Raw genomic sequence first — 59,848 nt, forward strand, 5'->3', positions numbered from 1 at the left:
TCAAGAGGTGAACCACAACTCTCAAACTTACAGTCTGATGGTAGTGGTTTTTTCCACTAAGTAATCATCCCCAATGGTAGTGGTTTTATTTTTGCTTTTGTAAAATGGTTAAAAGTACATTTAGTTCTTCTTAGCTAAACATATTTATATTGTTCGGTTTCGTTGATATGTATTGGACAGCATAGCATTATTAGGTTGATAACTACTTGTAACGGTTCAGTCCACCCGTATGAGATATTGTCCGATTTGGACCCCACTCGTATGGTTTTAAAAGGCCTTTCAAAGGAAAGGTATGTGACAGCCCAGACCATCCGCATGCGATATTGTCGTTTTTTGGTTTAGGGAATCCTCTTACAGCCCAGCCCTCAAGGCTTTAAAAGGCCTTGCAATGGTTAGGGGGAATCCTCTTACAACCCTTACCTACCAGTTCCACTAGCACGGGCTTTCAGGCCCAATTATGATATTATCTACTTTGGGCCCAGCCCGCACAGTTTTACGTTCCCTCATGGGAAGGCCTTGCAAGGGAAAGGTATCCACATGCTTATAAGCCTTGCTTCGTTTTCCTTTCCAAGCGATATGGGACTTCACAATCTTCCCCCCTTAGGGCCCAGTGTCCTCGCTGGCACACCAATCCGAGTCTAGCTCTGATACCATCTGTAACAATCCAGACCACCCGCATGCGATATTGTCCTCTTTGGACCTAGGAAATCCTCTTACAACCAAGCCCTCAAGGTTTTAAAAGGCCTTGCAATGGTTAGGAGGAATCTTCTTACAACCCATACCTACCAGTCCCACTAGTATGGGCTTCCAGGCTCAATCACGATATTGTCCATTTTGGGCCCAGCCCGCATGGTTTTACGTTCCCGCATGGTTTTACGTTCCCTCATGGGAAGTGCTCGCAAGGGAAAGGTATCTACATGCTTATAAGCCATGCTTCGTTCCTCTTTCGAAGCGATGTGGGACTTCACAATCCTCCCCCTTTGGGGCCCAGCATCCTCGCTGGTACATTGATTCGGGTTTGGCTCTGATACTATATGTGACAGTCCAGACCACCTGCATGCGATATTGTCCTCTCTGGAGAATCCTCTTACAATCCAGCCCTCAAGGTTTTAAAAGGCCTTGCAATGGTTAGGGGGAATCCTCTTACAACCCCTACCTACCAGTCCCACTGGCACGGGCTTCCAGGCCCAATCACGATATTGTCCGCTTTGTACCCAGTCCGAACGGTTTTACGTTCCTTCATGGGAAGGCCTCACAAGAGGAAGGTATCCACTCGCTTATAAACCATGCTTTGTTCTCCTTTCCAACCGATGTGGGACTTCACAGGTATCTACACCCTTTTATAAGGCATGCTTCGTTCCTCTTTCCAACTGATGCGGGATCTCACAATCCACTCTCCTTAGGGCCTAGTGTCCTCGCTGACACACTGATCCGGGTACCGCCTTTGATACCAACTGTAACAGCCTAGTCCACCCGCATGAGATACTGTCCGCTTTGGGCCTCGTCCGCACGGTTTTAAAAGGTCTCTCAAGAGAAAGATATCCACACCCTCTTATAAGGCATGCTTCGTTCACCTTTCCAACTGATGTGGGATCTCACACTACTTCTATTGAAGAGTTGTTAAGTTGGAGCTTATTTAATGTATAATGTATATGATACTTTTGAAAATGAACAAAATGTAGTGAGAGAAGAAAAAATAATGGTGTAAAAAGAATGACCCAATATAAATTATAATTATACAAGCCCGAACATATTGATCCATCAAACCATGATGAAATGGTTGTAGTATGTTAGAAGTAAAGTGGTTTGAGACTAGTTCCACCAGCCTAATATATCACTATTAACAAGAAAAAGTATTAATAATATTACTATTTTTAGGTTCATTAAATCAGCACTAGACTAAAAGGAAAGAAAAAAAATCTACATTTAAAATAATAATACTAAAATTATTAAAATATTCATTAAATGATATGACGAACAATGTGATAATATTTAATTAATTTATTTTTTAATAGATTAATTATTCTTTAATATTCGGAACTTTTTGAACTTTTAAAATTGTATGATTTGGATTCTCATTTTTCGAATTATTGCAAATTAGTCTAATCACAAATGGAAGGTTAATGAGTCATTCACGTGACCCCTTTTGATTGTACTCTAGTATCCTCAAATTTTAAGTTTTTACGATTTATACCTTAACTTCATAAACATATATATATAAACTTTTGATTTTTTAAAATTGTTGCGAGTTGATCTAATTCATGAAATTGAACAAATGGACTATTAGTGAACTATCCATGTGAAACTCACCAGACCTTTTTCCTCTACAATAACAACAACAACAATAATAATCAATTTAATATATATAGAAAGAAAAAAAAAACCCAAAAAAGGGAATTTTAATACCACCTAGAAATTTTTTAGATAATATAATTTATAAATCAAATATTAGTTATTAATTTATAGTCAATAGTACTAATTTATAAATAGGTTTAAATTTATTTAAAAACATTTTATCAAGCAAAAAAAAAATAATTTTCCAAGAAAAAAATTTAATTAATATATTATTTAAACTATTATTTTTTTGTGAATATTTTAAAATTAATGTAAGTATTTTATTTTAAAATCTTAAATCAAAGTGTTATAAATGATAAAATAACCATAGAAGAATAAGAATAACAGAAAAAAATAAAAATCAACAATAGCATTTTTGGTACAAAAAAATGATAATAGAACAAATAAAAGATATAATATTTAAAAATTTATTACAAATTCTATAAAAGTAATTTTCTTTTCTAAACTCCTCGAGGCAAGAAGAAAAAAATAATTATTCTCATCTATATATATTTTTATTCTTTTATTTATAATTAAAAGAAGAATATAAAAATGTATATAGATGAAAACAAGTTTAAGAAAAAAAGAAAATTTTAAAAGTAAAGAGAAACAAATAAGAAAAAAATATCACACTATAAGAAAGTAGGGTATATTTCCGTTGATCCTCTTAAGGCTTACACTTGAAATACATCCTAAAATTCCAGTAGGTTGTTACTAGTGTTAAAGCATCGAATGGACAATTACACCCTTGTGGCTTTATATTTAGTGGTCAAAATCTAACAATAAAAGGGTAAATGCATTTAAAGAAAACATCAGGGAATGAGTTGTAATTAAGGCAAACCTTAAGAGTCTATATGTAATGTAGTCCTAAGATTGCTCATACTCGAGCAACTTAATTCCACAATTCTTTCGAATTCTAAAATCAACTGTTTTGAAAAAAATTCGATAATTAAGAAAAATGATTATATTTATATTTGAACCATCATTGTTCCACATTAGGACGATATGAGATTGAGCACTAGATAGCCTTTACTAGTAAGGCAACTTCTTAGTACCATGCATTCACTCACACTTATCATGATAGTCTCACACTGATTCGAGAATGGTTGTCATAGTCAATCTTAATATATTGTTCACTAATTATGCCTTTTTATGGTATTTTTTAGGGCTTACAGGTTTTACAATACACAATGTCCTCACTAGCACATTTTTAGTTAGGTATAGATTTTGATACCATTTGTGACGCCTTGCCCTATTGGCATCCCATCACTCTTTTATTCCGTCAATATTGTCCCTAATTTAGTTATTACATTCTGAATAGTATAGGATTTTGTTCAGACTTCCTAGAAGATTGTCCATTTTAAGATTGCTTCCACTATAATATGTTTAACTCTACAGTCCTTTCGAACTTTAAAACCAATTGTTCTAAAAAGATCTGTGACTATTTTTATACTTGAATCATCACCTTTCCATACCCAAACGATGTGGGGTTGGACATTAAATAGCTTTTGTTAGTAAAATAGTCTATCAGTGCCTTGTATCCATCCACACTTATCCTAACAGCCTCACACTGATTCGTTATTTGTCGTTACAATCCACTTCAATGTATTATTTACTAATGTTGCCCCTTCATATCTCATATCCTTAAGGACTTATAGATTTTACACTAGATTTGAAAGCTCCACTGGTTACGTTACTATTGGTCATAAAGTTACGTTATATGAGTTTAAGATTTAAAACAATTATTGTAGAGGAAAAAGGTCACATGAGTTTTACTTGGACAATCTATTAATAGTTCATTTATTTAAATATGTGACCAATTTGCAACAATTTGAAAAATCAAAAGCTTAGTTGAACGTTTATGAAACTGAGGGCTCTAATAATAATTCGAATCTATTATTGTCATGTTAGCAATGAATTATATTAATGAGGATTATTATAGGTGTACTAATACCTAACACTCCTTTATATATTTATGAAAGCAAAGTAATTTCATAGTTCTGCATCTGCTTTTTTTTTTTTTTTTTTTTAACTTAAAAAAATTGACATTCATCAATAGTGTGATAGAGTAAAATTTCATTTTAAAAAATAGGAAATAAATTAAATAATTTTCATTGTAAATACTTGTAACAGGTTCTATTAGTCATAAAATGACAAATAAGGACATTTTTATTCAATAGCGGAGCCACAAATGTTAGGATGGGAGGTGGGAACTAAATTGTTATTTTATGAAAAATTAATATTTAAAATAACTTATTTATAATATAAAATGTGCACTTCATTGACGTTAATGTTGTAAATGAGATTGGATTCATTGGAGAAAAAATATTGTAAATGATCAAATATATATATATATATATATATATATAATTACATGTTTTTTTTATATTTGAAATGAATAAAACAAGCATAGAGTAAGAGATTTTTTTTTTTTCACTTGTCAATGTAATGGTAAAACACTTGTGATCTCATATCATACTATAAATTGGAATATTAGCAGGAATCTAATTTCTTTGTAAAAATTATAATTTTTTAATGTTTGGATATTTATTTTGAACAAAAAAATATAATTTAGAAAATTAGATTTTTACTTATATAGAAAAGTAGGTGGGAAAATTTTTTGATCATTTGAAGGATCTTTGAAAACTAATTTTGGTATTTAAAAAAAAATACAAATTTTTTTTTAATTTATTATACAAAATTAAATTTAATTATTTATAAATTTCAACTTTTCTATTACTTAATAAACATAATTGGAGAAAAACTAATCGCTGGAAAACTAAATCTTGAAAATCTTTTTCTCTTCACACTTTCTAATGGAGGTCCCTAGTTTTATTTAGGATAAGAGATTAACTTAAAAATAGGCTAGGAGATTATAACTTATATAATTGGTCACCTATTAAAATGAAAAACTAATTAATTTTTTAACTTATTATTTCAATTATTTTAATGATGACTAATAGATAATTACAAACTTATTTTTAGGTGTGTTTGGTGAATGACAACAAAATATTAATATAATAGTAATCACTTTTGGCCTGATAATACCTGCAAGTCAAGGCGTATTAAAGAAAATGAATAAGAGATTATTTTTTTATTTATTTTTCTTTTGAAATATGGGCTGAGAGATTATAATATATATAATTGTCTATCTATATTTAAATGACAAATCAATTAATATTTTAATTTATTATTTCAATTATTTAATGGAAGGCCGCTCAGCCCAACAGAGCTATGCCCCTGCTTCTATTATCATTATTATAATTGTTATTTATTTTTCCTCTTTATTTCTAGATGCAGCTTAAGATCACTCACCTTGACTTTAAAAAAAAAAAAAAAAAAAAAAATTTGTGATAAAAAGATCACTCACCATGATAAAACAAATGGGTGGAATTATATGTTTTAATTAATTAAGATATCATTAAAGTTGAATTAAAAAAAAAAAAAAAAAAAGGAGACAAAGATGATACGAATTTGCCTATAAAAAGAAATGCTATGAATACGCTCCCTCCAATCAAGAAAGATGGGTTCCATTGCAGCAGCTAATAAGAAACCTCATGCCGTATTCATCCCCTACCCAACTCAAAGCCACATAAAAGCATTGCTTAAACTGTCAAAGCTCCTCCACCATAGAGGTTTTCACATAACCTTTGTCAACACCGAGTTCAATCACCGTCGTTTCCTTAAATCTCAAGGCCCAAACTCCCTAGATGGCTTGCCGGATTTTCGATTCGAAGCCATTCCTGATGGCCTGCCGCTTTCTGAAGAAGATGCCACCCAGGACATCATTCTTCTTTGTCAATACATTAGAAAAAGAGCAATGGTTGCTCCATTTCTTGAACTTCTTACCAAGCTCAATCACAGAGCAACCACTTCCAACATTAATCCTCCTGTGACTTGTATCGTCTCCGACGGCCTCATGATGTACACCACCGAAGTTGCTGAAAAAATTGGAGTTCCAGACTTAAAGTTCTTTCCTTTCTCTGCATGTGGTTTCATGGGGTTCAGACACAGTCGCACTCTTATGGAAAAAGGAATTATACCACTCAAAGGTAGGTTGAATTACTATTTTCGTCACTTGTGTAGAATACAGAAGTTATAAATTCAAGATCTTACATATCATTCACTCTAATATACTTACCAAGTTAAATTACCATTTTTTTGGTGGATCAACATTATATATATATTTTATCAATAGAAGGGGGTGGAGTTGGAAATGTTAAGGGGAAAAAAAGGTAAAAATAAAAGGGATCCCATTTCTTGATCTTAATTATGTGCAATTTAACACTTTTTCTGTTATTCAAAGCCATAAAATATATAACTAATCTTGATTATTGGTTTGTTTTGATTCTTTAACCATGAAAACACAGAAAACTTAGAAAACAAAAAATCAAAATATTGATAAGAAAGATATATATATATATATATATATTTTTTTTTCTCTTTGAAATTAATATACAAAATAAACTTCTCTCGAATTTGTTAAAAAAAAAAAAAAAATCAAATGTTGTGTTGTCTGTGATTCTGATCACAACAAGTCATATGAGAGCTTTTGGTTATTGTCCTGATATATATATATATATATATTTTTTTTTTTTTTGTGTAAGTTAAATGGAAGGATCAAGCGGATCCTATTTGACAATCAAATTGATGACTTTAAATTACACAATTTGAAAATTCCAAATGAAAGATTTGTTATTTAAGTATGATCTCTATGAACCAAGTAAGGAAATGTGAAGGTGCAATAGGAGCTTCTCTCGAGAGAAAGAGAAAAGAAAGAGTGAAAAATGAAGTCTTCTCGATCCAACAATCATATTTTGTTGGATCTTCTTCTAATCTTGACATATTCTTGTGGCTAGTCTAGGCTATGATCTTAGTGGTTCATATATATATTTTTATTTCCTCTCTCTAAAATATTCTATTTGGGTAAGAGCTGAACTTAATTGTTTGCTGAATATTTTGTTAAAGCCACTTTTTGAGTGATGCCGTAAGAGCCTCTAAATATTATTTAGAAAGGAATTTGTTGTAACACAATGGATGATTTTTCTGAGTAAGGTCTCGTGGTTTTCTTCTTTTATTTTAAAGATTTAAAGTTTTGTTAATTATTTGTTATCCACATTGCTAAACTCTGAGATAAATTGTGTTTGGCATGATAGAAAACAGAGAAAGAAAGAGAATAAAGAAAGGAAAATAAAAGAGAAAAATAAAAAGAAGTTTCGTGATTTTTCTATTTCAGTTAAAACTAAAACCAACTGATACAAGCCTAACACTGGTATTTATACTAACAGAATGATTCATGCTCTAATACAATACAACCAGTCACACATAAGTTCTGGTACAACTAAACATAACAGCAACTCTAGTCTTCCACGTGTTCAGGATAAGATAAAAACTCCAACACACAAAAATGTAGAAACTTGGTTAATAGGAGTGTTTACTGTTATCCCTATGTTTTAGATGTATGTTATCGCATGTACTAGGAGTTTGTTGTCGCTTGGAGTTATTTACTCCATGTCTAAAGTTATTGCAGTTCTGTTGCTGTTATATTGGTGCTGTGTTGCCTATTTAAAGGCTTCTATTAATTCAATTCAATTCATAGTTTCCATGTAAAATTTTTGGTGTTGATATTTGCTTATTTTTGTGTATTTTCAATATTTATTTTGGTTTTTTTGACTAACTCATTTAATTGCACAAAAAAGGAAAAAGGAATTATTCAGCTGCATTATATTTTATTGTTATCTGTATGGCTTTTTCCCAACATGTTGCACATATGCAGATGAAGCCAGTCTAACGAATGGATTTCTGGACACGGTTATCGATTGGATTCCGGGATTCGAAGGCATACGTTTGAAGGATTTTTCATCCTTCATTCGAACAACAAATCCAAATGAAACTCTGCTCGATTACTCTTCCACATCAACCGTCGAACTTGAGAAAGCTTCAGCTCTCATTTTGCATACTTTCGATGCTTTGGAGTCACATGTTCTGAAGGCAGTCTCATCTATGTATCCCCATACCTACGCCATCGGTCCTCTCCAACGTCTTCTCGATCGCGTACCGGAAAACTCATCGGAAAAAGTCGGATACCATCTTTGGAAAGAAGACACGGAGTGTCTCAAATGGCTCGACACGAAGCCACCGAACTCGGTCCTCTATGTGAATTTCGGAAGCATAGCAGTGACGACGCCACAGCAGCTTGTCGAGTTTGGTATGGGGCTTGCCAATAGCAAGCAGAACTTCTTGTGGATAATTAGGCCCGATTTGGTCACCGGAGAATCTGCCATTTTGCCGGCGGAGCTCGCAGTGGAGACTAAAGAAAGAGGGAAAATAGCAAGCTGGTGTCCACAAGAGCAGGTCCTGAACCATCCTTCCGTTGGAGGGTTTTTGACACACTGTGGCTGGAATTCAATCGTTGAGAGTTTATCTGCCGGAGTTCCCATGCTGTGTTGGCCATTTTTCGCCGAGCAACAAACGAATTGCAGATACAGTTGCGTCGAATGGGAGGTTGGCATGGAGATTGATAACGATGTGAAGAGACATGAAGTTGAAAAGCTTGTGAGAGAGTTAATGGAGGGAGACAAGGGTAAGAAAATGAAAAGCAAAGCCTTGGAATGGAAGAAACTTGTGGAACATGCCACTGGTCCCAATGGTTCGTCGTCTATAAACTTAGATAGGTTGGTGAACCAAGTGCTTTTAAAGAATCAAAATTAGAAGCTATATATATATATATATATATATAAAGTGAAAGAAATGGCATATATCTAACTAACTAGTCTGCTTTCTTTATTATTAAGCATGGAATTTTCCTTTTTATATATTTCAAGGCGTAATAAATTTAGAATATTTGTATTTGGTTATTAAATAAATAAAAATGATGTGTATATGCTTTATTCCTGGTTTTATAACCGTTTTTATTTAATAACAAATAACATGACGTGCTTATTAATTATAAAAATAATATAATATTATAATGTATAAATTAGTATATTTAATACTTGGAAAGTAAAATTTTAAGCTAAAAATATACTTTATTATAGATATATTTTTTTAAAAAGAAAAAGAGAGAAAAACTGGGAAAAAAAATGGCAGAAAAGTAAATTTGGAATGATGAGAACTTAAAATTGATAAGGATAAAGGTTGGCCGTCAGTCAAAGAGATAATAGAGAATAGCAGGAAAGGAAAGAAATAATAAGGAAGGATTCAAGTATGAAAAGGAATCCATCAAAGGAAAATATCTCTCCGTTGGTTATTGAGTTGACTTGCTGCACAAGGCAACTTTCTCATACGAGGCAATTTATTTGGAGGCTTTAATATTCTTTATTAGCTTTCTGATATTTGTATATCCTTTACATTATTGTATATCAGAGTTTATTTTAAAAACTTGTGTAATCATCAGTGTAAAACCAACACGATTGAATCAATCAATAGCTATTTAATTTCTTCAAAAGTACCATTAATTGTTATTTCTTTATTATTAAGAATTAAATTTTCCTTTTTATATATTTGAAGAAGTAATAAATTTGGAATATTTCTATTTTGATCAGTAAATATTAATAAATAAAAAGTATGTGTTTTATTCCTGATTTTGTAAAATATAATGAATAAAATGATGTGCTTATTGATTTTAAAAATAATATAATATTACAATGTATAGATTAGTGTATTTTATTATATATATAGTTTAAACTTAAAAAATATACTTAAAAAAGTCACTTTAAATTAAAGTCACTTCAAATTTACATTTTGGAATCTTATGCAACATCTAGAAATATTAATCAAGCATCTTATTTTGACTAGGAATAGAAAAAGACTAATGATTAAAAAAAACAAATGACATTGGTAACAAGAAGACATTACTTTTCAAACTTTGATCTACAGCTGTCTGAAAAGTAGTAGTTCGAGATCATCATGTGGGAATAAACCAAAAGCAACGAGTATTAGTAGGCTGTAAATCAGTAGTCTTGATGCTGTATAATTCATCCCTTGATGTAGATTCATCTTTTTTGAATTTGTCCACTCCTATACCACGACCATTACTCCATCTATTCAATCATCTGTAAAATATATTGAATTTTCTTGGCATTCAGGAAAATCCAAGATAGTTACCGATATGGATTCGTTTTCATTTATGAAAATAACTCTGTCCGACAAAGTCTTCACATTAACCACTTTTCCGCATTGAAATCCATCTTGAAAACAATAAATTGAACCGATGAGTATTTAAATATTATTACAGGCCGACAAAATTCAACAACCCGCAACACCAATAAAACCTACCCCAAGAATGATTCCACCAAATAAGGTTTAAGTACTGTATGAGTTCTATCGGGACAAGGACTAACATAGTTTCAATATGATCTATTCAATGTTTCAAGTGGTGTACAATATTTAACATGCTTAATTATCCTTGGAATATTAGAAACACCCTGGAAATTGCAAATATCTAGTGCTTCTTTTTTAGATAGAGCTTGTAACTGACCACTACTGTGGCCTAATATATCATAGTAATTATCCTTATCGCAAAATTGTTTCCATTTGTTGTCTCTGTACTTGCAGAAGGCAAGATTTTTTGCCATTCTAAACATTACCACAACTATAAAATTCTTGCCGTGAGATGGGTCGGACAAAAGCATGGCTTTGTGGATATAAAACTTGGGAAACTCAGGGTTTCTGTCTGGATTGGTATAGAGATGATGATTACGATACTGCGGTGTCATTGCAAGTTGGATTCTTACTCGCGAAATTGAATTAAGAAGATGAAGATTCAATCTAGCGTCCAAAATAACCAACCACGTTTCTGCCATCCAATTCTCCTAATACATCAGAGGTCAATCTTGTGCGCACTCATCTGATTACTGCATCACCGTTTCCCAACACAATACTCAAACTTGATGCAGGTAACTTTCTGATCTGGAAGCTTCAAATCCTGCCGATTCTCAGAGGCCATAAGCTGGATAAATTTGTACTCAAAGATGAGTCACCATTTATGCAAGAAATTTGTGCCTAGAGTGCGAAATTAACGAAGAGATTCTCAATTGTTACTCTTCGGAACAGCAGCTCTGGATTCTACGGGATCAATTACTTCAAGGTTGGATTGTAGCAGCAAGTTTACCTTCTATAGCTGGTTGGTGATAGGTTTGAAGACTTCTCGTCGAATTTGGAGAGTTCTTTCGCTTCCAAATCAAGGATGAACTTGCTGCAGATGCGAATTCATTTGCAGAATATGAAGACGGGATCAGACAATATAGCTTCATATTTCTTGAAGATGAAGCCTGCAGCCGATCAAATGGCAGTTGGAGGAGGTTTTGCTCCAGAAGAAGATCTTGTTTCCTACATCTTAGGAGGTCTTGGACCAAAGTATGAAATGCTAATAGTCAGTCAGAAAACGCGTTCTATACTCCCAAGTCTTCCTTACTATGAAAATCGTCTTGAAGCTCAAAATTGTTCTGGTGTGATGAATTTTATACCAAATCTTTCAAGCTCTTCAGCGAATCTGGTTTGGTCAGATCTGTTACATCGCAAAATTTTTTATTTACCCTCAAATTCTGTGCCTAATTTTACCTCTGTGTTTACTGCCACACAAGAGCACTCTATTACAGTTAGTTTTTCTTCCTTTGTAACTGCCACAAATGCTTCTAATGCATTAAATGACTTTGCTGCCTCCAAATCTAAAAGCAAGAATAAATTTAGAAATGGAAGACTTCAATGTCAAATTTGTAAAATGAATGGGGCACACTGCTGATGTTTGCTATTTTAGACATAGCAAATCCCCTCAATCTGTGACAGGTTCAACTGTACCACCATTTGCTATGAGCAATCTGCTTCAATTTTCAGGATATGGGGCATCATCACCTTTCAATATGGTACATCATTTAACAATCAGTTTAGGCAGCCAATGAGAAATTCAGCCTATGTGTTACCAAGTTTAGTACCATCAACTGGTCGCACTTTCATTCCAACTATGCCACCATGGCATCCTTACCCAGGACCAGTTTCACAGATTGTTTCATCCTCACAGATTGAATCACCAAGAGACAATAAGTCTTCTGAGAACCGTTCAGCACTCTTTACTACTCCTCTCTTGGTTGGAGACCCAAATTGGTATCTTGACAGTGGGGCTACAAATCATGTAGCAGCTATAGGTACTAGCTTACTCCAACACTTTGATTACAATGGTAAGAACAAGTTATTGACAGGAAATGGTCAAGGTATTAATACTGTTGGCATTGGTAATACCATAGTTACTTGTAAAATCTGGTTATTCAATACTTCTTAAAAATATTCTAATTGTTCCTACAATTGCTAAGAATTTACTTAGTATTTCAAGGTTGACTTGTGATAATAATAATTGTGGTGGAATTTCATGCTAACTATTGCTTGCTTAAGGATAAGCAGCTGGGAGTGATTGTTCTTAAAGGAATTTTTGATGCTGGACTGTACAAATTGGAGTTGTCCTGGTCAAACTCGGCTATGATTAAAGACGATGCTAGTAAAAAGAAGTTTTATCCCTTTCAACAGGTTAACGCCACTGAGTTTTCCAATAAGAAGCCTCTATATAACCAACAAGTTGCAGATGCTGGACTTCAAGCTCATTCTCTTTCTAAAATGAAGACTTGTGATAACCAGTCAGCTTCTTGGAGTTGTTTTCCGTTTAAATTTGGATTGTTCTCCAAAAGATTAGAACTACTTAACTATTTTCACGGGATGTTATCCAATACCATTTGAAAATTAATGTTTGGTAATAATTATACTAGTGAAATTTTTATGTTGTAACAATTAATTAACTATTCAAAATAATTTATTTTTTCATATTATTTATATTCACAATTCACATTTCTATTACAAATAGCTAGAAGTTTATTATTCTATATAGAATTTTAATCTTAAAACATAAACAAAAATAATAATAATAAAACAAATCTATTGTTGTCATGTCAGCAAATGAATATTATATAAAGGAGGATTATTATAGGTATTAGTCACGTTAGCAATGAATATTATATAAATGAGGATTATTATAGGTATTAGTCATGTTAGCAATGAATATATAATATTAATGAGGATTATTATAGGTGTACTAATACCTAGCACTCTTTCATATATTAGTTAAAGCAGAGTCATTTCTTAGCTCTGCATATTTTTTCACTTGAAAAAAATTGACATTCATCGATGGTGGAACAAAATAAAATTTTAATTTTAAAAAATAGAAAATAAATTAAATTGTCACTTCAAATACTTGTAACAGGTTCTATTGGTCATAAAGTGACAATATCTTTAATCCATGGCGGAGCCATAAATGTTAGGGTGGGGGTGGGAAATAAATTTATTATTTATAAAAAACTAATAGTTAAATTTACTTAAGAGTATAAGTTTTTGTACTTTCTTTGCATATTTATTTTATCCATTGAGGTTGACTGCCATTCGTATTTATGACCATCCCTATTTATGATTAAACAGTTGTTACTTCGAGATATTTTGGATGGAGGAAATATATTATTTGATATCTCGAGCTAATAACTTTCAAATCATAAATATAAGGGATATTTTTATCCAAATAAATATAAGTGGATATATATATATATATATATATAATCTTTTTTATAATCATAGAGTTGAGATCAAATTAATTTTATAAATATAAAAATGTTATAATTTAATAAAAGTGCAGTTAAATATTTTGTTGTCTAACATAAAATATGCAATTCTCAATTAATCAAGTGTTATTTTTCCTTTATTAGGATAGAACGTGTAAACAATTTAACTTGATATTTAAATATTTTGGCTTTAACAAAAAGGTATTCACGTCGTTTATATATCTACAAGTTCATAGATGTTGTAATAATTCTAAAAAAAAAATTTACAAATAACTTTATGTAAATATTTTGTGACATCTTAAGCTTTCAATGTAATATACAATAATTTTTTTGCAATATACACATAATTATTATATTGTGGAGACAAAGTTCCTTAACATGAGTTCTAAAAAAAAAAAAAAAAATTATGACTAGATAGAGTATAACACCTCACTTTCATTGACAGACTTATTATTCTTTACCGATATTGTCTCTAATTTAATCACCGCACTTGATATGAAATTTGTTCAGAACTTCTCAAAGGGTCACCCAATTTTAGACCATTCATACATGAGCATTTTTAACTTTGAAATTTTTTTAAACCTTGAAATAAACTACTCTGAAAATGTTTCAACTCTATGGGAGTGATTATAATTACATTTAAATTATTTTCTATACCACAATCGAGAAATGTAAGATTAGACATCGGATAGCCTATTAGTGCCTTCTTGTGCCCACCCACATTGGTTGTCATAAGCCATTCTGTTGGAATCCAGCATTTTCCCTAGCACACTTCTGGCTAAGCATAGATTTTGATACCATCTGTAATATTCTCCTCCATTAACAGACTTATCACTCTTTACTGATATTGTCTCCATTTTAATCATTGTATTCAATATGAGGTTTTTGTTTAAATTTTCCCAAGAGATTGCTCATACTTAAACTGTTTTTGCTTGAGCACTTTTAATTGCAGAATTCTTTCGAATCTTAAAGTCAACCATTCTGAAAAATGCCTCGATATTATGAAAATGACTATTGTTACATTTGAATAATACAACACATAGGCAATATAAGATTGAACAATAGATAATCTGTCAGTGCTTTGACCCAGCCATATTGGTCATCACATAAAGGTTATTCCAATATAGGGTATCCTTAATAAAGGTTTTATTGTATATATACATACACATGTTTATTTTCTTTGAAATGAATGAAACAAACATAGTAGGAGAGTTAATTTTTGTTTTTATTTGTCAATGTAATGGCAAAACACTCGTGATCTCATACTTTATCCCCATTTGATAAATCAAAATACTAGTAGGAATTTAATTTCTTTGGAAAAAGAACAACTTTTTTATGTTTGAGCATTAATTTTTATGTGGGAAAATGTGAGTCTAGGGAATTAGTTTCCACATATGTAGAAAAGTACAGGAGAAAAGTCAGAAAACTATTTCCACATATGAAAGAATAATTTTAAAAATATCTGAAAATTAATTTTAGTTTTTTTTTTATAAAATAAAAATTTATCCTTGATTTACTACACAAAACTAAATTTAATTATTTATAAGTTTTAACCGTTCTATTATTCACTAAACATAATAAGAGAAAAACTAATGCCCTCGAAACTGAAATGGATGTATTTAATTTAGAGTTTAATGGATTTAAAATGAGTTATATATTTTAAAGTATTTTATGAATTGTTATAGAATTCCGTATATTTCATGAGAAATTTATAAAAATCCAACGAAATCTTTGGGATTAATGCTGGATTTCATATTGATAATTTTCTCCACAATTTCACTATTAAAATCCTTTCAAATCCATTAAAATCCATCATTTTTTAAAATCTTTTAAAATCATTAACTTTTTTAATACCACTAGATTTTTACAAAAAAAAAAATCTATAAAATTCTAATTAAATACATCTGGATTTTAATAAACTTCGATAAAATATATTAAAATATGAATTGAATATCATTAGACTTATATAGATTCTTTTAAAATCTAAATCAAATATCTTTAAATTTTTAAATATATTTAAATCCTTCAAACTTTAAATTGGATAAACCCCTTTAAATTTCTTAGTTTCGAAAATTATTTTCCTTTCAAACTTCAACACTTTCAAAATTGAACCTTTATAACAAGTTTTATTTAAGAGAAAAATTTAGTTGTTTGTTTATTTTTTTGATGGACCATGAGATTATAACGTAAATGATTGTTTACATATATCTAAATGATAAATTAATTAATTTTCTAACTTATCTTTTCAATTATTTTAATGCTAACTGTAACATCCCACATCGGTTGGAGAGGGGCACGAAACGGTCTTTATAAGGCTGTGGATACCTCTCCCTTCAGGACGCGTTTTGTAGCAAAACCCTGAGGCCAGGGGGGAGAGAGGGTTCACCAATAATTACAAACTCGAAGGGTTTGTTTGGTGACTTAATATAAATGGCAGCACAGTATTAATATAACACTGGTCTTGTTTGCGAGATAATACATGCAAATCAAGGCGTATTAATGAAAATCGATACAAGATTATTATTATTATTATTTTAAGATGGGTTAAGAGATTGTAATACATATGATTGATCATCTATATTTAAATGACAAAATCAATTAATTTTTAACTTATTATTTCAATTATTTTAAAAAGGACTAATAGATAATTATATATATATTTTTTCTTTATATTAGATAATTACAAATTTAAAGGCATGTTTGGTGACTTATACAAATGGCGGCACAGGATTAATATAATACTAATTTTGTTTAACAGTTTAGCAGAAGAAAACCACTCAGCCTTCACATCTGTGGATCCGAAAATTGATATTTGAATTTTGACAAGCTCTATTATTATCTCGGATAGTTTCATATTGCAATGCCATATGGTAAAGAGCTACGGTCTGATGATATTACCAAGAGGTTTCTTTTTTTTTTTTTTTCATAGAAAAAAAACCTCATTTCGTTTGGCCATATTAATGCACGCAAATCAAGGTGTATTAAAGAAGATTGGTAATGGATTATTATTATTATTATTATTATTATTTTGAAAGATAAGTTAGAAGATTATATGATTGGTCATATATATTTAAATCACAAAACAATTTATTTTTTAATTTTTTATTTACTATTTTAACTATTTTAATGATGATGAATTAATGATTACAAACTTTTGTTATATATTATTAGATAATTGCAAATTGTAAGTTTGTACAAGTCGCAGCACAGTATTAATATAAATTACGTTGGGCCATATAATACAGGCAAATAGAGGCATATTAAAGCAACTCGGGCCCACTCCATTTTGCATCATCACCAGCACTACCAGACCCCCGCGAGGGGAGGCGTCTCCCATGTACAAGGCAAATCTTTTATTTTTATTTTATTTTTTTAACTGATTTTTCTCTCTGCTGCTCCTTTTCTTTTTCCCTTTTGTTATCTTTTTATTTTTCGTTTTTGTTTTTATTTTTCTTATTTTTCTTGCTTAGTATAATAAAACCCATAAACAACTATAAAATTTTATGCAAATATTCTTAATTTTCAATTTTTTTGATGTTAAACTTTCCAACACTTATTTCAATGATTAATATTGTTTAACTTTAAACAATGTAAATATTATCATGAATTACAATAAAATAACTCAATTTAGTTTATTATGAGTAATGTAATTATTTAAAATAATTAAGTGGACAATGATAAAAGATCAATTTTTATATTTTTAATAATGTAAATCCTTTATTATAATTCTACACCAAACAATATATAATATTAATGTAGTATAATCTAATGCACTACAATCTAATTTAATATAGTACAATATTATTCACATAATATATTCTAATATAATACAATTCAATTTCATATAATACGATAAAACTAATACAATAAAATTTTACCTTCTAAATATATTCTAAATGGCCAAATATGTAAAATATAAAAAAAAAATCTAAAATATATTTAAATGCATAAGGTTAAAAAAGTCAGACCCCTCAGGCCTAACAGTAGCAGCGCCCCTGCTTTTAAAATCATCATTATTATTGTTTTTCTTTCCTTTATTTCCAAATGTGTATAAAAATCGCTCACCTTGATTTTAAAAAAAAAATTAAAAAAAAAATAAAGGTAGCTAAACATCACTCATCGATCCCATCATAAAACAAATGGGTGGTTGAATTTTAATTACATGTTTCCATTAATTAAGATGTATTATTAAAGTTGCGAAAAAAAAAAATAATAATAAAAGACAAAGATGATACGAATTTGCCTATAAAATGAAATGCTTAGAATACGCTCCCTCCAATCAAGAAAGATGGGTTCCATTACAGCAGCTAATAAGAAACCTCATGCCGTATTCATCCCCTACCCAACTCAAAGCCACATAAAAGCATTGCTTAAACTGTCAAAGCTCCTCCACCATAGAGGTTTTCACATAACCTTTGTCAACACCGACTTCAATCACCGCCGTTTCCTTAAATCTCAAGGCCCAAACTCCCTCGATGGCTTGCCGGGTTTTCGATTCGAAGCCATTCCCGATGGCCTGCCGCTATCTGAAGAAGATGCCACCCAGGACATCACTCTTCTTTGTCAATACATTAGAAAAAGATCAATGGTTGCTCCATTTCTTGAACTTCTTACCAAGCTCAATCACAAAGCAACCACTTCCAACATTGATCCGCCAGTGACTTGTATCGTCTCCGACGGCCTCATGCTGTACACCACCGAAGTTTCTGAAAAAATTGGAGTTCCAGACTTGAAGTTCTTTCCTTTCTCTGCTTGTGGTTTCATGGGGTTCAGACACAGTCGCACTCTTATGGAGAAAGGAATTATACCACTCAAAGGTTGGTTGAATTACTATTTTCGGTTTTTTGTTTTATATTAAGAAGGAAAAAAAAAAAAAAAAAAAAAAACCCACCCTTAAGCTAGTAAGAAGGGATTATTATTACATTTATATATGTCCGACAGCGTTTTTGACTTCTTTAGGTCGTTACTTGTGTAGAGTACAGAAGTTATCAAATTTTGAATTCTAGACCTTGCAGATCGTTGACTCTAATATATTTTACCAACTTCAATTACTTTTTTTTTATTTTTTTATTTTTTTTTATCGATTATCATTATATTTATATTTTCTCAGCACATATATATAATCTTGATTATTGTTGCACATATGCAGATGAAGCCTGTTTAACGAATGGATTTCTGGACACGGTTATCGATTGGATTCCGGGATTCGAAGGCATACGTTTGAAGGATTTTTCATCCTTCATTCGAACAACAAATCCAAATGAAACTCTGCTCGACTACTCTTCCACAACAACCGTGGGACTTGAGAAAGCTTCAGCTCTCATCTTGCATACTTTCGATGCTTTGGAGTCACATGTTCTGAAGGCAGTCTCATCTATGTATCCCCATACCTACGCCATCGGTCCTCTCCAACTTCTTCTCGATCGCATACCGGAAAACTCATCGAAACAAGTCGGATACAGTCTCTGGAAAGAAGACACTGAGTGTCTCAAATGGCTCGACACGAAGCCACCGAACTCGGTCCTTTATGTGAATTTCGGAAGCATAGCCGTGACGACGCCGAAGCAGCTCGTGGAGTTTGGTATGGGGCTTGCGAATAGCAAGCAGAACTTCTTGTGGATAATTAGGCCCGATTTGGTCGCCGGAGAATCTGCCATTTTGCCGGCGGAGTTCGCGGCGGAGACTAAAGAAAGAGGGAAAATAGCAAGCTGGTGTCCACAAGAGCAGGTCCTGAACCATCCTTCGGTTGGAGGGTTTTTGACACACTGTGGCTGGAATTCAATCGTTGAGAGTTTGTCTGCCGGAGTTCCCATGCTGTGTTGGCCATTTTTCGCCGAGCAGCAAACGAATTGCAGATACAGTTGCGTCGAATGGGAGGTTGGCATGGAGATTGATAACGATGTGAAGAGAGATGAAGTTGAAAAGCTTGTGAGAGAGTTAATGGAGGGAGACAAGGGTAAGAAAATGAAAAGCAAGGCCATGGAATGGAAGAAACTTGTGGAACATGCTACTAGTCCCAATGGTTCTTCGTCCATAAACTTAGATAGGTTGGTGAACCAAGTGCTTTCAAAGAATCAAAATTAGAATATATATATATATATATATATATACCCTTATAAGTGAAAGAAAGTATATATCTATCTAGCTAATCTGCTTTCTTTATATATTTTAAGATGTAATAAATTTGTTCAAATAAGTTGTGGTTTTTTTATGAAGTCACTTGTATCCATATTTAGAAAATTGTGAATTTTAAATATTAAAAAATATTATTATAAATGATCAAAAATAATAAATTTGGAATATTTAATAAATAAAAATGATGTGTACGTGTTTTATTCCTGAATTTATAACCATTTATTTAATATAATAAATAAAATGAGGTGCTTATTTATTTTAAAAATAATATAATATTATAATGTATAAATTATTAGTATATTTGGTGTTTTGACTTTTTGAAAGTAAATTTTAAACTGAAAATATATTTTATTATATATATAATTGTTAAAAAAAAAAGAAAGAGAGAAAAATAGAAAAAAAAAGTCAGAAAAGTAAATTTAGAATGAGAAAATAAAGTTGATAGATTATTGTTATTATTATAAAATAGAAAAAAGTATTTGATAGAGAAAATTGTGTTTGTTTATTTATTTATTTATTTAATTTTGAGATGTTTAACAAACAGCCACTAGCAAAAAAAACATTTTTGATAAATAAACAAATTATAAATAATTAATTAGAAAAAGTAAAAAAATAAAAAGCCAACGGATTACCAAGCTGCACGATAATCAAAGTGCTTTCACTTCTTCCAATGCTCCTTTCATAGATGCAAGGCTCTTCCTAAAATTTTGGCTGCTTTAGGTTAATTTTATGTTTGGGAATCTGTAAATATTTCTTTTTTCGACGAAAAAAAAAAAAAAAAAGTTACATGCAATGAGAAATATGAATAATTTTCAGTAAATAAAAATATTATTTAAAATTACAACAAGAATAATCTGAAATTTCCAAAAAATCACTTTGAATTTACTATTTGGAATCTTATGCAACATCTAGAAATATTAATCAAGCATCGTATTAAACAATTATGGTGGTGGTGATGGTGAAGAAAAGTCAAAAGATTCTTTAAGCAATTAAATAAAATAATCACTCAATGTAAAGCCTCATACTTGGCCCTAAAGCACATTGATTGGGCCTTGGGCTTGAGATTTAAAGCTGATTTGAAATCCAAAATTTGATCTGAAAATATATTTTACCTTCAAAATTCAGAATAACTTATATTTTTCAAAAGAAAAAAAAAAAAAAAACTTATCTTCTATTATGAAACAACAATAAAAACATCAATCCCTCCCAAAAAAAAAAACTTATCTTAGGATATGAAAAAATATAAAATAAAACAAATAATAAGCAAATACGATTTAATATATAACAAAGTGAATAACATTATATATATATATATATATATATAAATATATATATATATATATATATTTATTTATATTTATATTTAAAAAAAAGATACATATTTAACAAAAAGAAAAAAAGAAAAAAAGGGACTAGAGAATCATATCAGACTTGTTAATTGATTGAGCTTCGGACTAGTTCGACAGCAAGCCCAATAAGCGTTCTTCCTACCAAATTTATACTAAAAATTTAACAATATATTTGGATTAAAGGAAAAAGAGAAAAGAAAAGGAATGTTTAATAAAGAAAGGAAAATGAAATAATGAAAATAAAAGTATTTATCAGCAATGACTGTTTGTTTGTTTGGATGATTAGTGAATATAAAAAAAAAAAGGAAAGAATATGAAAGATAATAAATATTTTCATATAGTAATAATAATTTATTTTTAAATGCCAAGTTCTTTTTTCTGAATTGGATACTGATTGAATACATTATAGCTGACATCAACTTGTCCTAGCAATAGAAGTATTTCCAAAGGTTTCGTTAATTTTTATATTTTGTTGCCATATCAGATCGGTAAAGATTTACAAAAAAAAAAAAAAAAAAAAAAAAAAAAAAAAAAAAACTTTTTAATGATTATAACTTACCAAAATAATTATTATCTAGATTTTTAAAAAAAAAAATAATTAAAAAATAAATTATTATCAATTGTTATTATTTTTTAAATATATATATATGTAATTAATTAATTAAGATTTAAATTGAATCATTGAAGAGTAAATTGCGATTTGAATGTTGTTAAGTAAATATTTATGCTATTCATTTTATAAATCCTTTCAACCTTGCATTGCATCCCATACACAGCAATCCATAAATGCCTTGAATTGCTCTTACATGCACTCTTTATCCTATCTACCACGCACAGCTTTAAGCCAGGGACCATTTCCGGAGGAAAACTTTAGTAGTGGCCTCTAACACTGAATCCAAAAGATGTGACACGGTACCGCTGCCCAATGGAGCCATCGATCAAAACAAATTTTGCACAGTTTCTTACAAAGGCTCTAAAATTAAATAACTAAAATATCCAACAATTATTACCGCAGAAATTAACGCCACATTTCTTCCTGCACATTGGTTGGTCCCCATTTTTTATTTTTTGAAAAATGAATTTTAATGAAAAGAAAGAAGAAAAGCAACTACACTGCAAGATTCCTTGTTAATGTGTGGCAGTTTGTCCCGTCTCACCTAATCTTTCTAGGAATCCGTTTCAGTGGCAGGAAATCTTCGGTTGAATAGGAAATCGGTGTGAGAAGAGGGTAAAAATTTATGCCCGCAGAAAGAGGAATTATATTATATAGGATAATTTTACGGTAAGTTAATTATTTAAAATTAATATTTTATGAATAAAAATATTGATTGATATTTTTGTTTATAAAATATTAATTTTTAATGAGTTTATATTTAAATTGTTCGTATTATAAAATTTTTTTATATACTATTAATAATATATATTTTTATTTTTTATATTTAAATATAATTATATTAATAAATATAAATATATTTTCAACGTATATAATATATTATTAAAAATATTAATTTTCTTGTTTAAAATGTATTTTTTTATAGAAATATTATTATTAATTATTTTATTATTATTTTTTATGAAGAAACGAGGAATTTCTTCCTCCGTGTCCCGTTTTTCCACGGGGGATTCCTGTTCCGCCCCTGGTTAAAAGAAAAAGAGCGGAGATATGGGATGGGAATGTCACAGAACAATTAAGGGCAAAAAAATAACTGGCCACAAGATCAGCCACATGACTGGAAGTCCTAAATCTTTATTTGATTTCCAACAGCAGATATCTGGAATTCCAACCACTGGGATCTCGACTTCTAAAGCACCTTCAAGATTTTGCCACCACTGCTGAGCTGAGCAGCATACTTAGATGCCCACGCTGGAGATTCTACTTCCTCATCAAAAGGAGACACCGCATCACTCGAAGAAGTTGGTTGCCACCTTTCTTGGTAAAAGCCCAGGTACTACTTTAATTATTAGTGAACTAAAATGCTTTTGATTTGTACTGTTTTGGTTGAGTTCCTAAATCAGCACATTGACATTGCTGCCCACGAACTAGCTCTAATAGGGATTGAATTTTGGAACCAATATGGTTGAATTAATTTTTATTGTGGTTATGTACTAGAAAATTTTGCCTTTTCTATTTTTCGTGGTCGTAATAATGATCCTTGAATTTTACTTTTTGGTGCTGGCTGTTTATACCACTACAAATATCAATTTTATAATTTTTGACTTCATTATGATCTTTAAAATTAAATTATCAAAATATCCAAAAATTATTATCAATAGTGCTACAAATTAACACCAGATTTCTTTTCATCACATTGGTTTGGTTGCCATTTTCTTGGGAAAAGTAGTATTGAAATTATTTATGCACTAAAATCTGCTTTTGATTTATACTGTTCTGGTTGAGTTCCTAAATCCGCAAATTAACACTAGCTCAGTAGGGATTGAATTTTGGAACTAAAGGTTGAATTAATATTGATTGTAATACGTGCAGGAAAGATTGTTCTTTTTATTTTTCAGGATCTTCAATATGATCCTTTGAATGTGTATATATATATATATACACATATATTTTTTGGTGCTGGCCATTATAGTTTTAAGTCACCACAAACATCAATTTGCTGACTGAACTTTTTTTTTTTTTTCTTTGGGTTAAATAATGTACCTAATAATTTTATATTTAGTTAGTATATATCAAATTTCAAATATTAATATGTTGTCATAAACAAATTTGATTAACATTTTAGTGTCATTCTTTACTTTTTTTGTTTGTTTAATTTTTTTAAAATTTCAAGCTTTATCTTTTTATCTTTATGTTTTGTTTTATTCTTTTAAAAGTCTTCGATCATTTGGATTGATGCTAACAGTAACATATGTGGATGTAATCAAAAGCACTTCAACGCAAGCTTCAAGAGAGAAGCAACTGAAACTAAAAGTCTACACTTTCTTTTTGTAAATAAATCTTGAACTGCAAATTTATTTTCTATATTTAGTACGTATATTAATTTGTCAACAATATAATTCGTGTTAACATTACTCATTTATTATTTCTCTTTCCATTTATTTTTATTTTTTGATTTTCAAGCTTTTATCGTTTTATCTTCATATTTTGTCTTTTTCTCTCAAAAAATCTTCATTTAAAATTGATGATAACATAACATGTGTGGATGAGATTTTATAAGCACTTAGACACAAGCAATTAGCTTCAACAGAGAAAGCAACTAACCAATATGTATACGCCTTCTTTCTGTATTTAAATATTGAACTGCAAAATACCATAATACAGCAGGGTGAAAGAACATGGATTATTCCAGATCAGAAACTCATCAAAAACCTCATGCAATTTGCATTCCTTTGCCACTTCAAAGCCACATCAAAGCTATGCTTAAACTAGCAAAACTTCTTTACCATAGAGGTTTCTACATAACCTTTATAAACACAGAGTTCAACCACAAGCGGTTTCTCAAATCTTTAGGTCCAAAATCTTTGGATGGCTTGCCTGACTTCGTTTTCGAAACCATTCCCGATGGCCTCCCTCCTTCCGATGAAGATGTGACACAAGACATCCCTTCTCTTCTTGAATCCATAAGAAACAACTTAATGTTGCCTCCATTTCTTGATCTCCTTACAAGAATCAATCAAACTAGTACTGCCACTTCTAGTAACCCTCCTGTGACTTGCATGGTTACGGACAATATCATGGGGGTGTTCACAGTGCTAGCTGGTGAACAGCTTGGAATTCCTGTTGCAATGTTTATTTCTTTTTCTGCTTGTGGGTTTTTAGGGCTCACTCAATATCCAGCTTTGATCGAGAGAGGATTTGCCCCTTTAAAAGGTACTGATCATTTTAAAGCAAAGCATATATAATGTATCAGTAATACTAAATACACCAAAATATTATATGATAAAAAATTGCATGCTATTAACTAAAGGAAATCAATGAAACTTTTTTTTGATTTTATTCATCAATAACAATAAGCATCATTTTCCATGCTTTACATACCAATTGATAAGCATATATTATGTATCATATTTCGGTAGTTTAAAAAACAAGCATAATTAAATACGTAAATTGAAAAGTCATCATCCATACTCTGAATTTCAAATAATTAGAACCACCAAATGAATTGAACTTTACTCTCTACGACCAAATTTTTTAAAATATCTTACTAAGCCATAAGCATGTAAACCCATACATATCAGAGCCCCAAAAATTAATATACCTTTACGTATTTTTTTTTTTTTTGGCGCCTTTATGTAGTTTTTTAGCGCACACATATATTTGATACATTTCCACACCCATGTCACCATGTATACACACACTTAACACATGTCATAATATGCAGGTACACTTATATCCATACACATGTCACAAAACTCTCTCACACGTATATGGCACATGGGAACACTTATCACTTTTCTATAATATTGTAATAAAATAATATATTTAATATTAACAATAATTTTAATTAAAAAATTGTAATGCTTATCCACTTAGATTCATAATGAAGCTTAGTTAAAGCGAAAATCAAGAAAGATATTTTAAGAAAACGAGTTCAAAAAGACTTTATGATAAATATCAGTTAAACAGAATATCTAATCTCATTATTAGAATATAAAAACCAATTAAATGAGTTATATGATTATGGACAAAACACAAAAAAATTTAACATTATATTGAAGATGGAGATGTATTTTGGTTAATTTTTTTTGGGCACTATATTTTGGTTAATTTAATTACTATTTTATTGATACTTTTTATATTTGGGTCTTGCAGATGAGAGCTATCTAACAAATGGTTTTTTGGAAACCATTATAGATTGGATTCCAGGAATGAAAGACATTCGATTGAGGGATCTCCCAACCTTTTTCCGAACTACGGATCCACAAGATATCATGTTTAACTTCGCACTGGAAGCAAACAAACGATATTGTAAAGCTTCAGCAATTGTAATACATACATTTGATGCATTGGAAAGAGATGTTTTGGATGCTCTATCATCCATAATGCCTCCAAAATTCTATGCAATCGGTCCTCTCCAACTTCTTCTGAACCAAATGCCAGAAGAATCTTTCAAGCAAATAGGATACAGCCTTTGGAAAGAGGACTCAAAGTGCCTCCAATGGCTGGATACAAAGCCACCGAACTCAGTAGTGTATGTGAATTTTGGAAGCATAACAATTATTTCACAGCAACAACTAGTTGAGTTTGCTATGGGACTTGCAAATAGCAAGAAACTATTTTTGTGGATAATTAGGCCTGATTTAGTTGTAGGTAAATCAGCTGTTTTGCCACCTGAATTTGAAGACCAAGTTAAAGAAACAGGTCTAATAGCAAGTTGGTGTCCACAAGAACAAGTCCTTGATCATCCATCAATTGGAGGGTTTTTAACACACTGTGGATGGAATTCAATCCTTGAGAGTTTATCTGCAGGAGTGCCTATGCTTTGTTGGCCATTCTTCGGGGACCAGCAAACGAATTGCAGGTTCATTTGCAATGAATGGAGTGTGGGAATGGAGATTGACAATGATGTGAAAAGAGATGAGGTTGAAAAGCTTGTGAGGGAGTTAGTGGAGGGAGAGAAAGGTAAGGAATTGAAAACTAAGGCCATGGAGTGGAAAAAATTGGCACATGAAGCGACTAGTCCACACGGCTCATCTACCAAAAGCTTTGACCTTTTGGTCAACCAAGTGCTTCTGGAAAAACAGCATGTGTAACTATCATTGGTAAATTTAGGCTTTTTCTCTGATGTTGTTCTGAGGATTTAGTAATAAAAATTAACTGCTGATGGTTAATAAAAGTGCATAGAAGATTTGTCTTGGTCATATTTATATATATATATATATATATATATATATAAATATTTTAGTTTGATAGAGTCGTTTGTTTATTTTCAATCATTGAAGTAGTAAGATCAATGTGTTTCTATTGTAGTTGAGATAACGAATCATATGAATGTAATGTTTTATTGTTTAGCTGGAGAGAAAATCAGAATATGTACATGTATTTAAGCATATGAGATAGCTAGTAGTTCACCTTCGAATGAGAGCCCATCGAAACTTCAATACAAACGGGGTTGTTCACCAAAAACAAGAGGGTCTATTTGGTATACTCGCGAAATTAATGGGATTGGACTATGTGAAATTAGTTCGATAAAAGTTTATAATTGTTTAATCTAATCTAATACATTCCACATTTTAAAGTAACTCACAAAATTTAATTTGAGTGCAATCTGCAAAATGGATCAGATTGTATACAAATGCTACAAATGTAAAGAATTTTTTAACCATTTGAACTTTTAAAATTAATAATAATCAAATAAGATTTATTTGGTTTACTAGCTAAATTAATGGGATTGGACCATATGAAATTAGATTCGATAAAATTTAAAATAATTTAATCTAATCTAATACATTCCACATACCAAAATAATCCGTCAAATTTAATTTGAATGCAAACTGCAAAATGGATCAGGTTGTAAGCAAATACTATATTTAAAAAGATTTTAACCTTTTAAATTTTTGAAATCAATCATAATTTATTAATATTTAATTTATTTTGTTTTTTTACATTTTATTTTTCTACTAATACTGTGAAAGGCATGAAAAATATTTATATATCTCAAATATTTGAATATGGAAATCTACCTATTTTTCTTTTTTATGTCAACTTGGGAAAACGACAAGCTGATAAAGAGAGATTGTTAGGAATTCAATAATTAAGTATACGGGGAAGTTAATATAAACTTTTTCAGCTTATTATATTTCTCTTGCTAAAAAATATTTCCCTTGCTAAATAGTTAGTATTATAATTTCGTACTGTTTTTTAATTAAAGATTTGTATACTTGGTACTAATTATTGCCTTTGCTCGGTAATATGTTCACGTACAAAGGAGTAATATTCAAATATTAATAATATAATATACAGATTCCTTGTATGATATAAGCTGTTTTGTCTTTTTGTATTGTATTCAATATGGCTCTGCTTTCTTTTTTCCCTTGGATTCCCTGCTGCTCATAAAACAACCCCATGAGGCAAATGATCACTTTTAATAAAGGTAATTGCTTTTTTTTCTTTTTTCTTTTTTGGTGAATAATTGCTTTCTTATTTATTTATTTATTTATTTATTTTCGATAAATGGAAATTGCATTACTTACAAAAGACATCCGGAACAACGGAGAGAAATGGGAGCTCAAACAGATCCCATTACATCAGTAGATGCAATATCAAGAAAATTGACAGGAATGCTCTTCACATAAGAGTCAACAAAATAAACATTACAGCAATTCAAAGGAGATTTTGCAACACTATCAACTAAAATATTGGATCTTCTAAAATATTGAATCTGTGAGGAATAGAAAGAAATTCATATATGATGTGCCAGCCGACGGATTCTCCTTCACCACAAAGTAAGAATACCAGTCAACATTCCGGTTGCTTTCTTATCCTTGAAGTGACCATATGGATGCTGGAATATAACAATGTGATCTCCTTGTTTTAAAATATGATTTTTTTAAAAAAACTTTTTTTTACATTTTTTTGGGTCCTATTATTATAGTTTTAAACTAGACAAAATTTAAATAACTTTAATAACAGAAAAAAAAAAAAAAAAGGAAAACGCTCTGTCTAAAGCAGCTGTAGCCCAGGTTCAGAGAATCACAAGTCCTCAGGCTAATTAACATAGAACTGTTGAAAAATTGCGAATTATATAAATAATTTACTAAACCAAAAAAAGAAAAGTCTCATTTAGTAATTTAATGTTGATGTCTATCTGGTCCCAACTCGATAGATTGTATAACTTTTTTGTCAATGTTCAAAGAATCTTTTGACAGTAATAATAATAACAATAAAGACAAAAAATAAATATAAATAAATAAAGTAACTTTTATTAAAGAATGTAAGGGTTTCGTTTATGTAATTTTCAGAAAATACAAATGTAGATCTGCAAATTCTTTAAAGCAAAGGGGCTATTCCTATATATATTAAAAGATAAACATATACTTGCAAATTTCTTTTCCTTTTTTTGGAAAAATAGTAATGGATTCAAATTCAAGAAAACCAGATAAGCCTCATGTCGTATTCCTTCCCTTTCCAGCCCAGGGCCACATTAAACCATTGCTAAAAGTAGCAAAGCTCCTCCATTACAGAGGTTTCCACATAACCTTTGTAAACACAGAGTTCAACCACAAACGATTTCTCAAATCTCTCGGTCCAAACTCTCTCGATGGCTTGCCGGATTTTCGATTCGAAACCATTCCCGATGGCCTCCCACCTTCAGATGACGATGCTACACAACACGCCCCTTCCCTTTGCGATGCCATTAGAAAAAAATTAAGCTTGCCTCCATTTCTTGACCTCCTTAAAAAGCTTAATCCACCTGTCACTTGCATCTTCTCCGATTGGCTCATGCTCTACTCCGTCGAAGCTGCTGAACAACTTGGTGTTCCTGTGATCATGTTTGTTAGCTTCGCTGCATGTGTTTTCATGGCAATCAGTCACTATCCAGCTCTTGTTCATAGAGAATTTGCCCCGCTAAAAGGTATGTACAAGATATCCTGACTTAAAGTAGAAATAAGTCAAAATGCAGTGCAAATGGCTAATTTATCCTGAATTTAAATCTTGATATTCAATCAATGATATATACGTATATTGTTCGTTTCTGTTAGCCGCTATTGTGCAGATTATCTTGGGTCTCTCTAGGCATCGGCGTCCTATTACCAATTTTCCATTATTGGAAAGACCAAGTTGACTTCTGATACATACGGCGTAGTTGTGATAATTAGTTGTTATTTGTGAGTATTATTTTGAAAAATTATATGTAATTTACTTAGATGCTCAGTAGATAATTGGACTTTAGATATTCGTTTGTGTGTGTATATATATATATATATATTTCATTATTACTAGGCGTTGTTGCCCAAATTATGTTGGGCGTCTCTAGAACCAGTAATAAGACGTTTAGTTGTGATGATTAGTTGTTCCTTTGTGAATTTTATTGCTGGAATTATATGCAATTGGACGTAGATGCGAAATACATAGTTTCTGAATGTGTTTAATCGTATTGATCATGAATTATACATAGTTTCTGAATGTGTTTAATCGTATTGATCATGAATTATACATAGTTTCTGAATGTGTTTAATCGTATTGATCATGAATTATATATGCAGATGAGGAGTGTTTAACAAATGGGTTTCTGGACACCGTCATAGATTGGATACCAGGAATAAAAGAAATCCGTCTGAAGGATCTCCCAACCTTTTTTCGAACAACAAATCCGGAAGACAGCTTGTTCAACAATATGATGGAAGCAGCTGCGATAAGTCATAAAGCTTCAGCAGTTGTTATTCCCAGTTTCGAAGAGTTAGAGCCGGATGTTTTAGACGTCATGAAATCATCAATGAAGTCTCTAAACGTTTATACGATTGGACCTCTCCAACTTCTCCTGAACAATGTACCAGAAGACATGAATTCCAAGCACATCGAAGACAGTCTTTGGAAGGAAGAAAAAGAGTGCCTCCAATGGCTGGATACAAAGCCACCGAACTCAGTTGTGTATGTTAATTTCGGAAGCTTCGTAGTGCTTACGCCGCAACAACTGGTTGAGTTCGGTATGGGACTTGTAAATAGCAACCAAGCGTTCTTGTGGATAATTAGGCCGGATTTGGTTGCCGGTGAATCGGCGGTTTCGACGGCTGAGTTTGTGAGAGAGTTAGCCAATAAAGAAAGGGGTTTGATAGCAAGTTGGTGTCCACAAGAGCAAGTTCTAAATCACCCTTCGATTGGAGGATTTTTGACACACTGTGGATGGAATTCAACGATTGAGAGTTTATCCGCTGGAGTGCCTATGCTGTGTTGGCCATTCTTTGCAGACCAACAAACGAATTGCAGATATAGTTGCAGAGAATGGGGGGTGGGAATGGAGATTGAGAGTGACGTAAACAGAGATGATATAGAAAAGCTTTTGAGAGAGCTAATGGAAGAAGGAGAGAAAGGTAAGAAAATGAAAGAAAAGGCTATGGAGTGGAAGAAATTGGCTCAAGAGGCCGCTGGTCTGAATGGTTCTTCTTCCATTAACTTTGATAGGTTAGTGAAAGAAGTGCTTTCAAGGAAATAATATGACATAAAACAAAAGTGGTTCTTCTCGCTTTCATTTTCGCTTGACAATGATTATGTTTTTTTATTTTTATTTAAATATGTGAATGATTAAAAAAACAAGAAGAAGAAGAAGAAGAAGAAGAAGAAGAAGAAATACATTAATAGTTTTCAATTAAGTATTTCTATTTTTTTTTTTAAAGAAAAAAGATTTAACCTTATGGCCAATTTCATTAACTTTGTAGTTAGGCGATAAGTCTAGTTATCATTAATTTAGAGAGGAAAAAAAAATTTTGATGCCCAAATACCTAACACCATTGGCTAGTTATAAGTATATATAATGTACATTTTATGTAATGTACCACATTCAAATAAAGTAGTACAATATTAATAAATTAAAACCATCTTTAAAAAGATGGCAACTGGTAGAACTTGTGTTGGAGCTTGGCACACTCTGTTGGTTCTACATATGGGGGGTTGGGAGGAGGATCTTGTTCTCATTTCAAAGATAGAGATTTATTTTATTTTTTCTTTCACGATGGCAAAAAAATGGAGGTTAATTTGGCAGTCAAGAAGAAAGGGAATGAAACTGTTAATGAACGCATGTCTAGGGATGGCAAAAAAACACACAAGAGAATCGAAACATGCAGTACCTCATCCCTAATGGGATGGGTTTCCCTAATTAAATAGGGTACCAGGGCAAGGATTGAGCAAAAAACTGTGCCCTAGCATGGGGTTGTATTAGAGAAATTACCATCAGTTATATATCTCAGTATCAGAGCTATGTCGTATGCTTTTGTTACTTGTTCACATAAGAATTAGTTTATGTTAAGGAAGATTGTTACACGTACTCAGCCACATATTGTTCATCTACTGGTAATAAAGGTTTTAGTCGGTTAAGTCTATTTTTTGGTGTATATAAGCTTTGCTATATAAACATTTTTCTCTGTATTTGAAAATTGTAATAAAAACGAAGCCTCTAGATTCTTCTCTCTCTTCCTCTTTTCTCTCCTTTTTTTCTTCATCAACTTAAGAAAACCCTAGCTTGATGTTTCTTCTCTTGGTACCAGAGCCACTTTCCATGGCAGAAAAACAAAGCTCGATGCTAGCAATCTCTCCCTTTGCCAATAACATCATCAAATTAGATGATTCCAATTTCTTCATTTGGAAATCGCAGATCCTTCCAATCATTAAGGGCCATAGGTTCACGAAATTCTGCAGTACTCTTCATAGAATGAGTTCATCAAAGGTTAGAATTAGAGTTTGACTTCTTCCTCTCTAATTCTCTCTCTTGCAGCTCAACGATTAGCTACTCAGCTCAAGAACGAGAAGATTGGGAAATTCAAGATCAGTTTCTTATTGGTTGGCTCAAAGGCACCATTGATAGAAAGGTAATTGGGCATTTTCTTGGTGCTGATACTACTCATAAATTATGGATAGGTGATTGTTAATTGCTATGCAACCAAGTCTCATAGCCGTGTTTTGCATTATCGGAAATTGCTTCACAATACTAAAAAGAATGATCTCTCGACTGAGAATTATATTCTCAAGATGAAGGATTTGTTGGAAATTTGGTCGCCACTGGTGATAAAGTCACAGAGCATGATCTAATTTTGTATATTCTTGGGGGCTTGGGTTCTAATTACCAACCTATCTCTACTACTTTTAAGGTACGACCTAATTAATATACTCTTGATGAGATTCAACACTATTTGCTCTCTTATGAATCTAAGTTTGAAGAAGCTAATTCTATTGTCAACCTTGAGTTGAACCACAAAGTAGCTCATTTGATTTCTGAACCTGGTGTTAATTCTGGTTCCTTCATTTCAAATCCTTGAGTAGTTGGTATTCCTAATATGGTACCTTTATATGATTCCAATACACACTTTAGCTCTTCTACTTCTTTTGATAATGTACAAATGGTTATGTCCCCTGTTGGTTATGGTATATGTGGTCCTTTTTTTGGCTTTTATGGTTATGGCTATTCTTCTTTATCTTTTCCTGGATCTCATGATTATGCCAATCAAGTTTTTCATGTTGTTTAGCAAGTACTGGGTCATGGTACTGGAAATTTCTATAGAGGCAGTAGTCGAGGTGTTTATGGTCATAGTGTTGGCAAGTTTTCAATACACACTTGTCAACTTTGTGGACTTTATGGACATATAGTAGCTTATCGCTATCATCATTTCAATGCTAATTATGTGGGAGGTGCTATACCTACTTAATTCTCAATTCGGATCTTAGACCATGCTATCTCTATCTATTGGTTCCTCTATCTCTCCAATCATTTTCCTCCACCAGCTGCTCACTTTCCTCCTTCAGCTTCTTCTATTTCACATACTAGACCACATTCTTATTCTCAATCCTTACCATTGCCATTTTTGGGATCTCACTCACATTAATATCCGGTGTCTTCTACTCTGTCTCAAGGTCATTTGGTTTGTTCTTCATCTAAATTCACTCCCATGGTTTCTCCAGCTAACTCTACCTCTTCAATTATGGTTGTTTCTGAGAAGTTTTGCTAGAAATTGTTAATCTGCAACACCTTTGACTCTTCTTGACCAAACTTGGTATTTGGATAGTAATGCTACTGATCATGTGGTGGCTGATGGTAATTCCTTACTTTAACAAATAGCATATGAGGGCAACAACAAGTTAATGGAAAATAGGCAACACTTGGATATTTCTCATATTGGTAACACTTCTATACTCATTGGTACTACTGTTATTCATATTTTGAATATTTTTCTTGTCTCTGGTGTTGCTAAGAACTTACTAAGTGTTCCTAAATTAACTCATGACAACAATTTAACTGTTGAATTTTATGGCCTCTTACTGCATGTTAAAGGACCATCTAGGGAAACCATTTCTCCAATAAGTGTCTAATAAGAGTATATATAAATTGTTGTTGTTGCCTTCTTCTAAATTCTCATTACCAATTTCTTTTTATTGTCAATCAAGTCCTGTTAATTCGTTTCACTTCTTTTTCACCTCACACTACTGTTTCTTCTACTCATACAACAAACTCAACTGATGCTTTATCAAGTGTTAGCTCCAATTATCATACTTCAATTGTTCCACCTATTTCTGATTCAGCAACTGTTCCAATTGTTAATTGTGATTCTTTTTCTTGTAATAGTTACAATGCATATGCTACATTTGTATCGAATTTTCCATGTTGTCACAATGGCTTTGTTTCTATGCGCAATAAATTGGCACATGAAGAAAATTCTTCTTGTACTTCATGTGTGTCTTCATGTACAGATAATCAAACTAAAAAGCCTACTTCATTTCCTTTTCAACATAATATTTTTTTTCTTTGAATTCCAGCTCTATCTTTAATCCTTCAAATTAGGTTCTTTCTATTTATCCTACTAATGCTACACTAACCATTTTTGCCACTGCAGAGTCCTGTGTAGATCTCAATACATTACATAGAAGAATAGATCATCCTTCTAGTGCTATTTTGACAAAAATAATGAGCTTATGCAATATTCTTCTTCTAGACATTTAACAGATTTATGTGAAGCTTGTCCATATGGTAAACAACATTTCATCAATTTTCCTTCTTCTCATCCTCGTGCTTCTGAACCCTTGGAACTTATTCATACTAATATTTTTGTTCTTCACTAATGTTTTCTCGTGAAGGTTTTCATTAGTACATTTAATTTCTTGATGATTATACTAGATATGTTTGGATTTATCCAATGAAACTGAAATCTAAAGCTCTGTCTTTGTTAAGTTTCATACAATGACTGAAAGATATTTTGATAGCAAGATTCTTCAACCTTACTGGGATAGTGAGTATTGTTCTTTTCTTCCATATCTCCAAGTTTTCAATTTCATCATCCAATCCTTATCTTCATGTTCAAAATGGTCGTGTTGAGAGAAAACACCACCACATTGTTAAGGTTGGTATTAGTCTTTTAGCTCAAACTAATGCCTCTTCTTTATTGGTGGGGTGTTTTTCGTTGTTCGGTTTATATCATTAATAGGACTACTACTCAAGCTTTGTAGTAGTCTATCCTTTATAATTTTTTTTTTCCCAAAGCGCATATCTATAATTTCTTTTGTGTTTTTGGCAGCACATACTATCCTTTTTTGAGATCTCATAACAGTACTAAATTTTAGTTTCATACGCAAAAATGTGTCTTCTTGGGGTACAATCCTGACTATAAAAGTTACAAATGTCTCAACTCTTTTGGTTGCATTTATATTTCTAGTTGTATTCATTTTAATGAATTTGAATTTCCTTTTGAATATGATATTAATTTTGTTCATTTCGTTCTCAAACTAATTCTTTTATTTCTTCTTCTTCTCAATATGATTTAATTTATACCATACCTTTGTTTGTTGTTCATTGTACTAATACATCCTCTATGTTACCATCTTCATCTATATCTGATCTTAATCATTCCAATCCATCTTCCTCTTTTGTGTCCTCTCTTTCAACTATTAAACTTTATGTTGATTTACCCTTGTCTGCACCTATCACTTTCATGTCCTCTCCTTCATGTTTTCATTCTTCATCTATTTGTTCTCAACACACTTTTTCTTAAGCGGTTGTTCAACTAATTCACTAGAACATTTCCTTGTCTCTTTTTTACCTCCTCAACCACATTCTGCACCTCAATCTACATCTGTTCATCCTATGATCATTAGATCTAAGGTAAGTATTCATAAACCTAAAGTCTTTTCAGTCACTAATCATCCTTTGTCTCTTGTTCCTTTTTCTTACATTACTGAAGCTGAAATTGTTTCTCAAGTTCTTTCTGACCCTCAATGATAAGTTGCAATGAATAGTGAATATACAGCACTCATGAACAATATAATACTTGGTCGTTGGTTCTTTATGTTCCTGGTATGCATGTAGTAGGCAATATAAATAGTTTTTTAGAACTAGATAGAAGGCTGATGGTTTAGTAGAGAGACTTAAAGCTCATTTGGTAGCAAAGGGATTCCACCAAACCCTTGGTATTGATTATGCTAAAACCTTTAGTCCAGTAATCAAATCAGCAACTATACAAGTCATCTTAATACTTGCTTTATTAAATCATAGGCAAGTTAGACAGCTAGACTTCAATAATACCTTTTTGAATGGAGATTTGCTTTAAGATGTTTATATCATACAACCACAAAGCTTTGTTAGTAAAGAAGCTCCTATTTACGTTTGTAAACTATCAAAGTCATTATATGGTTTAAAATAAGCTCCACGTGCTTGGTTTGATAAATTGAAGAGTGTTTTACTTGGTTTTGGTTTTAAAAATTATCAAGCTGATACCTCTCTTTTCATTTTGAAAACTAAAATTGCTTATATTCTCATATTGGTTTATGTTGATGATATTCTTGCCACTAGAAATAATTTAGACTTCATTTAGCAACTCATACAACAATTAAATGTTACTTTCTCATTGAAAGACTTAAAAGATTTGCATTATTTCTTGGGCATAAAGGTTACATGAACAACTAGTGCTATGATGTTGAATCAATCTAAATATACATTTGATTTGCCGAAGAAGACAAAGATGGATGGTGCCAAGCCTATATCTTCTCCTATGTGTTCTAGTATCAAACTTTCTTAATATGATAGGGACTTATTTCTTGAACCGACTATGTATAGAAGTATTGTAGGTGCCTTGCAATATTTTTCCATAACAAAACTAGATATCTTATATACAGTTAGTACTCTTAGTCAATTTCTTTAAGCACCAAAGTGGTATATTGGAAGGCATGTAAGTGGGTGCTTCATTATCTAAAGGGAACTTTAACATATGGTCTTTGTTTTACAGCCAATTCTCATTTACAAGTTCAAGGTTTTACTGACTTTGATTGAGAAAGCAATATTGATGATCACAGGTTAGTGAGTGATTACTGTGTTTATTTGAGCTCCAACTTGATTTCATGGAGTTCTAAAAAGCAACATATAATTGCTAGGTCTTCAACAGAAGTAGAATACAAAGCATCAACCCATATTACAGCTAAAATTTGTTAGCTACAAAATTTGTCTCAATAACTTCAGTTTAACATTGCTTGTCCAACTATATGGAGTGACAACACAGGTGCAGCAGCTTTAGCAACAAACCTAGTTCTGCATGCTAAAGTTAAACGCGTTGAGCTTGATTTGTCTTTTGTGCGTGAGAAAGTGGCTTCTAAGTCTTTAGAAGTTAAGTACATACCAACTGAAGAACAGCTTGCTGATATCTTCACAAAAGCTTTTGGAATAACAAGGTTCTTATACTTAAAACAGAAACTTCATCTTCAAGACACCAAGACAGCAACAATGGCTTGAAAAGGAGGAAAATGATAAGAGTTTAGAAGGTTCTCTTTGAAGGGGGATATTAGAGAAACTACCATCATTTATGTCTCTGTATTAGAGCCATGTCATATGTTTTCTTTAGTTGTTCACATAAGAATTAGTTTTATGTTAAGGAAGGTTGTTACATATACTTAACCACGAGTTGCTTATCTATTGGTAGTAAGGGTTTTAGTTGGTTAAGCCTATTTTCTGGCATATATAAGCTTCGTTATATATACAATTTTCTCTGTATTTGAAAATTGTAAATAAAACAAAGCCTCTAAATTTTTTCTCTCTCTCATCCTTTTTTTTCTTTCTCTTTTATCTTCTTCAATCGAAAAAGACACTAACTTACTGTTTCTTCTCTAGGCGGAGAATGGAGTCCTTGCCCTGATATATATTGATATATATTTTGCATCATGTTATATTTTTAAAAATTGTGATGATGTGTCACTTAGTTAATTGTATTTAGTATTGGAAACTAAATTAATATTGTTAACTTCAAGGTAGATTTGGTGCCTATGTGTAATTCTTGACATGATAATGCATTTTGCTATATGTGTGAGTAAGGGTGAACTAAATATTCTTTCTAACTAGAGTTATGTAAAAAAATGAGCCTTTATTTAAGCTTTACTGTGAGATGCTGTTTATAAGCTTGAATCTATATTCCTTATGAAGATTAATGCAATCTAGACTTCCTTACTTGCCCGTGGATGTAAATTGTTTTATTAGTAGTTGAACCATGTAACTCTTGTGTGTTTTGCTTCTCTTTCTACTGTTTCTTCTTGTTTTCATTTGTATTGCTAGTTTATCTTTGTGGTTGTTGGTTTTGTTGTTTATGGGTTTATCTAGTTGTTAAAATCCTTATTATATATATATATATATATATATATTAAGTTTATTTATTTGTTAAAGCCCTAAAATTTGTAATTCAAAAAAAGCCTTTTTCTTTTCTTCTATATGAGCCCCAATGCAAACCACCATAAATGACGCCTCCACTTTCACTCGATCAATCGATCTACACAAGGTATTGATCATCGATTGTCATGCCATGACTAGTCATTCTTCATGCCGACCACCATCCTTTTTTCTCATGATCAATAAGCCACATCTTGTTGTTCAAGCTAGATTTACATACCTCTCGGTGTTTATGATTGAAATTCAAATCATTTTTGGTATAATTGAGGAAACCTTTCTTGTTTATGCATTTTGATAGTCACTAGGAAAGCCAAAAAGAAATGAGTGCAATATTAATTTTTTAATTTGATGTATTTAGAGGAGCTAGATTTTTTATCTCTTACTCTTTAACTTAAGTTTTAAGTATTTTTTATTCTTATTTTGCTTTATATTATTATAATATTTTTTTTTTTTTTTTTTTTGGTTCATATTCTATTTACAGAAGAAAAAGGACATGGCACTAGAATTTTTATTTTGTTTTATTTTTTAACAACGATGATGCAGGCGAGGAAATTAGATCCCCATCCTCAACGACCACCCCTAATTCTCAGAGGTAGCTAGGGAATGGGGTAAATAATTCCTCATGGGGACAAGGATGGTAATTCAATAACTAGCTTTGTCCCACCCCATTATTATGCTATACACGTTGCTGATTTTGCTTTCTAGCTACATGCAGTATTATGACATTCCTTTGTTAATTCCTTTGTTATGTGTATGAGCTTGGAGTATACCACCATAATTGAAAGAGAAATTTTTAAGTATAGTATTTGTTTTGAAAAGGAATAGTATGGTTGTGGAAATGTTGATTATGAATGCTATATTGTTAGATTTTAAAAGATATACCATATAAGAAAGTGATGAGCGGGTTTTGTGCCTTAAGGATGTTAAAGGATCATGAGATAGTTTCGTTCTCCCTCCGTACTATTTGATGATGTTTCAGGATGCTATACACTACCTGGCAACTCAAGATATAGTATGCTACATTATATGTTTCAGATCTTTTCATGATTTTCTACGTTTTAATAATTATTTTATGGATATTCGTGTATATTGTTTATGCCAATATCAAATTTATGTTTAAGTTTAATTATGACATTTTAAATTGTTTAAAAAGAAAATCCTTGTTTTATAATAATTTTTTGGGACATAAGATGAGTTTTGTAATGCTTTTAGAGGGGAAACTTTTCAAATAGTGTTAACGTGAGGTTTTGATAGATTTGTTATCCAAAATAAATCATTATTCTTTATAGTACTAAACCACTCACTGATATATATTTGTCAAACATTTTAGTTTTTTAATTTGTTTCCCTTGGATTCAAGCAATTAGCAAGCTGCTTTTCTTGTGCATCATTTTATCAGTTATCTTCCACATTAGCAGACTCAGTAATATTTACTACTCTTTTATCATTGTAGCACTCAATATATCTTTCTATTATCTTAGACCTTTTAAACTGTTTCTAGTATGCTTTGAATATAGTGAAGATGGGTTGCATATGCATTTGGTAACTTGTTAAACTTATTTATGTTGTAGTTGCAATTATGGTGCTGGATGTTGACTATGAAATTTTAGTTTGAAGGTTGTGTTGATGATATGAAAAAATATTGGAGTGTATTTTTATTTGGAAGAAACATTTTAGGTATCCATAATTTGATAAGATTTCATCGAGTTTTCTGTAAAAATTGTAGGTTTTTACTAGACAAGACTAACTGAGAATCCTGGAAGGATTCCTAGGATGGGTGGTCCTATTAATACAAATATATTCAACTAACTAGATTTAAATGTATTTTTATATTGAAAACTAAATTATTTTCTTATAGCATAAACACAAATATTTAAAGTAGAATAAAATTTATTCATAAATTTCATCAAGTTGTTGTATTAATTATAATATTTGATGGATAATGTTTAATCAACAAAATATTCAAACCATAAAAAAAAAAAAATTTATTTAGTAAAATAAAAGTTTACCGGAAAATATGATTAAGATTGGAGCTTCGAAGATATTTAAATCTCTTCGTCAAATAAATTGTATTTCTAAGAATTAAATAATACATATGAATAAATTAAAGTTATATGTTTTCACTATAAAATATATATATATATATATATATATAATAATTTTGTAGTACAGACGTTTATAAATACGATAGTGTTTTTGAAAAAATTATTGTTTTTATATGATAGTATTGATAATTGTTTTTTCAAAAACCGTCCACACCATAAAAAAATCATATATATATATATATATATTAATCAAACAATATAAATATATTTAGCTAACAAGAGTTTAAGTAATATACTTCAATTCTTGTTATCTGAATATATTTATATTTTTTGATTGATATGTAGGGTTCGTTTGGAATATATATATTAATCAAACAATATAAATATATTTAGCTAACAAGAGTTTAAGTAATATACTTCTTGTTATCTGAATATATTTATATTTTTTGATTGATATGTAGGGTCCGTTTGAAATAGTTGATGAAAATAGAGGTTTAGTCTGCACAATTTTGTATAATAGATTTTTTTTGAAAAATAACTATTATTAAAAAGTTAATAAGCGTTTGACTGTAAATAAAAAAACTATATTAAATGCTCAATGAATTTCCATATAAGCTAAAATAGCTGTATTAAATATTTATTAAGTTTTCATATAAGTTAAAAAAAAAAACATAAAATTTAAATTTTTCTAAAACAGTTTAAAAAAACTATTTTTTTGTCAATAATGTTTATCGATTTTTATCAAATATTTTTATTTTTTAATAAAAAAATTTTTAGTTTTCAAATAGAACTTTTAATCCTAACTCTGCCAAACAGGCACGTAATGGTGGACCTTGGAATTATTTGCAGAGGGGGCAATGCTTTATAATCTAATGACACTTTTCTCTTCTTTCCTTTTTATTTTTTATTTTTTTATTTCTGGGGATTTATTTGGACATTTATATATACAAATATATAACTTTTTTTCCCTATATTGTAGCAAGCCCAACTAATTAGATTTTTTAATAAATTGAATAGGTTCCCATTTTTTTTTTTTTTGTAATTCTATTTTTTTAGAACACTATGATTTTAATATTTTAATAATGATTTGAGGTTTTCAATAAATACATTACAAATTTACATAAAAAAATAAACATAATCCTCCCTTGAAGTTAAAAAAATAATAATAAAAAACTATTTTATTGAGAATTTGAAAAAATAACAGTAAAACTAGCAATTAAAATGAAGAATTGGTATCCCTATAATTAAAGCAACACATAATAGTCGTTAAATAAATATTTATTTTTAAACAAATATAGTTTTTTTTTTCAATTATAAAATTTAATCACATTAAATTATTGTAATTTTTAAATAATCATTATTTTAAGATTTATGATTATTAACTACTATACTATATTGTTAAAAATGAGTTATTATGACTATATTTAATAATTATGATTATAAATAAGTAAGAGAAAGAATAAAAAAATAATAATAAGACAAGTTTTAAAAAAATCTATTAAATTTGCAGTGTAGAAGTAAACTTAAGGGGCACATGTTAACATTCACCCAAAAAAAAAAATGATGGGGCACACCTGGGCTTGCCTGTGTTTGTATGCATTGAACAATTTACTATTGTTTAATCCAAGTTATACAACAATTTAATATTGTTTAGCGCAAACCAAAATCTACTAGAAAATAATATTTTTTGAAAATTCGTGTTAAAAAAAAAAAAACGAAACAAAAAAGCCAAAAAACAAACCTTTTTGATGGAAATCATTACTCACATTAGCATATTAAAAAAAAAAAACAAAAAACAAAAAAAAAAACAAAACTTTTTTATTGTTTTATTTTTTGCTTTTATAGTTATGAATGCATAACAAGAGAAACTTAAAACCACGTGCCATTCTATTAAATTTTAGGTAAATTATAAAAACACCCTATCTAAATATTTTATTTCACATTTAAATTTTATTTTTTGTTATTATTGCCCAATTTTCATTTGTATTATACGTATACATATATTATGTAAGGTAACGATTTTCGGTCAAATTGTGCAATTTAATAATGAAGAAAGATTATTATATATATATATATATATATATTTATCTAATGACACAAACACACTTGCCTAAAATATTTTCACAGAGATATATTGTAACTTTATTTAATAAAACATAAATGAAAATGAAGAAAAAAATGTTCAACATCATAATGGAAACGCCTTTATGAGAGAGTTGAATAATAAAAACCACTATTTACTTTGAAATATCACGAATTTGAAATCTTTATCTCCAAAATTTAAAAATAACAATTAAAAAAATATGAATGGAAATGGAAAAAAAAGAAAAAAGAAAAAAATTTCAATCAATCTAATTCTGAAAATTTTAAACTTCTAATATTTTACCATTTAAAGAATTGAACAGGGTAATAATATCATTTTATGATTTTTTTTTCCTGAGTATTTTATGGTTAAAATTTAACATATAACTATGTCCTTTAATATAAAATTGTTCTTTTGCAAAATATTTAAAATTCAAGGCCAAGTATATATACGTAATAATAGCAAAAAATAAAAATAAAAACATATGTAAATAAATTAAATTATAGGGGCGTCCTCTTATAATTTACCGAAAATTTTACAACCACACACGTGGTAGTACTGGTACTAGCATAGTCTAATAGTAGTAGCCGTCGTCTATTAGTTGTCAAAAGCATTGGCGTTAACTTATGAGATGGTACTGTGGTCAACTGGGTGAGTTATGACCACTAAGATCGTAGATTCAAGAGGAGGCAGGTAAAGAAGAGCAACACTTCAAAGCAGCAATAATAAAATCGATCTGTATATTTAACTCTTATTTTTGCTTTGCAGAATCTAAGCAGCCAAACAACCAAACCAATGGGTTCCAAAGAAGTATCACATCCCAAGCCTCATGCAGTATTCGTCCCCTACCCAGCCCAAGGCCACATTAAACCAATGCTTCAACTAGCAAAACTTTTCAACCATAAAGGTTTTCACATAACCTTCGTTAATACCGAATTCAACCACAATCGTTTTCTCAAATCGCTTGGTCCAAACTCTCTTAATGGCTTCCCTGACTTCAACTTTGAAACCATTCCCGATGGCCTACCACCTTCTGATTCGGAATCAACCCAAGATATCCCTTCTCTTTTCAATTCCATCAGAAAAAACTTAAGCTTGCCTCCATTTCTTGAGCTCCTTGCAAAGCTCAATAGCAGTGCTTCTTCTTGTTCTTCTTCTTCAAATAATAATAATAATAATAATAATGATATTCCTCCAGTCACTTGCATTGTGTCGGATCGTCTCATGCTATTCACCATCCGTGCGGCTGAAGAACTTGGGATTCCTATTGTATTGTTTATTACAATAGCTGCAAGTGTTTTCATGGCACACAGCCAGCTTCCAGCTCTGGTAGAAAAAGGACTAGCCCCACTAAAAGGTGATGATATTAGAATATCCATTATAGATGGATTGATTATGTCTCGTTTTGTAAGCTTTTTTTTTTTTTTCTTCCTTCTATTTAATAATTATGTGTTATTTGCTTGATTCAATATTTGTTAGTTAGCAATTGTTAGGGGGAAAAATGAAAAATCAAACATTTGAAGTAAGGAGATTACACAGCATTCATTAGTCCAAAATAAAAAAAAAAAAAAAAACCAAAAACGAATGCATTACCAAACGATAATTGAAAGTAGCAATTGGGGATTTTTTTTTTTTTTTTTTTCATTTTTACCAAATTATGATGCTTGTTATATTTGTGATGCAGATGAGGTTTTTTTAACAAATGGGTTTTTGGACAAAGTAATTGACTGGATTCCGGGAATCAAAGACATCCGTTTAAGGGATATTCCAACGTTTTCCCGGATTAGAAAACCAGACGACATCGTATTCAACTTCCTGTTGGAAGCAGTTCAAGCCCTTCCCAAAGCTTCGGCATTTGTTATACATAGTTTCTATGAGCTAGAACCTGAAGTTATTGATGCTCTCTCATCAGCTACAGCAAATCCAAACATTTTTGCCGTTGGGCCTCTTCAACTTCTTCTCAATCACATACAACAAGACTCCTCCTCTTCCTCTTCCTCTTCCAAACAAATTGGATACAGTCTCTGGAAAGAAGAAACAGAGTGCCTCAAGTGGCTTGATTCCAAGCCACAAAACTCGGTTCTCTATGTGAATTTTGGCAGCATAACTGTTTTGACACCGCAACAACTCTTGGAGTTCGGTTGGGGACTAGCAAATAGCAAGCAAACATTCTTGTGGGTAGTTAGGCCTGACTTAGTTATAGGTGATCAAGCTGTTTTGCCACCTGAATTTGCTGACCAAATTAAAGAAATGGGTTTTATAGCAAGTTGGTGTCCACAAGATCAAGTTCTAAATCACCCATCGATTGGAGGGTTTTTGACACATTGTGGTTGGAATTCAACCATTGAGAGTTTATCTGCAGGAGTGCCTATGCTGTGTTGGCCATTCTTTGCGGACCAGCCAACGAATTGCAGACTTATTTGCAAGGAATGGGGAGTGGGAATGGAAATTGACAATGATGTTAAAAGAGATGGAGTGGAGAAGCTTGTGAGAGAGTTAATGGAGGGAGAAAGAGGTAAGGAAATGAAACGCAAAGCCTTGGAATGGAAGAAATTGGCCCAAGAGGCATGTGGTCAAAATGGTTCTTCAGCATTAAACTTGGACAGTTTGGTCAAGCATGTTTGTTCATAACTGTTATTATCTTTTTTTTTTTTTTTACTTTTTTTTTTTTTGTTGTTTTGCGCTCTTGTTCCTTTTTGTTTTTTTTGGCTTGGTTTTAGTTTTTGTTTTTCCGATTTTGTTTAAAATGCAATGGCATGCAACTGGATTCCTCCCTCTGTCATTTAATCTAAAGGGTACTAGTTAACGAATAATCAGAATAATGAAGGCAGCCACCTTTTTTTTTTTTTTTTTTTTTTTTTAATAATTTTTATCAAGGCCGACATTTTTACCAAATTAACATCTGTTAGAAGAAATATATATTCAATGTCAAATTCAAAGTAGAATGAATTTGGGTATGTATTATTATTGTTATTATTATTTTTTCGAACTCTGGAAGTTGAGGGATGGAAATTTAAAATCTTTATCCATTAAAATAATTGTTGAACTATCCCCCAAAAAAAGAGTTTTAAGTATTTGAGAGCTGGGCAAGTCGGGAATGGTCAAATTATCTAGACGGATAAATTTAAGTATTTGAGAGTCATATGCATGCTAGTAATGGTCAAAATATCTAGAGCCAGAGCTAAATGTTGATGTTCTCTGTTCAGGATAATGTGAATTGGTATATAGATTTTCCAGTTGAAATTTTCTCAGGCAAAGATTCCAAATTTGAATTTTCCGTCCTGTGTATATTAGTTACTATTTAGTGATAAATATAATAACACTCAAATAAACCGCAATTAATCTAATCACTGTTTGTCGAAGTAATTTTCAACTTCAAAGCTGAAAAGGTATGGGTGCATCAGAAAAATCTTAGAAAAAAAACAAAAGGGGTATAGTACAAAGTTGGGCCTTATGAAGTGGTGTGTCTTTGTTTAGGGTCTGGTGATGTGGATCCTCGGCCTGTCCATAATCATGGAGTCCCATTGCCATGCAGTACGATCAGCAAGCTCCCTAAACCGGAAAAATAATAATAATAAAATAAAATAAAAGATTATAGGACATCAGCCATGTGTCAATTCTCTAGCTGCGTTTGTTTGTTTATATGGATGTCAATAAGTATCCTGTTGGCCTGGTGTAAAAAAGGCACTAGTCATGCTAAAAGGTCAATAAGGAGGAAGAAAATGACAAAAGCAATAATTAATGGCAAAACTTAAGGAATTGTTTGTTAAGTTCTAACATACATAATGCAAATATAATCAATTGTTCAGCATACAGTCTTCATGATTAACACATAATCATAAGCCTATATTTAATAGGTACACCTAGAAAATTAGAAAACTTACCTTCAAGTGTAGTTCATTAATTCTTAGATTCAATGTTCCTTTTCTTGCAAGAATTGAACACCCACTGCCATCAATAGACAAAACCTTCTCAAAGAAATCGTCGTTCAGTCTTTCACTAAGCACGCCAGCAAAATCAATATGCCTTCAAGTCCTAAAAACCGTGTATGGATAATATCATATCTGCACACCCAAACCTTTTTATTTTAACGACAAAAGTCATGTCACTACTAGAAAATCACCTTTCGCCGACAAAACAGTATTGTCGGGAAAAATCAAAAATTCGTCGGTAAAACACGACAAAAGTCTAGTCACATGATCTATTCATTTATTTTGATACAGAATAAAATAATAATATATACATATATATATATATATATATATATATAATTATAAAGATGAATCAATTGCTTTCTAAAATAGAATAGATTTTTTAGTATAATAAACTAATTAAAAAAATTTTAAAAAATAATAAAGGATCTCATTACAAAAGTTAATAAATTAGTAGTTTAATCACATCACTAACATAAATAAACTTTATACGTGAGTTATATGATTATAATAGTCTGCATATAAAATTTAATAAACTAATAATTTAATTCTATTATTAGTGCAAATAGATTTTTATAAGTGAATTATATAATTATGACTAGTCCGGATATGAAATTTCTAACATGTTTTGTCTTTTTTATATATAAATCATGAATGACTATTAACTTTTTAACTTTTTTTTTTTTTTCGGAAAGGTTATTCATGTATGCATAAGAGTAGCAAATTAGAAGATCAAAATAAGTGATGTTTTTCCCGTAGAAAAGGTACTAACTTAATGCATGTAGAAATCGATGTACGTGCCTCATAAATTAACTTTTCTTTTCCTGTTTTCCTAATTGATAATCATATCATATTATAATTTTTCTATATCTTATTTAATTAAAGTACGAGACAAAAGCAAAGTTAATTTCATTATAGGATGACCAAGAAAAAAAAAATCATGACATAATTCATGTGTGCTTTCCTCCATATCAATTACATGCGCAGAGGGATAAATCTTTCAAATTGTATCTTTCCCATGAGAAGGATAAATTAAGACTCTGATTGATAGGCAGGATATGGCTTATCTGGTGCCCTTTTTGTTTTAGGATCTCTTTACATGCAGAGAAAGTGAAATTTCCAAGTATGCCTATACAGTTTAATGAATTTCAATTTTAAAATTCAGTTTAAAATGTCTAATGAAAAATATCAATCCTACTATTTAAAAACTAAAAATAATAGAGAATTGCTAGGAGTACAATAAGTCTACCAACATGTTTATGAGTGTGCAAGTTTTATTATTTAATTGGCTAAAATATTACTATAATTTAATTATAGATAAATAAATTTTTAAAATAAATAAATAAAATTAAAGATAAATCAATTAAATAATAATATATGTACACTTAGTATATATATTAGTAGACTTCTTAATACTAATTAATTACAGTATTATTTGAGTTAATAATCCATCCAAAGTTAATTAAACAATTTGTGTATGTATATCAATATTTATAATACTACAAATATGATTAAGCTTGATCCAAACCATAATGATTGGACTTGAACCTCTTTGATATTGGTCAGAGTCCAAACTTACCAATGCGTCCTAGTTCTCCAGTCAAAAGTGAACGAAAAAAGTCCTCTAGTCAATAAACTAACGTGCATAATCAAAGTAATAAACACATAATATTTCAAATGGATCTCTACTTTTTCAAAATGAAGAAGAAAAAAAAATGCAAGTATGAATGTTCAACATATTGAAGGCGCAGATTTCTACCAGATGAATCTCTGTCAGCAATAGTACATATTCAATGTGATCAAATAAGAAGGATAATGGGTTTTAAGCCTCTGAAGGAATAATATGTGGCCGTCTAATGATATATATATATATATATATGTAGAGATATCTAACTGATTTTCTCTCAACCAAACAGTGTATTGTAGATTTTCATTTGTCTTCATGAGAATCTAAAAAAAAAAATGTGCATAGCTAGCTAGCGATAAAGTTAACTTCATTTCGTATAGACAAGAAAGCAAAAATATTACTTCACCTTAAAAAAAAAAAACAAAAAAGTAAAAACATTGACAAAAAAAGCAAAGAACATATTTACCCAAAAAAAAAAAAAAGTTAAACATCAATTTATTCATTTAACTCGGCAAATAATATTTATTAGGGAAGAAAAAATCAATATATCACATATCACAATATCTAGATTCCAAAAAGTGCATCACAGATTATAAATTATATAGAACTCTTATATCACATGACAATTGTAAGTAGATCAAGAAACACAGTAAAATAAAAGTGTATGACTTTGATACCGATGGTTGGTGCTATGATAAATTAATCTAACATGTTCAGCACTAATCACCCATGGATCATACAAATAATATTTCATAGTATTAAACAAATAAAATTGATTAGAATCACTAAATCTCCAAAAGAAATCATTGATAATATATTAATTTGTGATCCTATAAAATAGAAAACAATGTAATAAAAATGGAAAATATGTTGTATATATTCTCACAGACTTACCATCCAAATAATGCCACAACCTTTTAAAAACTGAAGTCATGTATAAGTTATATGGCTTATCTATTATTTTAACACACACCAAAATAATAATTAATAATTAATAATAATAATAATAATAATAAATTGGATAAGCCAAATGGGCTTCAAAGAGTTGGTCTTTCAGTCTAATAGAACTACTAAAATATTACAGAAAGTGTGTGGTCAATGGCTCTATTACACAAATTAATGAATAAGCTAGTCTCGTTACTGACACAAATAAATCCTATAAGTGAGTCATTTATTATGGATAGTCTACACAATATATATAATATTCTCTCACTTGTACTGTATAATCATTACATATAACAACAGACTTACTTATTATATAATCTCTCAAATACAAAATACTATTTCATCTAAGTTAATAGTATACCAGCGGAGCACAACAATACAGTAGACTAGGAAGTAGAAATTCCCTCGATAAATCTTCCAAAATAAAATATTATTTCAACTAAGCACTTCGCATGCCATAAGCTTAGTCTAAGTAGTAGATATTTCTCTTACCACGTGCAATACCTAAACGCACAATAGCATTTCATTCGAGTATACTGTATACTAATAGGATAAAACAACATACTCAAATTAGATAGTAGGGACTCACCATAGTATATGTGAATTAACACACACACACATATATATATACAGACTAAAAGTCTTAAAATAGGCCTGTAAACATAAAAAGAAAAAAAGCAACATTATATGTAATAAATATCTCATAAACAAATAAATAATGATCCACATACATCAATTTATTGTGTACCGATAGGATTCAATAACATACTTAAATTAGGTAGTAGGGATTCACTATGATACATGTAACAGTCCAGTCCACCTGCATGAGATATTATCCACTTTAACACTAAGGAATTCTCTTACAATCCAGCCTTCACGGGTTTAAAACGCATCCCAAGGGAAAGGTATCTACAGCCCCTTATAAGGCATGTTTCGTTCTCCTTTCCAACCGATGCGGAACTTCACATACATGTAAATTAGCATACATATACAGACTAAAATTCTCAAAATAGGCCTGTAAACAAAAAAAGCAAGAATATGTGTAATAAATATCTCATAAATAAATAAATAATAATCCGCACACATCAATTTATTGCTCAACAATACAATAATCAACATAGATATCATTGTAAACTACGTAATAAACTTCCACTAGCGCACAGTGGTCTTAATTGGTCAACAATCTCATACAAAATACATGCTCCTCAAATATGCTTGGTAGTAAGACTTTAGTTAATGGATCTACCACTGAGTTGTAAGTTGCTATGAGCAATAGTAATGAGGCTCTTTCTAACTTTCTCTTTCGTGATGAAATACATTACATTGACATATCTCACTCCTTGTCTACCTTTCAAATTGTTAGAAAAAGACATTGTTACAATATTATCACATAAAATCATGATAGGAGAATCAACCACTCTTGAGTAATAAATAAAATTTTGAAGCCAAACTACATGAATAGCTGCCTTATAACATGCCACATACTTTGCTAAGTATATGAAAGATTTATATATATTAGTGTGGATTAACTTCAAAATATCTCTATACCTAACAATTTTATCCTTCCTAACTTTTGAAGTCAACTTGCCTTATACACATTCCCTTGTACACATTCAATACAAGTTGACAAATTGGTAAAGTCAAAATTAAAAAGTATTCTATTCTTCACCAACCTTTTCATTACGTGCCTAGGAATATGCCTCAATGCATATGCCACATAATAGATGAATTATCATTAATTTTTAGACTTTTGGAAGCAACAATAGGAGTAACAACAGTATTAACAAAAGAACTGAGATCATTATCAAATAAACTAATTTGATATAAATTGCCACATAAATTTTTAAAGCCAGTAAATTTACCATCCTTATAAAGTTCAACTTTTTTATTACCAAACGAAAACTATGACCCTGACTATGCAAAAAGGAAATAGATATTAATTTTTTTTCTTATTGAAGATATATAAGAAACTTCTTGCAATATATAAGAAACTTCTTGTAACTCCATAACATATCTTATGGAATGCTTCAACTTTATTGTTCTCAAGATGTCCATCTTTACTTTTTGAGTTATCTTTCGTGGAAATATACTATTCAAGATTAGTTGACCCCCTTTGACTTATCATCCCCTGCAATGAATTGCAAACATGATTTGACACTCCAATATTCAACCATCAAGTATTTAGAGGTATATCAATTATATTGGTCTAAATAATCGAGAGAATACCTCCATTCTCTTTCTTTCCCTTCAACTTTCAATAGTTAGCCTTCTTATTTCCAATCTTGCTATAATATTTATACTTCCCATTGTAGTACTCTCTTTTCTCATTTAATGAAGAAGTTCTATCTTTGTATCATTTAAACTTTGAACCAGAAACTTCTTCTTGTTAGACTTGAATCCTTATCCCTTTTTTGAAAGAATCTTCTTGGATTTGTCCCCTTGATGTGATACCATCGCGACGAATCTTAACCTATTCAATCTGATATATCATCCTCTTCCTTGAAAATCTTCCAAATTGTATCTTTCCTTCTTGGTATTAAGGCTTGACCTCATATTGTCAAATAGAGACTGAAGGCTCCTTATTATAATGTAAGTCAAGAACTCCTCAACAATCTCCATATTAAGGTCCTTGAGCTTTTTGTAATAGGAGAAAAGTAATATGATGTGCTCCCTCATATCTTTTAACCCATCATACTTAGTAATACTCAAAAGATCCAAGTATTGATACTTCTTATTAATATTAAATTTGATGAACTGCTTTCCAATTTCCTCAAAAAGCTTCTTGGAAGTGTTTACCTTTGGAATGCTTGCATAGATGGATTCATCCATATAGCTTTCTATCATCATCATGCAATCCTTGTAGGAGTTGTCAGGACCCATCCAGAATTCCTCCCCGGAACCCTAGACAAGCCCTGATCCCAGGGAAATACCACCGAACCTTCCAACGGAAAATCCGGCAGCACCTCCCCTAAGGGTAGGACTAACCAAAAATTTACTTGCACTGAAAACACACTTCTATAATCACCCCCTTATTCCTCCCGCAAAACTACAAGTTGTTCCACAAATTTCAGCACTTCAAATAATAACAGCAGCAACCCAGTGCATAAATAATAACTACACGTCCAATACAGTATACAGAGCATTATACAGATAAATGTGGAATTTATACAATGACAGATAAGAAGTAATACAGGATGGAGAGGAAAAAGGGAAGAAATACTTCTTGGACTTTCGGCAACGAACTGAGATGTTGGGCTCGCGCCGGACAATCAACGTCTCCCAACCTGGACCTAGGGGAACGGAATTTAAAAACGTGAGATGCTAATCATCTCAGTGAGTGACCCTATCTACTGTACACCTTTAATATTAATAATGTACCAAATAAAGGGATTTAATTAATCAATACCGAACAATTAGATAAATAAACAATTGAGGTAACAATTTCTCTCAAAACCCTCACTATTCACTCCGTTGGAAATGTTCCCCTTTTAAAACATTTTCACAAAACCCGATATTCGTACTTCCCGAAAACCAAGGGACCAAATAATTTAATGAACAGCAAATAAATAAATAAATACCCCAAATATAAATAAACTGTAATAAATTATAATAAGTAATTTTGTACTCTTTGGGGTTTGAAATTTCTATCCGAAAAATTTGTACTTGACGCACCACACCATATACCAGTGATGCCCTCCGATACCCAGCGTCCTGAGCACCGACTGGCGGGGAGATTAAAGAGAGAAACTTGCAAACTGCACTTCGGCGTTCCGACAGTACCACTGCTGAAACCATCATCCCGGCCAAGGAGGGGGGCGGCTGTGTGCATTATATAAGACTTGCCTGCCCACGGTCCAATGGCAACTCATGGGTGAAATAATAATACTTGCGCGCTGAACCACATATACATATACCAGAACACCAATACTGTGTGAATGCGTCTAAAATAATTATTAAACTAACCGTACCGTTTTCCAAAATTACCGTGGGAAATATACCAAATTTTTCACACTTACCATCCCACATATTTTTATTTAACAAACCGGTACGAAAACATCGATAACAAATAAAACCATACCTTTTCTCGTAATACGAGATTCAACAATTGAAATACCGCGGGCATAATTTATAAAATTAAACCATCAACTTAAACAAATATTTTCATAAAATATTTAACCCAATTATGCCCGAAAAATAACACTTAAAACCACGTACGATTATTACTGAAATATACTTTGCTCATGTACAATAAATAAATTAAACCACAATAAAATAATACTCGGGAAATTCTTAGTAATCCAAAATTCCGTTTAGTATCAATGGGTAAAAGTATATATAAAATAATATTTTTTCCCGACTATATTTAAATTTCGCCACATGAGCACAAATTACAGATATCAATTTAAGACCACATAAATATAATCAATTACCCCAAAAACATTTTTAAAGGTGGGTCACTTACCTGGAGCACGCAATTAAACCATGATCCACCATGGGATCAATTCCACGACTCACCGGTGCTCCTAGAACACAATTCACACACAGTCAAATAAATTAATATTTTAATCACATAAATAATACCCGGTACCCGGGGTTGTCAAACACAAACGTTATCCAAAATAGTCGAATAATATACCGAATCGAAGCTTGAGTGACGAGGATTACAAATCCGGTCTCCATCGACCCCAATTCCGCCGGAGGTGGCCGGAAAGCTTCGGCCGGATTTAAACTTTAGGGATCTCTCAAATGGTGGGGATTTTGGGCAATCTAACCCTGGAAATGGACTCAGAGGGGTCGAAAATGGTGGAATAGAGGTATGGGTCGGGTTGGGTTGGTCGGAAACGGTGAGAATTGCCAGAAAAACTTAATCGGCCGCCGCCGACTTCACCGGCCCGATCTGGGCGCGTCCGGCGGCGACTGGCCGGGAAAATTGGAGGCTGAGGTCGCGGCGAGCTGGGCTTCACCGGTGGCAGGCGTGTGTGGATTTCCGGCGACTGAAATCCCGCCAAAAGGCCGGTCAAAGAGAGCGGGGGAGAGAGTCAAAGGAGAGAGAAAGAGGGAAAAATTTTTGCTGGCTTTTTGATGGGCTCGGGTAAGAAGAAGGGAAGAAAAGGAAAAGAAAAGAGAAGGTGTTTCCCACGTGGGGAAAAAGAAAAGAAAAAGAAAAAGAAAAAGGAAAATAAAATAAAATAAAAATAATTAAATAATTAAATAATAATAAAAACAATATTATATAAAATAATAATAAAATAACATGATATTATACATGGTTGACATATGGCATCTCACCATGGTGACACATGGTCACATTCATTAAGTCACACGTGGCACATCGTTACACATTCAAAAATCATATTAAAATAATACGGTGTTTGAAAAACTCTACAGGTCCATAACTTCCAAACCACATGTCCAAATCGGACGTGCCGCTAGTCTACGGACTCGTATCAACGAGCACTTCACAACCATGCATGAGTCAACGCTCAACTTTGCATGAATAAAAAGTCAACTCCGGCACCCCTTGGACAGTTTGGACCTCAACTTGTTTTGCTCATAACTTCCAAACCGTAGCTCCGTTTTCAACGTGCTACTAGTCTACGAACTCGTGCCAATGTGTACTTCGTAACGGTACCTCAGTCAACCTAGAATTCCAATCAGGTCAAAAAGTCAACTTTTGACCCCTTCGGTCAACGGTCAACAGTCAACCTCGGTCAACGTGCAAAAATTCCGACATGGTTCGGGACGGGGTGTTACAGAGTGCTTTCAACTCTCATAAAGTTTTTTTACTGTAGCACTACTCTTATTTGTTAGCATCTTTAGTGGATCCATCTCCAAAGCCATTTCCAACTTCATAAATATCAAATTCATTACTCTAGTTTTCTTCCATTTCTGATAACTGGTTCCATCCAATTTTGTCATGTCAGTTATTGATAGAATATTGCTCAAGTTTTTGTAGCACAAATATACTTATACACAGGCTAGAAACAATCATCCAAATCACCATAGTCAAATGTATTAAACTAAGTCACCGACAGAGTAACTCATAACCTGTGATTTATTGTATTTAATCAATTTTCACTACCATTCGAAGCATATCACAAAGTAATTAGATCATAAACTAAAAAAATTAGATCATACAAAACCTAAAATTCCATTTACTATGTCAACATATATTCCATAGGTATCTACAATGTAAACAATATGAGTTCTATGACAGGTGAGCATTTAAAATTTTATATTATTGTACCAACTAGGCATAAAGCCTATTTAAGGAAAGTCAAATACATTTAATTTTGACCATGGAGATTTAAAACAAAAATAAAATTGGGAATTAAATTTTTTATATTTTAATAAATAATTAAATAAAGAATTAAAGATTAATCAATTATTTATTTTCTTGAAAAATCGGGTTGCCAACATCATAAATGCTAACATCGCTCTCCTAATTTTCTTTTTTTTCAAATGGTTGCTGACGACAACAACTATTTTTTTAAAATAAAAAAAATAGGAAGGGATGTTAATATTGATAAATCAGCACTGCCAAATTAGCAAAACTCAAAAGGCATGTCATATGGAGCATCTTCATTGGGTTGTGCTTGCCTTCATAAGTACATTCAAGAGGCATTGTCGGTTTGGACAATGTTAGGCTTAATGCCATTGCTTCAGTGGAGGAGATTTTGATGGTCATTAAAAGCATGCATCCCATCAAAGTCTCTGAACCTGATGGGATGCCTGTTCTTTTTTACCAAAGATTTTAGAGCAAGGTCGGAGAGGATGTCATCCGAATGGTTCAAAATGCTTTCCGTTCAGTCGTCATTCTGCATTCCATTAATAGATTGTTTATTGTGCTTATTCTGAAGGCCAAACAAGCCTCAACTTTCAATCAGTTTAGACCTATAAGTCTTTGCAATACATCCTACAAGATTGTGTCCAAACTTTTGGTTAAGCGAATTAGACCAGTGCTAGATAAATTTATTTCTCCTTCTCAAACAGCGTTTATAACTGGAAGATGGATTGGCGAGAATACTATTCTTGTGAATAAAAGTATTCACACCATGAAGAAAAAGAAGAGTGGTGCAAGCCTTGTGGGATTCAAAATTGATTGGATAAAAGCATATGACAGAATAGATTGGGGTATACTTACAAGAATCATTACACCATTTGGTTTTTCAAGCAAGGTTAACGTCCTTATTCTCGATCGTGTATCTGTGGCATCGGTGGATTTACTTCTCAATGGAAGTGTTTTTAACAAAATTGATATGCAAAGAGGGATTTGGCAAGGAGATCCCCTATCCCTCTTCCTGTTTATTATGTATGCCGAATTGCTTTCCAGGATGTTACTTAAGCTTAAGCAAGAAGAGAAAATCCACGGCATCAAGATTGGGAGAACCAGTCCAGCCATATCTCATCTCCTCTTTGCAGATGACATTTTACAGTTTTGTAAGGCCAACTTAGACGAAGTTAGGGAGGTATTCCAATGCCTAAACTTGTTTTGCAACTGGACAGGACAGAAAATAAATTATGCGAAATCTAAATGTTTTTTCTTGGAGAACACCAAAGGGAGAGTGAAATCAGACATCAAAAAGCTTTTTGGTCTTAAGTAGCTATCCAAAGAGGCCAAATACTTAGGCAACCCTTTATTTCACGGTCGAAGTCATTTAAAGGATTATAAGGATCTTAAGAACAAAGTGGTAGCTAAACTCCAAGGGTGGAAGGCTAAGTTGATATCTCAAGCAGGCAAATTCACTTTAGTCAAATCTGTCATTAGTGCCATTCCTATCTATGCTATGTCATCTGTAAGGCTCCCTGTGACTTGGTGCAGCAATATCGAAAGAACAGCTAACAAATTTCTTTGGAGTAAAGGTTTCGATAGGAAAAGTTCCTTTCCAATCTCGTGGAACAATTTATGTAGACAGAAATATGCCGGAGGCCTTGGAATTAGGAAGCTCACGGATATGAAACTAGCACTGTTAAGTAAACTTGGTGGTAGTTGGCCTTAGAGTCAGACAAAGTTTGGGTGCAACCTTTAAAAGCTAAGTATTTCTCTGTGAGTTCGTTTATGAAGTGCAAATTGAAGAAAAACAGCTCCTGGTTCTGGAAAAGAATTCTTGCATCTAGAAAAATCATTTCAAATGGTCTGTGTTTCAGAGTGGGCAAGGGGTTGAATATAAATATTTGAGAAGATCCATGGGTTCCCAACAACCCATATTTCAAACCCATACCAACATTCAAGGAAGCAGGTCAAGTATGCGGAATGGTAGAGTCCCTATTCAATCAAGATGGAAATTGGAATTTGGATAAACTTCAACAGCTTTTTGACTGAGAGACCATCAGCAATATTTGCAAAATTCCATGCACTAACCGTAATTTGGAGGATCGGGTAATCTGGTGTGGAACTATAAATGGCTTTCATACAGTGAAATCAACTTATAAGATGGAATACTGGAACAATTTTTATAGTTCTAATTGGTGGCAGCATTTATGGAATTCAAAAATCCATGAAAGGCTTAAGTTTTTTATGTGGAAGATAGCCAATGATGGTTTATCAACAGCTTCAAACCTTCTATCACGTAATTTGACTTTGGAAAGGACAGATTGTGTTCACTGATATGGCTGTTTGGAATCGGATTGCCATGTGTTTTTTCACTGTTAGATGGCTAAAGTAATTTGGTTTGTGATGCCTTGGAGCATCAAATGGGAGTTTTTGAGGGATAAAAATAAACATTGAAGATATTTCAAGAGAAATAAATAATTCAATGATCTGATCAAATAATATTACTATGGTTCACGAGAAGGTAACAGTATCTACTCAGACACTGCAGTGGACTAAAAGAAAAGAAATCAATCAGTTATTCATCAAAGTTTCATTTGTTCAATGACCAGAATTAAACGGGGATATATAGCTCGAAGACGTAGAACAAAAATTAGTTTATTTGTCTCAAGCTTTCCGGGGCAAGTGTTCGGATATATTATGACATAGCCGGGAGACGCTTAACGGACCTTTTTAATCTTATAAAATTTTTTTGGGGGCCTTTGAATTGACGTAATTCTTTTTTGTGCAACCTAATGTATTCATATCTCAATTAGAAGTTCCTAACCAACGAATGGCCAATAACCCAAGGAAAGGAAAGAATCGGTTACATTTTTCATATGATCTCCTCTTTCTTATTCTTATAGATAGACTAATTATCTATATTTTTTTATTCTATTATTTTTCTAAATTAAAAGTCAAAATATATGTATATATTGTCTTGGGCGAGTCAAATATTGCGCACTTACCGCTTGTTTTATTATGTGGTTTATTATTTTATAAATTTTATTTATGCTGTGCTTGCTTTATTGAACTCATTTCATATCATGGTTCAAACGTTAAAAACCGGTGAGGTTTACTAATCCTTTTTGAAATCCGGACCACCATTGTATAACCATTCATCAACGGAAACCGCTTCCCATATCGGGTAAGAATGCAAACCTATCGCTGCAGAAGTAGGAATAATGGCACCAGAAATAATATTGTTTCCATAAAGTAGAGATCCAGAAACAGGTTAACGAATACCATCAATATCTACCGGAGGGGCAGCAATGAAAGCGATAATAAATACAGAAGTTGCGGTCAATAAGGTAGGGATCGTCAAAACACCAAACCATCCAATGTAAAGACGGATTTCAGTGCTGGTTATCCAGTTGCAGAAGCGACCCCATAGGCTTTCGCTTTCGCGTCTCTCTAAAATTGCAGTCATGGTAAAATCTTGGTTTATCTTTTTCACAAATTGAATCGTGTTCAAATAATACGCAGATATAATTGGATCCATTTGTGATCCCTAAATCCAAATTTTGTAACTTATTTATTTTTATTTTATTTTTATTCAATTTATTTATTCAGTTTATTAAAAAAAAAAGGATGAATCTAGATAGATAAAAACCTCGATAACGGAAACTCGATCTATACCAGCACCATAATATCAGATTGGAGAGGAAGATTAGGATTAGAGATTGATAGAAAAGGGCATTTTCATTATAAGATAATGTCACTGATACGAACCTAGGACGACCTGCTCCTAAACCCATATTATACTAGCCCGGATCTTAATTAAGTTCAAGTTCTAATGGAATTGACCTCAACCCCTAACCAACCTGTGGTTAGAAACCTTGGTATAATGTAGAAGCCACAATAGGGGATGGAAAACCTATTGATAAGTCAAGCTAAAACAACCAATTCTCTAATGGTGTTTTAGGTGTTCTCAAAGAACAAAGAGATAATTAATCTCACAAGTATTTTTTCAATCAAATCAAAGTTGTATTATTATTGAAAAATAAGCCTTTAAATAGGCTTGAAAGAAACAAAACAAACCCTAAAAAAATTAATTCAAAACCGGACTTCTATAGGAATTAGGAAACTTGACCGAATTCTAATATGTCCTAAACTAAGTTTCCTAAACTAAAATTGATTAATTAATTCCTTTATTTTGAATTAGAAATTAATTAATTTACAATGAAAATAATAA

The 59,848-nt window shown here is 31.5% G+C and overlaps 6 protein-coding genes across 15 annotated transcripts; 5 read left to right on the forward strand and 1 right to left on the reverse strand.

The window, feature by feature from the left end:
* The first annotated feature begins 5,837 nt into the window (after positions 1-5,837).
* On the forward strand, positions 5,838-9,180 carry LOC107416779 (7-deoxyloganetin glucosyltransferase-like). Its single transcript, XM_060816230.1, has 2 exons — positions 5,838-6,386; positions 8,111-9,180. Exons 1-2 carry the CDS (start codon positions 5,858-5,860, stop codon positions 9,043-9,045), a joined length of 1,464 nt encoding a protein of 487 aa, XP_060672213.1. The 5' UTR covers positions 5,838-5,857; the 3' UTR covers positions 9,046-9,180.
* Positions 9,181-18,190: 9,010 nt separating this feature from the next.
* On the forward strand, positions 18,191-20,143 carry LOC107416776 (7-deoxyloganetin glucosyltransferase). Its single transcript, XM_016025304.4, has 2 exons — positions 18,191-18,745; positions 19,078-20,143. Exons 1-2 carry the CDS (start codon positions 18,217-18,219, stop codon positions 20,010-20,012), a joined length of 1,464 nt encoding a protein of 487 aa, XP_015880790.3. The 5' UTR covers positions 18,191-18,216; the 3' UTR covers positions 20,013-20,143.
* Positions 20,144-24,591: 4,448 nt separating this feature from the next.
* LOC107416773 (7-deoxyloganetin glucosyltransferase-like) lies at positions 24,592-27,379 on the forward strand. The gene is made up of 2 exons (XM_016025302.4): positions 24,592-25,238; positions 26,181-27,379. The coding sequence occupies exons 1-2, from the start codon at positions 24,704-24,706 to the stop codon at positions 27,119-27,121; spliced, it is 1,476 nt and encodes a 491-aa protein (XP_015880788.2). The 5' UTR covers positions 24,592-24,703; the 3' UTR covers positions 27,122-27,379.
* Positions 27,380-29,424: 2,045 nt separating this feature from the next.
* LOC107416783 (7-deoxyloganetin glucosyltransferase-like) lies at positions 29,425-39,838 on the forward strand. 9 transcript variants are annotated; one of them, XM_060816527.1, is made up of 5 exons: positions 29,425-29,943; positions 30,575-31,490; positions 32,797-32,890; positions 37,289-37,355; positions 37,559-38,352. In XM_060816527.1, exons 1-5 carry the CDS (start codon positions 29,442-29,444, stop codon positions 37,786-37,788), a joined length of 1,809 nt encoding a protein of 602 aa, XP_060672510.1. In that variant the 5' UTR covers positions 29,425-29,441; the 3' UTR covers positions 37,789-38,352. The 9 variants fall into 9 exon arrangements, 7 of the variants coding, with proteins under 7 accessions (XP_060672510.1, XP_015880798.3, XP_060672511.1 ...); XR_007240323.2 differs by lacking the exons at positions 37,289-37,355; positions 37,559-38,352 and adding exons at positions 33,018-33,169; positions 39,256-39,838 and having other exon boundaries at positions 29,426-29,943; XR_009638703.1 differs by lacking the exons at positions 37,289-37,355; positions 37,559-38,352 and adding an exon at positions 32,570-32,702 and having other exon boundaries at positions 29,426-29,943; positions 32,797-32,925.
* A 3,589-nt stretch (positions 39,839-43,427) lies between these two features.
* LOC107416782 (7-deoxyloganetin glucosyltransferase-like) lies at positions 43,428-45,616 on the forward strand. Of its 2 annotated transcripts, XM_016025310.4 has the most exons (3): positions 43,428-43,532; positions 43,608-44,196; positions 44,524-45,616. In XM_016025310.4, exons 2-3 carry the CDS (start codon positions 43,635-43,637, stop codon positions 45,468-45,470), a joined length of 1,509 nt encoding a protein of 502 aa, XP_015880796.3. In that variant the 5' UTR covers positions 43,428-43,532; positions 43,608-43,634; the 3' UTR covers positions 45,471-45,616. The 2 variants fall into 2 exon arrangements, with proteins under 2 accessions (XP_015880796.3, XP_048327098.2); XM_048471141.2 differs by lacking the exon at positions 43,428-43,532 and having other exon boundaries at positions 43,539-44,196.
* A 13,116-nt stretch (positions 45,617-58,732) lies between these two features.
* LOC132803525 (photosystem II protein D1-like) lies at positions 58,733-59,155 on the reverse strand. Its single transcript, XM_060816729.1, has 2 exons — positions 58,900-59,155; positions 58,733-58,821 (listed from the first exon to the last, which is right to left on the reverse strand). The coding sequence occupies exons 1-2, from the start codon at positions 59,153-59,155 to the stop codon at positions 58,733-58,735; spliced, it is 345 nt and encodes a 114-aa protein (XP_060672712.1).
* Between the last annotated feature and the right edge of the window lie 693 nt (positions 59,156-59,848).

The sequence above is a fragment of the Ziziphus jujuba genome, chromosome 4, assembly GCF_031755915.1.
Source record: "Ziziphus jujuba cultivar Dongzao chromosome 4, ASM3175591v1".
Classification (NCBI taxonomy): Eukaryota; Viridiplantae; Streptophyta; class Magnoliopsida; order Rosales; family Rhamnaceae; genus Ziziphus; species Ziziphus jujuba.

Excerpts from the sequence above, each read along its gene's own strand:
- LOC107416783 (XM_060816527.1), top strand. The coding sequence starts at position 29,442 with ATGGATTCAAATTCAAGAAAACCAGATAAGCCTCATGTCGTATTCCTT. Across the intron at positions 29,944-30,574 it reads AGAATTTGCCCCGCTAAAAG|ATGAGGAGTGTTTAACAAAT; the intron begins GTATGTACAAGA and ends TTATATATGCAG. Across the intron at positions 32,891-37,288 it reads AAGGCACCATTGATAGAAAG|CCAATTCTCATTTACAAGTT; the intron begins GTAATTGGGCAT and ends TTTGTTTTACAG.
- LOC107416782 (XM_016025310.4), top strand. The coding sequence starts at position 43,635 with ATGGGTTCCAAAGAAGTATCACATCCCAAGCCTCATGCAGTATTCGTC. Across the intron at positions 44,197-44,523 it reads AGGACTAGCCCCACTAAAAG|ATGAGGTTTTTTTAACAAAT; the intron begins GTGATGATATTA and ends TTTGTGATGCAG.
- LOC132803525 (XM_060816729.1), bottom strand. The coding sequence starts at position 59,155 with ATGGATCCAATTATATCTGCGTATTATTTGAACACGATTCAATTTGTG. Across the intron at positions 58,822-58,899 it reads CCCTCCGGTAGATATTGATG|CGATAGGTTTGCATTCTTAC; the intron begins GTATTCGTTAAC and ends CTACTTCTGCAG.
- LOC107416779 (XM_060816230.1), top strand. The coding sequence starts at position 5,858 with ATGGGTTCCATTGCAGCAGCTAATAAGAAACCTCATGCCGTATTCATC. Across the intron at positions 6,387-8,110 it reads AGGAATTATACCACTCAAAG|ATGAAGCCAGTCTAACGAAT; the intron begins GTAGGTTGAATT and ends GCACATATGCAG.
- LOC107416776 (XM_016025304.4), top strand. The coding sequence starts at position 18,217 with ATGGGTTCCATTACAGCAGCTAATAAGAAACCTCATGCCGTATTCATC. Across the intron at positions 18,746-19,077 it reads AGGAATTATACCACTCAAAG|ATGAAGCCTGTTTAACGAAT; the intron begins GTTGGTTGAATT and ends GCACATATGCAG.
- LOC107416773 (XM_016025302.4), top strand. The coding sequence starts at position 24,704 with ATGGATTATTCCAGATCAGAAACTCATCAAAAACCTCATGCAATTTGC. Across the intron at positions 25,239-26,180 it reads AGGATTTGCCCCTTTAAAAG|ATGAGAGCTATCTAACAAAT; the intron begins GTACTGATCATT and ends TGGGTCTTGCAG.